The following is a 72,089-nucleotide window of genomic DNA, read 5'->3' as shown; positions in this document are numbered from 1 at the left end:
AATTCAGTTCCGCTGTCGAAATTTTGCGGATTGAAATATAAATGCTACTAAACCGTGAAGATGCGTTAAGATCGGTCGGATAAGCATCAGTTCACCTTTACAAATTTGTCGGTTTTTATTGAATTATTTTCATTTAGGGGGAACGGCGATATTTTTCAGTTTAGGGAAACAAGTCCTGAGCAGATGGTAGATCCTTTTGCTGTTTTTAGCTCATCACAGCACGAAGTGCTCAATGTGAGCTATTGGGACCGGTCATTGTCCGGCGTCCGTCGTCATCCGTCGTGCGTCGTCCGTCAACATTTGCCTTGTTGACACTCTAGAGGCCACATTTATGACCATATCTTCATGAAACTTGATCAGAATGTTTATCTTGATGATATTAGGCCAAATTCGAAACTGGGTTTTGTGGGGTCAAAAACTACGCCACTAGGCCAGATCAAAGGAAAATCTTGTTAACACTCTAGGGACCACATTTTAAGTTTTTGAAACTCTTGAGAATTGGTCAGAATGTTTGTCTTGATAACTTCTAGGTCAAGTTCGAATCTGGGTCATGTGGGGTGAAAAACTAGGTCACCCGGTCAAATCAGAGGAAAAGTTTGTTAACACTGTAGAGGCCACATTTATGACCCTATCTTCATGAAACTTGGTCAGAATGTTTATCTTGATGATCTTGAGGCTAAGTTTGAAACTGGGTCACTAGGCCAGATCAAAGGAAAATCTTGTGAACATTCTAGAGACCACATTTTAAGATTGAAACTCATGGGAATTGGTCAGAATCTTTGTCTTGATTACCTCTAGTTTAAGTTCGAATCTGGGTCACGTGGGGTAAAAAAACTAGATCACCCGGTCAAATCAAAGGAAAAGCTTGTTAACACTCTAGAGGCCACATTTATGACCCTATCTTCATGAAACTTGGGTAGAATGTTTATCTTTATGATTCCTAGGCCAAGTTTGAATCTGGGTTAGGTGGGTCAAAAACTAGGTCACTAGGCCAGATTAAAGGAAAATCTTATTAACACTCTAGAGACCACACTTTAAGTTTGAAACGCATGGGAATTGGTCAGAATGTTTGTCTTTATGACCTCTAGATGAAGTTCAGATCAAGTTTGAATCTGGGTTATGTGGGATCAAAAACTAGGTCACCTTATCAAATCAAAGGAAAAGATTTTTAAATCTCTAGAGGCCACATTTAGGACTCTATCTTCATGAAACTTTGTCAAAATGTTTATCTTGATGATCTTTAGGCCAAGTTCGAATATTGGTCATGTGGGATTAAAAACTAGGTCAGTAGGTTAGATCAAAGGAAAATCTTGGTAACACTCTAGAGACCATATTTTAAGTTTGAAACTCGTGGGAATTGGTTAGAATGTTTGTTTTGATAAAATCTAGTCAAGTTTGAATACGGGTTATTTTGGATAAAAAACTAGGTCACCTGATCAAATCAAATATAAACCTTGTGTATGCAATAGGGGCTGCATTTTTCATCTGATATGCATGAAACTTGGTCAGAATGTTTGTCTCTATGAAATCTTGGGAAAAAAAGGTTTATCTGGGTCACATGGGGTCAAAAACTAGGTCACCATGTTAAATCAAAGAAAAAGCTCGTTTACACTCTAGGGGCCACGGTCAGAATATTTGTCTCTATGAAATCTCGATGGGTTAAAAATTGGGTCCAGTTGGGTAAAAAACTAGGTCACTAGGCCAAATTGAAGAAAAATCTTGTTAACACTCTAGAGGCCACATTTTTGCTCCAATCTTCATGAAACTAAGTCAGAATGTTTATCTCCTTGAAAACTCGGATGAGTTTAGTTTGAAACTTGGTCATGTGGTGTCAAAACCTGGGTCACTAGGTCAAACATGTTTACACTGTTATTGTGTGTTACTCTGGTGAGCGACCTAGGGCCATCTTGGTGATCTTGTTCATTTTAAACACAGTTAAAAGGTATTTGTAAGTGTAAGACCAAACATAGGGTGTTGAAATTATCGCAACAAGCCCTTACCCATTTTTAGCCCACCATCATCAGATGGTGGGCTATTAAAATCACTCTGCGTCCGTGGTCCGTCCGTCCGTCATTCCATCCGTCCGTCCGTTAACAATTTCTCGTTATCGCATCTCCTCAGAAACTACTGGGGGGATTTTGACCAAACTTTGTCAAAATGATGTGTTGGTACCCTAGTTGTGTCCCCCTGAAAATCAGACTGGTTCAACAATTTATGAGTGAGTTATGGCCCTTTGTTTATTTCTATAATTTACATAGACTTATATAGGGAAAAACTTTGAAAATCTTCTTGTCCAAACCACAAAGCCTAGGGCTTTGATACTTGTAATGTAGCATCATCTAGTGGTTTTCTACCAAGTTTGTTCAAATTATCCCCCTAGGGTCAAATATGGCCCCGTCCCGGGGGTCACATGGTTCATATAGACTTATATAGGGAAAAGCTTTTAAAATCTTCTTGTCAATAACTACAACATTCAAATTTGGACCACATGTATATTTTTGAGTGGCAAGATGAACCTTGACATGAGTTGACCTTGATTTTGACCTAGTGACCTACTTTCACATTTCTGTAGCTACAGCCTTCAAATTTGGACCACATGCATAGTTTTGTGCACTTGAAAAAACTTTGACCTTGATTTTGACCTAGTGACCTACTTTCACATTTTTGAAGGTACAGGTATCAAATTTGGACCATATGCATAGTTCCGTGTTTCAAAATAAAATTTGACATTGATTTTGACCTAGTGACCTACTTTCACATTTTTGAAGGTACAGTCTTCAAATTTGGACCACATGCATAGTTTTGTGTTCCGAAATTAAATTTGACCTTGATTTTGACCCAGTGACCTGCTTTCTCATTTCTCAAGCTACAGCCTTCAAATTTGGACCACATGCATGGTTTTATGTACCGAAACAAACTTTGACCTTTACATTGACCTAGTGACCTACTTTCACATTTTTGAAGGTACAAGCTTCAAATTTGGACCACATGCATAGTTCTGTATTCTGAAATAAAATTTGACCTTGATTTTGACCTAGTGACCTACTTTCACATTTCTCAAGCTACAGCCTTCAGATTTGGACCACATGCATAGTTTTGTGTACCGAAATTAACTTTGACCTTAAGATTGACCTAATGACCTACTTTCACATTTCTGTAGCTACAGGCTTCAAATTTAGACCACATGCATAGGATTGTGTACCGAAACAAACTTCGACCTTGACATTGACCTAGTGACCTACTTTCACATTTTTGAAGGTACAGGCTTCAGATTTGGACCACATGCATAGATTTGTGTTCTGAAGTGAAATTTGACCCTTGATTTTGATCTAGTGACCTACTTACACATTTCTCAAGCTAAGCCTTCAAATTCGGACCACTTTCATAGTTTTGTGTACTGAATTAAACTTTGACCTTAAGATTGATCTAGTGACCTACTTTCACATTTCTCAAGCTACAGCTTTCGAGTTAGGACCACATGCACAGTGTTGTGTATGGAAATGAAATTTGACCTTGAGCTATTCAGTAAGTCTTGAAATTTGGAACACTCAAAAACGGCACATTGGTGGGTGCCAAGATCATTCTGTGATCTCTTGTTTCATAATTTTGGTCTTTCTGGTGTTCCACTAGGCTAAGACGCTCGTGCCGAGGAAAAACATATGTGATGGACAGTGATACTGGCAGCCTAGTGACAAATGTTTTTAAACAGGCGGGGGCGGTTACATTTAAGTTTACTAAATATGTAATTCTTGTAGCAAATGTGACATATACATTACCACACCAGTATTCTGTCATGTTCATGAAAATATTTAAAAGTATAAAATAAACATACGCAAGGACATACCCAAACAAAAGAAACTAGAAAACGCTCGAAAGAACTAAGCTCCGACATCACTGCTTACAACAGTTACTGGGCTTCTCGCCGGGTACTGTCCCTCTTGTATGCGCAAGCTCTTCTTGCATAATGTGCAGATACACTAGAAAGCCAGCTGGCCAGCAATATGCTATTTTGCCAATAAATTTTAAATAATTACTGAAAGAATATGTTTATGCCTTCCAAAATACTGGAACAGCCACTTTAAGTTGCCATTGTCCGTCCGTCCGTTCGAGTTTGTGTCGTGCATATCTCAAAAGTATTAGACCCAGAGTCATCAAATCTCACACGTGCACATGGTGTTTTGACTAGGATTTCACACAGCCAAACCAAAGTTATTGCCCTTTTCTTTTGTCAAATATATTTTCGTCATTTCGTCCGTTTTGTGTATCTCAAAAATATTTTTCCCAGAGTTATGAAATTTCACAGGATTGTCATTTAGCATGTGAAGTAGTGCACTTGGTGTTTTTATTTGGAATTCGCTTAGCCAGACCAGAGTTGTGGTCCTTTACTTGGTAAAAAATACGCATAAAAAGGGCCTAAAAGTTTGTGTCGCATGTATCTCAGAAAGTGTTTGCCCAAGGGTAATGAAACATAAAAGGAACATTATTTAGCGTGTTAAGTTTTAGACTCTACACCTAGGGGTTTGTTTTGGATTTCTGTCCGTCAGACCAGAGGTATGGCCCTTGATTAAGTCATAAATATGCATAAAGGACACACAAGTTTGTAACTCATGTATCTCAAAATGAGCCGTGCCATGGGAAAACCAACATAGTGGGTGTGCGACCAGCATGGATCCAGACCAGCCTGCGCATCCGCGCAGTCTGGTCAGGCTCCATGCTGTTCGCTTTTAAAGCCTATTGGAATTGGAGAAACTGTTAGCGAACAGCATGGATCCTGACCAGACTGCGCGGATGCGCAGGCTGGTCTGGATCCATGCTGGTCGCACACCCACTATGTTGGTTTTCCCATGGCACGGCTCAAATGTTTATCACTTACAGTCGTAAAACATTAGAGGATTGTTATATAGCATGCGAAGGTGTATTTAGGATTTCACTCAGCCAGACTACACAGTGAAAAATACACATGAAGTGCTTAAAAGTTTATGCATAAATCTTTATCATGAAACCATGTACAGTGAAAGGAAGTGGGGGCATCAGTGTCCTGTGAACAGGTAACTAGTTGAAATTAAGTATAGTGCAACCTCTGAAGAGCAACACCCTTTGGGAGATACAAATTTTGAATGCTATGTAGAGGTTGTTGTTCTGGAGAGGTAAATTTGATAGTATATTTCAGCTTAGGGAAATTTTGATGATGTTGTTATAGAGAATTCTTTGCTTAAGAGAGGGCCGCTCTGGAGAGGTTGTACTGTATACGGTTTATATCAACATCAAATAACTAATTAACTGCCACGTGTCATTTTTAAAACAAGTCACAAAAATACACACACAACTCAGAAAGTTTTGTTTCTGGAAAATGACTGAATACCATTTGTAAACATACATACGTGAAGATTGAGATCATTTTTAGAAAAAGTTAAATATCACTACAATGATGTTATATTTTGTTTCTGTCGTCCTTACGTTTCTCGCAAATTTCTAAATTCTAGACATTTTAGAGTATCTTTATGACCTAACAATTGTGCGATTTATATGATAGTATAGTTTGATTTTGTTGAAAGTGTAACATATTATCAACAATATATTGTTTTGACTGTAAGCTAAATTTCAATAGAGTACTTTTTGTATTTGCTAGAAAATTTACAAAAGAACACAAAACAAATGGCGAGTGAGACGTTTTGTTCAGTATACTTGTATATGCACGTCATTTGCATACAGCCGACAGACTGCACGCAAAAGAAAAATACACGACAACTGGGTGACATTTTATTATGCAAAAAATAAATATTTCGGCTTTGGGGCAAATAAAAAAGGTAAACTGAAACTAAACCGTTTTGTTGCCAAAATATATATTAAAAATTCCTATTAACCTTTAGCCTGCTGGCGGCAAGTGTTTCTGCCTTTGCGACCAGTGCAGACCAAGATCAGCCTGCACATCCGTCCGTGCAGGCTGATCATGGTCTGCACTGTTCGCTATTCAGTCAGTAAATTTTTAGTGAACACCCCTTTGAAGAATAAATAGTATTGTCCAAATTGATGGACCAGTCCATTTTACAAATTTAGCAGGCTAAGGGTTAATTTAACTATTTACTTTAAGGGAAATTCATTTTGCACAGGGAAGTAAATATATATATATTTATCTTTAATAGAAAGTGTACCTTATATACGTGCAAAAAAAAAAGTTCGTCGAGTGAGTAAATCCTTAGGAGAATAGCTTCTTCAAAATTATTTCATACAATTTACATGTTACGCTGCTACGGGAAAGTTATATTGTCGAGCACACCACTCGTGTTGCAGCTGCAAGCTATTGTGATGTTAATCACCGAATCATACAAACTGCAAGACATGTAGAAACGTTCCTGTTAATTAACTTGAAGAAGAAGGTTCTCCCTGAATTTGTCTATTAAATTAACATTTATCAACATTCCCAGACTTTCCTTTGTTGGGAGACCCTTGTTTAGGGGTAATCGAAAAATGAAAAAGAAAATAGGGAGTTGAAACGTTAAAACTATAATCTTAATCACCCCCTTCAATAGATCCAAGGTTTATCGTATTCGGCCCAGGCTCTAGACGGCTGTTCAACGATCTATTACCAGCTGTTGTGAAAACATGTAGCATTATCATAAAATGTATACCTCGTGCTCATGAGAAAAAAGTCAGAGCACCAAGGGGCACGACCAGGCAAGTTGCAAAACAACAACCATGGCACTGCCTCTGCCCGTTTTTGTAGGACCTATCAACAAGTTATCGCATCATCGTCAATAATAAGCGTAACGGCTTATTGTAGAGGGAGTCAACCTGTCGCGAAACAACGGAACTTCTACGCTTTTTTTTTTTATTCATCAAGTAAAAGGCTGAAACATTTGGACAAAATGATCGGTGTCTTTCTGTATGCGCTTAATAGATTCGGTGCTGCAACAAAAGATATAGCGACAGCGGAAATAATTCTGTATTAAGCTTGTTGAAGATTATATTGATATAAGTTGTTACTGGCAACAGCTCGGTCAACATCTGCTAGAACAGGAAACGACAGTGTTTCCACATGTTCCAAGCAGACGGAATTGTGTACTTTGGATGCAATGTATGTATTGATAACACAATTCAACGGCTAGTAGTACCATAAACAACAATATGTTTAACGTATTCAACTATGTACCGGTAGACAACTTAAGTGATTTTAAGAGACAAAATATGCAAAGATCAAACAAAAAAATCGCAGGGGAAATTGCGCCATTGTAGAAAAGTTTGTCAACAAACGTCGAAAGTCAACGTCCCTAGAATTTCATAATGTTAATAAAGTCATGGCACTATATCCTTTCCAGATTGTATGCATTTTACACCTCATTTTTAGATGACAAGTTTATCAATAAAGTTCATTATAACATCAAAGTATTTGTTCTGCTGAACAATGCGACGACGAATAGAAAAAGAAGTTTAAATCACGATGTCCTGATTTTCAAGTCCATAAGTGAATTGCTGCTGTTCACATTCCAAAGAATAGAATTAGTCCTTACCATAGAAGGGGTCAATATTTCAGTATTTAAGTAAAAAATAGTGTTTAAAACCCGTTTACTGAACATTTTGCTGCCATTCACTGGCCACCCAATGAAATCATGTTTTTAAGATTCTTTTTTCTGTATATGCGAGCGTGCGTGAAATCTTTGGTGAGGTCGTTCCGACGAACTGCTGATCAATTTCATGTATGCTTAAATATGAAAATTCCTTGAGTTATTGATACTGACCCTCACAGACTAGCATGCAACCCCTTTATGTCAGACACACAATAAATACTTGTCATAAAATATTTTCCATATATCAATGCATTACACATCAAAGGCGTAGCCAGGAGGGTGAAACGTATGCGAATGCATCCCCCCTTTTCGGCAAGGATTTTTACGGCTGGCTTCGCTCGCTAATCTGCATGTATTTGCTAAATGCGTTGTCACTACATGCTACGAAGTTCGAAGATTGGGTACATACGCCTGAATTATTTGATATATTGCCGTAGTATGGCGATGACACGCCGTCACCCGCTCTGATATGAAGGCATTGTGCCTGACAGAATCTATGCTAAAGAAGTACAAAAGGTTTATCTATCTCAATGTAAACATCTTGCTCAGAATACTATTAACAATGACTTCCATGAATCCCTCAACATGTAATGCAAAGTCCAAGTGCTACAAGACAAGCCTACTCAGTTTAAATACGGTATAATACAAAGATTACATATATGGACAAGTCATTACTCCTCAAGTATAAGGATTTTAAAGTGGTTGACAGACATAGCAGATTTGACATCATGAGTAGCATACCGCACAGTAAGCGTTTAGCAAGTTGTTTGGGGAGTTCTCCCACTTTGGTACAAATGAGCGGCTATCATCACTAGCCTTGATTCTTCTTCAAAATGACATACGGGATATGATTATTTTCAACCCTTCGTTATGAGAAAATTGATCTCAAAAACACTATGTTTAAAACATTGACATCTAAAGTGGTACATTGATAGCTACTCTTTCACTAGTAAGTGCAGATGGGATCCGGCACGAAGGTTATTGTTAAAACGCTAACGAGACTCTGTCAACTTACCGCACAGATCGTAACACTGGAGACGAATATTCCCATCTACACATACATTTACTTAGACGCCATAGTCAACAAATAAAATACAAATGGCTTTCTTATCGCACTTTTTTCTTACAGTTGTGTATCTAAGCAGTTACATGAGAGCCAATTATTGCCTTCTGCAGACAGCCACTGAAGGACTTACATATGTCAACTAAGAATAGGTAGAGCTGTTGGACTCACCCATGCGTCGGCGTCGGTTTCGGCGTCGGCGTCGGCGTCCTGATTTGGTAACGTTTTTGTTTGTAAGCCGATATTTCAGTAATCACTTGTGGTAATGGATGGAAACTTCACACACTTATTCATTCATTTGACAAAAGTGTGGAATAGTCGAGCGTTGCTGTCCTCAGACAGCTCTTGTTTTTGATACTAATCACATTTGAAAACTGTTGCACAGCGTGCCACATAGTTTTTGTTTGTTTCCTGATTCAATCTTTTTCATTGATCTCTGTGTCATGTTTTCCTTCTGTAGCTGTTTAGACAAAAAAAAAGAACAAAAAGTCTGATTCAAGACAAAGTCATAGCCTTTGTACTCTTTATTTTCCTTATGCACTATTCACCATGTACGCTGGTACAGCTGACTGAACATTTATACAGTTCAAGCTTTTCATTCCTCCCTTATTATCCTCAATCATCGTACATAAAATTCACTTAAATGGACTGAAAGCTTTTGCCTTCAATTTTAAAGAAAGTGAATAAAAAAATTAAAGCTACTCGCCCAGAGTTGGAGCGAAATTTTTCAACATGTTCATTTTCAACAAGTTTGGCATAGAATATGTATATCACACCGAAAAATGTAAAAGTGGGTGACAAAAAGTGTCAGATAATGGTGAACAAGCAAGAAGAATGTTTGTTTTTCTCCATTGTTTCAAAAGCATTAAAACATTTTACTCCATTCTGTGCAATATTTGGTAATTTGTTAGGATATCTTGCAAAATTCATATGCGAATACGTTTGTACATACAGTCACTTTCACAGCATCAACATTTTATCGAGTTTTGAGATAAAAAAATATGTTTCGCCATTTTAAAAAGTGTGAACGAGTCGCTTCAAGTATAAAACAAGAAGCTAATTTTTTATGGCTTCCTGGATTTTAATTTGCACAGCTAGTTAGATGAAGGTATAATTGAGCCGTGCCATGGGAAAACCAACATAGTGGCTTTGCGACCAGCATGGATCCAGACCAGCCTGCGCATCCGCGCAGTCTGGTCAGGATCCATGCTGTTCGCTAACGGTTTCTCTAATTACAATAGGCTTTGAAAGCGAACAGCATGGAGCCTGACCAGACTGCGCGGATGCGCAGGCTGGTCTGGATCCATGCTGGTCGCAAAGCCACTATGTTGGTTTTCCCATGGCACGGCTCAGTTACTATAAGAATCACAAAGTACTAGACTTCTAACTATGGAAAATAACCTAGATGAAGGTGACAAATACGGTCATATATGAATTAAAACGTATGGAGTGTGCTGCAGTCTATGTTCATAGAGAATTTATTGTATTTATATATACATTATTGTGTTACCATGGTTACCGTCTCATGCTAAATATGATAAGTTCACGCGGATTATACGCTAACGATCCGAGTTATATTAAGTGGTACTGAAAAATGTTGTGGACATAAATTTTTATGGAATTGTACTAATTCATTCATACCGAACATAGAAAATAACATGATTAAAGAGTTTAACCTAGTTTAATGAAAAGGAATCACACAACTTTGAAGGGAACCTAAGACACATGTACATTGTATATGAAACGATGAAACGGTTTCTTATGCATATTCAAGGATTAACTGTCATTTTTGTGCATTAAAACAACGGTATAAACCATATTGAAACTTCTTGCATATCCACGAGCCACGCTAGCGATTCTTAGATGCTTGCATATCCACGAGTCACGCTAGCGATTCTTAGATGCTTGCATATCCACGAGTCACGCTAGAGATTCTTAGATGCTTGCATATCCACGAGTCACGCTAGCGATTCTTAGATGCTTGCAAGAAGTCCCAATGTTGTTTATACCCGTCTAAACGCACAAAAAAATGGCACTCAGTCCTTATATTTACATTTTTATAGTAGCTTGCTACAAAAATATTTATTTTCTTTCCATGAGTATCAGGAAATCAAAATGTGGCAATCGATCTTTACAACATCTAGAACAGCATACGTTAAATTGTAATTCGTCTTGCAATGAATGCATTTGTATACATTGTATAAATTCATGATTTTGCTCTGAAATATCTTTTAATCCAACGATAAATTACATATATAGTGATGTAAACATTATATACAGGAGCGTCTGTCTCGATATGTTCTGAGCTAAATCCCAACTTACAAGTAGAAGGGCGTGTCAGTGATTTGAATAAGAAGTCCAGTAAATGTATTAACTGTTTTTGCAATTTTATAACACATGAAAACACCAAATGAAAAGTTCCGTTTTGAGGGGTTCTGATTCAAAGGTATTTTCTGTATTCTGTATGTGTTTGTTTACGCCCAGAACAATCTGTTGTTGACAATGCTTCTTAATTTTATCAAAATCAAACTATGGTATCATATGAATTCACTCATTTATGACTTCATCCCATGAATAAAAAGTTACAAAAATACAATAAAATGTTTCGAAATTACAAATAGCAGAACTTTTACGAGAGAAGAAAATGACAAAAAGTACTAAAGCGATTTAAGCTATTTTCAGATTTTCTAATGAACAGTATCATGACTTTGTTCCAATTACAACTCAAGAAACCGAGTGCAAATGTGGCTTTTTATCATTTTTTGGTTCGACCAGTTAAGACATTTTTTTTTTATCACAAATATTTCAAAATTTATATATAGCATGTTCTTATAGCGTGCCGCGGTATATCATAGGACAATAAAGTAAGCGTCTTTTGAACAAAACAGGCGAAGCTTAAAGATACCCAATGTCATTCGAGGCATGTCAGTGACATATGCTTATATGCGGACGAGTAAGATATATATATTTTAAACCAGTGTCCACTTTAAATGTATGTGTTTTTATCCAATGTACATATTTCATCATAGTCTTAAGGCAAAAATTAATAGAATAATTAAACTATAAAACCTATTTGATGTTGGTTTTATGTTCCACTTAATCCTTCTTCATTTAGAACTTTATCCGATATACATAAAATTTACATGATTTTTATTTTTCTGTTAGATGTCTCTCAAACGGTGTACAGAAATTTGCTGTAGAGCCAGTGTGAAAATTTAGGATGAATACAAATCGTGCAAACTCTGAATCAGGGAAGAATAATGTATTGCGCCAACATTGGGATAATGCCTTGTTTTCAACACTACTTGTATATTTCTATGTTGGGCCAGCACAGAGCCATAATGGATATATATTCGAATAGTTCTCTTAATTTGGCCAGCAATGGCCCAGTAACGGCATTTTACTTACACTATTTTATCATCAGTCCAAGAACCTTCCACTTTATGTCGAGAGTTGCAAATAGATGCAATAAAATTTTGCGTTTGAATGGCTTTCCCCATGATTCAGAAAACTTCCAGCTGAAACATAATTACATCTGTATACTTTCAGCTATAATATATCTCTTTTCATAGATTTGTGTATCTGCCAATATAACAGGACAGCATTCAGTTTTGTTATATGTCACATGCTCTAAATGTAACATGACTTTGAAATAAAATAGGATCTACACATTTCAGCTGCTTATAACTTTTTGAAAAAAAAACCAACTGTAATGTTCCTGTTCCAAGATCGTTTCTCTATTTTTTCTTACAACTGAAAACATGCAATTAAAAGAAGTGCATATATTTACATAATATCCCATAGTCGGCTAAATATAATTGTTTTATCTCTAAGAGTGCCCTCTTTTATAGAAGGCTGGTATGTCGTGCTAATTGCCAAATACTAAGTGACAAATATCCAATGCTAAATGCCAATTATTTTATGCTTAATGTCATAACAGCGCTAAAAGCTACATACCAAATACTATATATACCTAGGCCGGGGCGCCATGCTAATTACCACATGATAAATGCTTAATATTCAAGGATAACTGCCGCATATTTATGCAAAATAATTAGTGCAAAATGCCATTTGCCAAATGCTTGATGTCAAGTATAAAGAACTGTCAAGACGGTAATTGTCAAATGCTTTATATTGATAATTGCAAAATGCGAAATAATAAATGCCAAATGCTTATTAATAAGTGCTAGGTCAAATAAAGAGCTGGACATCTCAGTGGATGTATGTATCCTTTAAATAGTCATTGGCATTTATTACATGACTTAGTCTCTGTCGAATACACCTTTTCTGAACATTTAAGAAAAAAAAAAAAAGAGTTTTGGACAGTCCGGACCGTGTTCGCATGATTAGTGCAATGCAACATGTCATTGCTTCAAATCATGCTAATAGAACATATGGCAATGAGCCATAACTATAAGAATTTAACATTTTAAGTATATGGCATGTATGGAAGGCAGGTGCTCCATTCTAATTACCAAATGCTAAATGACAAATAGTTAATGAAAATGCTGTTTGCCAAATGCTGAATGTCAAATAATGACTTCAAACGGTAATTGTCAAACGGTAAATGCTAATTGTTAGTTGAGAATGCGAAACAATAATGTTAAATGCTAATTGCTAAGCGCTTAGTTTTATTTATGAAGTAATGATCTACATCTCGTAAACTGATGAATGAAACTTTTAATAATTTGAAAACAAATATAATGTCTTTCCATTCTGATTTGAAGCAATAGCATGTTCTACCGGCCAAAGTAACAGAGGACAGAAAATGTTCGCTCTAAAATGTTTAGAAAAAGTTTCAACAGAGACCAACTTATGTAACGAAGACCAGTGACTTTTTAAAGGAGGCATTCATCCACTGATGTAGTCAGCACTTCGCATTTATTGTTTCGCTTTTCGCAGTTAACAATTAGCATTTATCGTTTGACAATCTGGCTATCTCTGGATACTGCCAACCCCTCCCGCGAGTGTTATAGGCAGGAAATAAGGGCACGTCGGATTGTTAGTAAATAGGTGAAAGAGAGATAAAACCTGACAGTGAAAGCATGTCAGGAAAAGTGAGACTGGACAACTGTTCTAGTCATGATTAAAATGTTAATAGTGAGGAAAAAAAGTGAAGATAAAAAGTAAAAACACCGGGAGCCAGACTAATACTGCATCTTTACAACCGCCCGCTTGAACTGATCAAGGTCGGGCAGGGTGATGTGACTTGGGAGTTTGTTCCAAAGTACAATGCTGTGAGGAAAGAAGGAGTACTTGTGGTAATCAGAGGAAACCTGTATTTGTCGTAGAGATAGAGGGTGCATGTGTCTTGTTAACCTATGAGGGACTTGGATATATGGCGGGAGATTAACTGCAACTAGGTTATGGTATATTTTGTAAAACATGATGAGCCGGCAGACTAGTCTGCGATGTTCAAGGGAACGCCAGCCCAGGTCTTCCTGCATGGCTGTTACACTGGAGAGAGGGGAGTAGTCCCTCTTTACCCATCGTATTACGTCTCGGGGCCATTTCTACCTTGTGAATGTTGAATTTAGTGTAGGGACTCCAGATAGTCGACGCATATTCAACCTGTGGCCGGACCAGGGACTTGTATGCTAGTTCTCTGACTTTTTTCTTTTTCTTTGTTACATTCCTTTTAATGAAACCAAGAGATCTGTTTGCGTTGGAAGTTACTCTACATATGTGTGTGTTAAACTTAAGGTCAGCGGATAGATCTAGTCCGAGATATTTAGCATTAGATACTGATTCTAGAATTTGGCCATGGAGCAGATATTGGTGTTTAATCACAGTTTTGTTTTTGGTTATATGAATAACTTGGCACTTTGAATGATTGAACTCCATGTCACACTGCTTCTCCCAGAACACCATGTTGTTTAGATCATGTTGGAGGGTCTGAGGAGGAGTTGATGGTAAGGTACACAGCAGTGTCATCAGCAAATAATCTGACTTGATATTTAAACACAGAGGAAGGTAGCTTGTTGATGTAAAGAAGGAAACAAAGGGGGCCTAGGACTGACGCCTGGGGCACCACATGCACTTCGGAAGAACAGTCACCATCCACAACTACTGTCTGTCTACGGCCAATGAGAAAAGACCGAATTCAGTTTAGGATTTGAGGACAAATACCATGTTCTTGAAGAGTGTATAAGAGTTTGAGATGGTTTACTTTATCAAAAGCTTTAGGAAAATCAAGGAGTATAAGGTCTGTTTGTTTACCATGGCAGAGGAGAGGTTGTTCACAAGGTAATCAGTTAATTCAATGAGCTGGGTCTCGCGTGATCGTCTTTCTCTGAAGCCATGACGAAGATCATAGAGTATGTTGTAGGTGGTAAAGTGAAAAGACAGTTGAATGGCAACTATTTGTTCAATGGTTTTACAGAGAATGCATGTAAGGGAAATTTGGCGATAGTTTGCCGGATCACTGGTATCTCCTTTGTTGTAAACAGGGCAGACATTTGCACTGGTCCAGTCATAGGGAATATTGCCGGTGGTCAGGGACTTTTGAAAGAGAGCAGTGATGATGTCAGCAACCTCCTCTCTCAGCTCCTTCAGGACAATTGGTCTTATATTGTCAGGGCCGGCAGCTTTGTTGGCATTGAGGTTGGCAAGGAGCTTTAATACACCGACTTTACTGATGATGATGTCACTCATTTGGGGTATTTATGTAATTTCTGGGGTCCAGGAGCCTCAGTCTCAGCTTTTGTATGCTTGTCTGTTTAAGTGAGAGTGTTGAAGCTGGAGAAAAACTGACTGAAATTGTTTGTTAAGAATGTTTGCTTTTTCAATTTTGTTACTTTTTAAGAGAGCCTGAGTTTTTATCTTTTAGTGGGGATACCTTTTGTGAATCTTGTTTTGAGTTCTTTTATTAGGGTATAGAGCTTTTTGGTACAGACTTGACTTTGTGTGTCAGTTCCATCATCACCTGCAAGATACAGAATGTTTTCTAAATAAGAATCATATGATTGTTTAATTTTAGCTTTATATTTGAGATTTTAGTTTCTTGAATTTTACCCATTGTTCATGATCTGACTTGTCTACGGAGATACTCCCAAAAATCAATTTCTGATCATTACTGGGAGGTTTTTATTAGTGTTTGTTTTTTTTTTTTTTGTTTTTTTTTTTTTTTTTTGGTTACCATTTGACAGTCAAAATTTAACATTAAGCTTTTGACAAATAGCATTTTGCATTAACTGTAATATTGGCATTTAGCATTTGGCAATTAGCATGGCGCACCGGCCTTCCATACTCTTTCAGTCTTTCTTGTAGTTCTTAAAGATTGGGTTTATAAAAACATAACTGATACTGTTTTTCAATTGAAGAGCACATTGTTGATGATAACAACACTTCCTGTCGGTGCTTGCAATTATTTTTTATCTTTTATCGATTTTGCTAAAAGATATTAAAAAAACAATTATTCATTACTATGTGTAAGTATTGTAAGCTATTCCACAAGCAGGTTGAATAAATTCTGGCATGATCCAAATTATGTGTTTAGCCTAGTGTGATAATTATCGATACAATCATGTCTTCTTCTGTGGTTAAAAGATTTCAACATAAGAGATGTTAATATACAGTAACATTCTCTCTGAGGTAAAATACATCTATTGATTGCTAATAATATTCAAATACTCTGCAATTTTACAAACTTTTCCAGTTCTAGTAATGCAGCCCATAATTCGCATCAACAGCTTTTCGCTCCTCACTGACACGTATTCTGAGACTGATTGTAACCCTTCAATCAGACAGTCCATATGTAGAAACCCCAAAAATTGTATGTCCAATCTGAAAACCTTAACTGCCAGTCCATTGTCAACAAAAAATTAGAATTTCAGGCTCTTCTTCAGGAAGTGTCTAGGTGTATGGATCCGTACCTTTAGAATCTGATTCTACAGGTACGGATCCGTACCTCTAGACAAGCCTCTTAGGGGTTTTCTAGGGGTACGGACCTCTGTTTTTCTAGAGATTAAGGGTCATTTACATTTCAAATTTTGTTGAAAATGAAATGAAATAACAAATAACATTTCATCAGAATTCACCTTAAACTTGGATCTAAATGGTTTACAGATAACAACATTCATCCGGTTTGTTACATTTTCTTTCGGAACGTAAATAACCGAGGAACACCAAATAAATCACGAAATTTCGAACTGGCAGAAAAAAGATTAAACAAAATAATTTTAAGTATGTTGGGGAAAAACTATTTTTAATTGAAAATTAGCCCTTAGTGTATTTACGTTTTTCACACATTTGGTAGCCGTTACGAGATACATGGGACGTTTTCACAAACAGTTTCTTTTACTTAATGTCGCTTAATTGATTATTAAACAATCAGTTCCGTGCCGATTATCATTATACAACAATGTACATTGTTAAATAACAAAACAGATTGGTGCATATTATTATGCCTAATTTATTTATTTATTTGCTGAATTTCAAATAGAATTCATTTAAGGGATAGATTCATTCATTAATCTAGCTGTTATCAACAGTTTATTTGACAACAAACTAATTCCTATCGGCACAGAACAGTGTATTCATTTGGAGTTCCTCGGTTATTTAGGTTTTGAAAGAGAAGGTAAACAATCGGACGAACGCTGGTATCTGTAAACCAATTAGATCCAAGTTTTAAGCGAAGACTGGTTAAGACTTAGTTGTGATTTCATTTTCAACAAAATTTAAGATATAAATAACCATAAATCTCTAGAAAAAAGAGGTCCGTACCCCTAGAAAACCCCTAACAGGCTTGTCTAGAGGTACGGATCCGTACCCCTAGACACTTCCTACAGAGAATCCTGATACTGTTTTCAGAACAGAGTCTTAGTTAACGCCCAATTATAAAGACAGTGAAATATTTCCCCAAGCTTGCGAAATACCTTGGTTAAAATTAGAATTGTTTGCTTCCCAACCCGTCTACCTTGTGTCCTATTACAGGCCCCATGAACATGATGATGATAGCATAAATGAACTCCGTAGGTCACTCAAAATGGTAAGCAAACAAAAAGGTAAAATTTGGCTGACCGATGACTTTAATTTTCCTAAAATATCTTTGGACACCGAGGGCACTCCAAATCTAAAAGCAGGATGCTCACACCCCAAAATTTATGAAGAATTTATTTCCATAATTAATTAATGACTTTTCACTACAACAAATGGTAAGCTTACCAACTAGGTTAAATAACACCCTGGATTTATTCCTTACATCAAATCCCACATTGGTTACGAACATTAATACTATATCTGGCATCTCTGATCATGAAATCATACACCTGTCATTGGATGTGAAACCTAAGGTTAAACAAACAAAAACCCAGAATAGTCCCCTTATACCGTAAAGCAGATCGGCTCAAGTTTTAGCAATTTATTGAATCTAAAGCCCCATCCGTATTCACAGGTTACAACACAAAGTCAGTAGAGGACTTATGGTCAGAATTTAAGGAAGTCCTTCATGAAGGTATGAAACTATTCATCCCAACTAAAAGAATAGGTTCAAAGCCAACCCTTCCCTGGATTACCCAAGGTATAAAACGCCAAATAAGAAAAAGGAATAGGTTATATCAAAAGCTTAAAAAGAATACCAGTGAACAGGTCAAGAAACACTAACAACTTCAGAAATCAAGTCCGCAGAAACATCAATCAGGCATATAATGGTTACATTGAACATATCCTGAAATTTCAAACTGGTCATACAGATTTAGATAACCCCCTAACTGGTCAAAACTTTTCCCGTAAGAAATTATTCTCCCTTACAAAGAGTGCAAAACAGGACTCCCAGGGTATTTCTCCACTGTTAGAGAATGGCGAACTCTATACAGATAGTAAGGCCAAAGCAGATGCATTAAATCGCCAGTTTCAGTCAGTTTTTACACCAATGTCCCCTCTAAAACTAAGTCAACGTACAGTCCCTCCTTAGCAATGCCCTACCACAAAGCTTAAAGTGTAAATACCCATTAATGTCAAAAGTCACTGTTTATGTTAACAGCGTCCAAAAATTGTCAACACTAAAAACTGATAAAGCATGTGGTCCAGATGGTTTAAAACCAATTGTCCTTAAACATTTGAGTGTTCAAATTGCCCCACTAGTTACCAAGTTATTCCAAAAGTTCCTCGACACTGGTACCATCCCAGCTGACTGGTCTAAAGCAAACGTCACTCCTCTTTTTAAAAAGGGAGATAAAGGTAACCCAGCCAACTATCGGCCAATTTCTTTGACCTGTGTTCTCTGTAAACTGTTAGAACACATTGTTGCATCAAATATCACAAAGCACTTCCAGGTCAACAATATTCTCTATGTCCTACAGCACGGTTTTAGGGAAAAAAGGTCATGCGAAACTCAGCTATTAGAACTAGTGGAAGATCTGTCAAGAAACTTAATCCAAGGTTACCAAACAGACTTAGTACTGTTAGATTTCTCGAAAGCGTTCGATAAGGTCAGCCACCTGAAACTTCTCTTTAAACTTCACCAACATGGCGACCATGGCAACACTTTGCAATGGGTCAAATCTTTCCTAATAGGCCGGCGCCAGTCAGTCTTAGTTGATGGAAAGACTTCTGATGAAGTCCCAGTTACATCTGGAGTACCCCAAGGTTCTGTTTTAGGCCCTCTTCTCTTCTTACTCTATATAAATGACCTGCCCAAAAATCTAGTTTCACAGGTCTGGTTATTTGCTGACGACACTGCTGTTTACATCACCATCAAAAACTCTTCCCATGAAAGTATAATTCAAAAAGACCTTAACAGGTTACAGGTCTGGGAAAGCAAATGGGACATGGAGTTTAACCCATCAAAATACACAGTGATTAATATCACTTGGTCAAAAAACCCATTTAGGTCCAAATACTCACTCCATGGCCAAATCCTTGAAACAGTAAGTGATGCCAAATATCTTGGGAGTCACTATCTCCTCAGACCTTAACTGGAACAAACATGTTAACCAGGTCACCTCCAAATCAAGTCAAACCCTTAACTTCCTGAAAAGGAACATCCCCACTAATAACCCAAAAGTAAAAGAGTTTGCTTACAAAACTCTAGTCAGACCCCAGCTTGAATACTCCAGCTCTGTTTGGAGTACATATACCAGACAAAACATGCATAAAATTGAAATGGTTCAGCGCAGGGCCGCGCAATGGGCCATTGCTCCACATACAGCAGTGTCTCCCAAATGTAAATTAAACTGGGATGGCATTTGCTTGAACACAGAAGATCTGATGCCAGGTTATTAGTGTTCTACAAAATTGTAAATGGACTGGTTGCAGTGCCCATGCCTCCTTATGTTTTACCCCCTACCTGCTTCACAAGACATATGCACCCCTTGTCTTACAAGCAGATCATAACACTCTGTAATTACTACAAATTCTCCTTCTTTCTAGCTACTATAGTCCTATGGAACTCTCTTCTGGTCGAGGTTGTGCAGGTCCCTACCCTGGAACAGTTCAGACAGGGAGTGACCAAATGTTCTTACACTATATAAAGTGAAGAATGCTGTTTTTAGCCCACCATCATCAGATGGTGGGCTATTAAAATCACTCTGCGTCCGTGGTCCGTCCGTCCGTCCGTCAGTCCGTCCGTCCGTCCGTTAACAATTTCTCGTTATCGCATCTTCTCAGAAACTACTGGGGGAATTTTGACCAAACTTTGTCAGAATGATGTATTGGTACCCTAGTTGTGTCCCCCTGAAAATCAGACTGGTTCAACAATTTATGAGTGAGTTATGGCCCTTTGTTTATTTCTATAATTTACATAGATTTATATAGGGAAAAACTTTGAAAACCTTCTTGTCCAAAACCACAGAGCCTAGGGCTTTGATATTTGGTATGAAGCATTATCTAGTGGTCCTCTACCAAGATGATTCAAATTATTTCTCTGGGGTCAAATATGGCCCTGCCCTGGGGGTCACATGGTTTATATAGACATACAGGGAAAAAATTTGAAAAACCTCTTGTCCAAAACCACAGGGCCTAGGGCTTTGATATTTTGTATGTGACATCATCTAGTGGTCTTCAACTAAGATCGTTCAAATTATACCCCTAGGGTCAAATATGGCCCCACCCTGGGGGTCATATGGTTTACATAGACTTATATAGGGAAAAACTTTGAAAATCTTCTTGTCCAAACCACAAAGCCTAGGCTTTGATACTTGTAATGTAGCTCCATCTGGTGGTTCTCTACCAAGTTTGTTCAAATTATCCCCCTAGGGTCAAATATGGCCCCGCCCCGTGGGTCACATGGTTCATATAGACTTATATAGGGAAAAGCTTTTAAAATCTTCTTGTCAATAACTACAACATTCAAATTTGGACCACATGTATATTTTTGAGTGACAAGATGAACCTTGACATGAGTTGACCTTGATTTTGACCTAGTGACCTACTTTCACATTTCTGTAGCTACAGCCTTCAAATTTGGACCACATGCATAGTTTTGTGCACTTGAAAAAACTTTGACCTTGATTTTGACCTAGTGACCTACTTTCACATTTTTGAAGGTACAGGTATCAAATTTGGACCATATGCATAGTTCCGTGTTTCAAAATGAAATTTGACATTGATTTTGACCTAGTGACCTACTTTCACATTTTGAAGGTACAGTCTTCAAATTTGGACCACATGCATAGTTTTGTGTTCCGAAATTAAATTTGACCTTGATTTTGACCCAGTGACCTACTTTCTCATTTCTCAAGCTACAGCCTTCAAATTTGGACCACATGCATGGTTTTATGTACCGAAACAAACTTTGACCTTTACATTGACCTAGTGACCTACTTTCACATTTTTGAAGGTACAAGCTTTAAATTTGGACCACATGCATAGTTCTGTATTCTGAAATAAAACTTGACCTTGATTTTGACCTAGTGACCTACTTTCACATTTCTCAAGCTACAGCCTTCAAATTTGGACCACATGCATAGTTTTGTGTACCGAAATGAACTTTGACCTTAAGATTGACCTAGTGACCTACTTTCACATTTCTGTAGCTACAGGCCTCAAATTTAGACCACTTGCATAGGATAATTGTGTACCGAAACAAACTTTGACCTTGACATTGACTTAGTGACCTACTTTCACATTTTTGAAGGTACAGGCTTCAGATTTGGACCACATGCATAGATTTGTGTTCTGAAGTGAAATTTGACCCTTGATTTTGACCTAGTGACCTACTTGCACATTTCTCAAGCTAAGCCTTCAAATTCGGACCACTTGCATAGTTTTGTGTACCGAATTAAACTTTGACCTTAAGATTGATCTAGTGACCTACTTTCACATTTCTCGAGCTACAGCTTTCGAATTTGGACCACATGCACAGTGTTGTGTACGGAAATGAAATTTGACCTTGAGCTAGTCAGTAAGTCTTGAAATTTGGAACACTCAAAAATGGCCCTTGGTGGGCGCCAAGATCACTCTGTGATCTCTTGTTAATCTCTTTTGTTAGTTTTAACTGTTTATACTCTTCTTTTAATAACACTGTCGTCTTGATTTTTCAGTACTTCACAAATACATTGGTATTGCTTTTACCCTCCTGTACATTTCTTCTTCTACATTTCTCGCACAGACGCGCACCTGCACGTAATACTCGGAAAGAGGGCGTGGCAGTATGAATAGATAGATAGATAGGGAGTTAAGCAGTATACGAAGATAGATAGATAGAAATTGTGCCAGAGATCTATATATCTTTATATCTTATCGTCAGATGCTGTAGTCTTGGGGTTTGAATTTTAACTTACACGTGTGCAATATGCAAGTACATTTTTAAAAATGCATGTGACTTTTGGCATGAAATAGACGAAAAAAGAAATGACAGTATAGTTTTCATTTCTTCAACTGTCAGCTTTGATCTTCTATAAGTATGCATCAACTGATGTCGATTCTACATAAAATATATATCACCTAGAGTCCTTAAAATCACAGAGTACCTTGATCCGTGGCCATTTTTGTTTGCTTACTGGTCATGGCAGATTTGCATTCACGCACAGGAAATTACATCGGCATTTACTACAAATGTTACTAGACCGTGATGATCTTTCTAATGATAAAAAAATGCGTTTTAAAGCAGCATGCCTCCAGATCTTTCGACAACAAAAAATGATTTTTGTAAGATATCTTGAAATAAATGTTTTCTTTCTTAAGAAGGTTTTAAAACTTAATTACTGACAAACTTTATGTTACGGAAACACTTGAGAATTTGCTGTTTTTACTACTTTTTACGATGAAAATTGAAAAGCGTTTGTCACGCTTTTACTCCAGGTAAACTGTCTCGATTATAAATATCTATATTTTGGAGTCACTATTCACTATGTCAGCTATTGGTTACGATGACAGGAAAATGTCTTTATTGCCGCGGGGATCCGGGGTGCAATTCCCGGCGCGGTTATCTTTTTTTCTTGATTTGGAACTTTTAAAATATGTTAGAAACAAAAATTCACATTCTAATGTTCATAATATGATTAAACTTCAATTTGAAAGAAAGATTATTTTTTAGCCAAATCTGGAGGCATGCTGCTTTAGGAAGGAAAGTGCATTAAATATTAATCTGTCATGAAAATCTTACCTTTTACGCTATTCCCTAAATATAGCCACTAAAAAGACACAATTTTTATACCCTAAAATGGTTCTTTGAAGTCCAAATTTCCTTTGTCTGCTATGTTTATATTTTATCCATGGAGGTCACGTGGCACAAGTTGTGGCGAATAACGGCTACATAAAAAAAAGTGTTTTTCATGTACCTATAACCCTTAGCAATTTTTTCCCTGCTTTTTCAAACTTTCTGAATGATCCTCAGCCTATCAGAAGTGAATACAGGCTATTAGAGTCTCGATCACATTCCCAAAGTGGACTCAATGTAATGGGATGGTAAAAGAAAAACCCATGTAAACACTGGAATCGATCAGATTCGCTGCACTGACGTAAGAGTAACTAAAAGACGGGATTCCGAATCTTTCCTATGCCCTCACTGTGTAAGTCTGGAAGAGTAGAAACTATTTTGTTAGAGATTTGAAATGTTAATGTTTTAACTTTTTGTTACTGTAGTGAAACATTTTATGAGCAAAAACATTGAAAATCATGAAAACCACATTAATGATTATATTTGACCTTTAAGTCATGTGATTCAAGTGCCAGGATGCTGTGATGTTATATCCGCGAAATCAAGGTTTGCAGATGACTGACATAATTTATTTGATATGACTGTGGCAGTTTTTACATATAATTTTTCTTTTCATCTGATATCATGCAACACAATTTTAAGACAAAAGTTTATGTTAAATTTTCAAATGCATAGCAGCTGTCTGCAATATTTGCCTATCATTACAGTTGTAATGTAAGCAAAACTTGAAAAGTCCATATATTTTTCAGGCTTCACTTTCAAGCTTGCATGTAAACAAAGACAAGACAACTGTTTAGTCTTTGATTTGATTTATTTTTTATAATATATTTCATATAAAATTAATGGTATACGTATAGCATATGCAGAAGATAGAGCAAGCAGAAATACATCTATCAAAATTTATCCCAGGGTTACACATTAAGTGCCCTACCTTTTGGCAATAATAATTTGTACATGTAACAATAACAGTTATAATAATTAATATACATTGTATATATATATTTTCAGAATCCTGATTCATCACTGGGATTTCTTTAACAACTTATTGAGTGTTGATCAAGAATGAGATGCTACCTGTAATTGCTCTGATATGGCACAAGCCAGACTGAAAAGGAGAGACAAACAGTTAGTTTAGTTTTGCCTGGCTTTCACTTTATCATTCCATAACTTAGATCATAAATTTTTGATAATTTAAGGATACATTTTCAGATTTATCTGAAATATTTGAATAGAAGAAGTCAAGTAAGTCAAAGGTCAGGATCACAGGGGCCAATATTTCAATAATATGAGAATCACTGGAGTTGCTTGACTTCTTAAATGCTTAAATGCAAAATGTCAGTTGTGCATAAAAATGAAATTTATAGATTTATATTTGTTATTTCAAAATTTATACTTGTTGTTTCAAAATGAAAATAATTTTGTTGCATTCACAGGTATGATCAACTTGTACAGGGAACCAGTAAACTGCACAGGGATATCGAGAACCTTGAGTCCGCTTACCTCTTACATCGACAGATTGTAGATGAAGATGAGAACAATGTCAGGGGGATGATAAGGTATGAATGGAACAATGTCAGGGGGGTGATAAGGTATGATTAAAACAATGTATGGGAGATAATAAGGTGTGATTAGAACAATGTCGGAGGATTATAAGATATGATTTTATTGGGTTTGACGTAGCACCAACACAGCTGTAGGTCATATGGCATCTCCAGCTTTGATAGTGGAGGAAGACCCCCAAGGTGCCCCTCTGTGCATTATTTCATCACGAGCAGGCACCTGGGTAGAACAACTGACCTTCCGTAAGCCAGCTGGATGGCTTCCTTACATGAAGAATTCAACGCTTCGAGTGAGGCTCGAACCCACATCGATGAGGGGCAAATGATTTGATGTCAGCAACCTTAACCACTTGGCTGCATATGCCCCAGATATGATTAGAATGTCATGGTATATTAAATTTGATTTGAACAAAGTCAGGTGGATGATAAGATGATTAGAACAGTGTCATGGATATGATATGATTAGAACAGTGTCATAGGAATGATAAGATATGATTAGAACAGTGTCATGGGAATGATAAGATATGATTAGAACAGTGTCATGGGAATGATAAGATATGATCAGAACAAAATCAGGTGGTTGACAATGTTTACTTGGAAGTTAGAACAATGTCTTGGGGATGATATATATATATACTAGTAGATCAAATGTGCTATTCTTTTGCAGAGCCTGTATGGTGCCAAATAAAAATGTGAAGTGATAGCAATATTGCCATATTTTAATGAAAGTAAATATGAGTTTTATGATTTTATGTTATACATTTTCAGGAAGGAGGTTGGAGGCTCTAGATGGGCACATGGTGGTGCTGGCAAACTCACAACTTATAAATCAAGCAAAGACCTGGTGGACCAGGAGAACAATGTTCCACAAAATGACACCAGAGCTCTTCAGTCTGAAAGGTTAAAACAAAATTCATCAAAAGACAACCTTAGGACAAAAGTCTTAGATAGAAATGACCAAACCTTGAACATGGATTTGTCACCAGAGAGGGCAGATAAAATTTTAGATTTAAAGACAAAGGTATTGAAAAAAGCTAGCTCCCATGTTATAAGAAGAGAAACATGGTCAGCACCATCAGATACTAAGTCAGTTAAACCGAACAAAAATCTTTCTAAAGCTCACCAGAATAAACCTGATAGCAAAAACAGCCATATAAAAACTAACGCTTCCTCAACAAAACCACATAAGCCTGTAAGAAGAAGTAATTCTTTAAAACGTGAACCCAGTGAATCATCTAGATCCCCTACTGCTGTTGTTGAAAAATCAAAAGAAAATAAACAAAAGAAAATCCAAGTACACAGTTCTAGAAGAGAGCCCAATAAATCAGTAGCTGAGCAGAATGGTGTTCATTCACAAAGAAGGTCTAGAATTGATACATGTATGTTTAAAGATAATGAAATGAAAGAAGAGGTTTTAGAACATGTGAATGGTTTGATGTTGACTGAAAATGGTGTTGACAATAACCAGAATAATGGAAATGAATCCAGTAGGTCGGTAGGGAGAACATACACACCCAGGAAATTCCAGTCCCATTCAAATGCTGGAGAGTATGGTATGCCTCAAGGAATTTTCCAGACACAACCCCCAGAACCTCCAGAAATCTACATTGATCCTAGAAAAGGACAGGTTCGTATTTTGGCTGGGAAAGATGAAAGCTTTAATGATGTTTCTAGTCTAGAGGGAACCAAAGTTCTCATACAACCTGGTTCTGTTCATAATAGTGTTGATGGGAACAAACTTGCATGCTCAGTGGTTGATAATGTTTTCAGTTCTAGTCCGCAGCAAGAGATCAGGGATATATTTGGTCTTGAAGACTTTAACACAAGGTCTAATAGACCATCATCTGGAAGACAGGATATAACCTCAACTAGTCCATTTGCAACAAGCAGGCAGTGTAATTCAGAAGTTGAATTCTGGTTGCGAGGTTTGGGGATTCCAGATGTTGAAAAATATGTGAGAATATTTGCTGACAATGAAATTGATTTAACAGACCTTGAGTTCATGTCAGCTTCCCAGCTACATGACATGGGAGTTACAGCGTTTGGAGCTTTAGATAAAATTCTTAAAGGTATAAGGGACCTTAAAAACCTGCCTGTTACGCAAATGGGAAGAAGTGGAGATATTAAGTTACAGTCATCTTCCATTGCCTGGGAAGAAGTTAACAATACACAGAATAAGAAAGCTTCTAAAAAATCAAAATTTAAGGCCAGTAATAAAATATTAAAAGATAATTCTTGCCATTCTGAAACATTTGTAAAACAATCCGGTGCATATGATGTGTTAGGTGGAACAGAGACAAGCAGAATCAGATGTAGTAGTGCCATGTCGAATGTTTCAGAAAGTGCTGAATCTGTGAAAAATTCTGCTAGAGGAGAAAATCCTTCTTTTGCAGCCAGTACAAAATCCAGTAGTGCTAAATGTACAGAGAAGAGACCTCCTAGTGCTAGAAATACTGCAAGTGCAAAATCTAAATCTGACACAAAACTCAAGAGAAGTAACTCTTCAGCTTCTGAGAAACCAGTATCAAAGTTAACTAACCTTGAAACTAAACCAGCAAAAGGTGTACTCCTGAGACCAAGAAGCTCATCATTAACAAGAGAGTCTGCTAAAAGTGGCAGAGAGATTCAAATGAAGAAGATAGAAGAAAAAAAAGAACCAAGACAGTTGAGATCTAGAAGCCGATCTGCAGATGTTGTAAAAAGGAAAGCATTGGAAGGTAGGTCTGAAGGATTATCAAATTCCACTGATTGTATAAAATTAAGTTATATTTTCCAAGACTACAATTATTGTCAGAAGTAAAATATTACCAATTTTGGGCTCTGCAGCAAGTTTTTTTTATATATAAACGACCTTATGAAAACTGTTTGCTTTTTTATTTTTTACCTGTATTTGTTTTTTTTTTCAACATTACATCAGTATTCATATACTGTCAGTATGCCCTAGTGGCTTAACTTTTTGCTTTACCTTGATCTTTTGTCAGAAAAATTGAAAGTCTGAAGTTTTCCTGACATGCATGGACAACTGAGGATGCCTTCTGTGTTCATGTAGATATATATGTAGGAGTTCTGTTATATCACTGAATATTTGAAGTTTTTCACATAAATATAAACAGTGTTGCTGTTCAAAGATGAACTTATTTCTGACTAATGATGCTGAGGTATTTCTTGTACTCAGATACTTGTTCATCTATGATAAATTTTATATGAAAGATATTTCTAATGGGTTTAATGTAATGTAACTGGGGTGCTTTGAAAATGATCAAATGAAAACAATTCAAACTAAAACGAGCAAGCATAATGTTTTGATAGGTGTACATGCTGCAGCTAAAAAGTTTGAGGAAAGAAAACAGAAGACAAAGGACAGTGAGAAGAGTTTTCCACCATATGACGAGAGGCAGAAGTTGCGGAGAGATGAGATGGCTGCCAGGCATCTGGAAAGGGAGAAATACAAGGAGGTATGATAGTGTGACCCATTAAATTTGTAAGCGTAAAATGTCATTTGGACAAAAATAATCACTTTGTGGGAAAATTTTTATGGAGATTTCAGATTTCTGAAAGACATAGTCTGGTTTCATTTTCATTGGGACTTGATTTTAGAGTTGATATCAAACACAGAATTGACAAAATTAGATGTCGATGAAAATGATGATTTCATTGTAAACAACTTACAAATATGCCACAGCCTAGGACTTGTTCAGCCACACTTCGAGAACTTATGTTAGCAACTGGGCTGAACAGAGCTGCGAGTTTGGTATGTTGTATGAACAGGTCTGCAAGGCTCTAGGTTTGATACCTGGTCCAAACAGAGGTCAGAGGCTTCAGGTTTGATACTGATCTGAACAATGCTGTAAAGCACCAGGTTTGACATGTGGCCTTAACAGTGTTGTGAGATTTAAGGTCTGTAAATGACCTGAATAGTTCTGTGACACTCCAGGTGTGATGTATCGTTTGTTGGCATATTTACAACAACCTGTGACTTACATTTAAGTCAGTCCTGTCTTAGCAACTGACAAATAGTTAGACAATACTTTAATATGATTATAATTATCTGTGTAGGTTAAAAAAATGCTACATTGTTAAAATGATCTAAATCTTTAGAAAATATTTTGACTAATCTCTGTGAATCAAGATATTTCTGTTTGAATGAATTATTCCCCAGTTATTTGTCTATATATGGATGAGATACTTGCATTTCCTAATATAAGCCTGAAGAAAATAATTGTAGACTGTAGAAAAATAAGGTGAAGATAATGGAGATTTCTCTAACTCAATATACAGTGAAACACCGCTCGCTCGAGGTCGCAAGGGGATGAGCAAAATGCTCGAGTTATCCATGGTTTCGAGCGACCCAAACATTGACCAACATACGAAGAAAATTGAAGTTTGTTTTACCAACTGTCATCGAGACCATTTGCAGAGGAAACGGTGATGCGTTATAATAACACACTCGTGACATTTAAAAAAAACAAACGTATTACAAACGTTATTTATGAGAGATCGTAAATGGCACATGTGAAGAAACATCTAAGACATTTTTTTATTTGAAATACTGTAATCGAATTCGCAATTTTCTTTTCCAAAATAAGATCTCCTAATTATCGTCTCAATTTTATGAAAATGCTATCTTATTTCCTTTATTTGCATGCAAACAACTGCTGATTAAAATATTAAGATCTCACAATTATCTCCTCGATCCCGCAGAAAACAAAGTAATAATTAATAACAATTTCGATCAATAAAATTTTTCTTCCACCTTTCATCAATAATTAATCTCATTATCAGATCAAATATACCGACAAACAAACATTTAAGATAGTCGTGGAATAGACCATGCAATTTTCACGACGTGAGAAAATTTTTAATTAACCGATACATTCTGACCGCCGATGGTGTGAAAAATTTTGACACCTCTGCTCGAGTTATCCATAAGCAACAAAGAGTAAGTTAATACACAGGGACCAGGTGTCATGCTCGAGCGATCGAGTTATCGATGCTCGACCCAGCCATGGTAATTTCACATAGAAAATAGAAGGAAATCGGCCGGGACCACATGAATTGCTCGAGCGAGCCCGGGTGCTCGAGTCATCGATGCTCGAGCGAGCGGTGTTTCACTGTACATTTTTACGTACGTTTTAATGTGCAGATAACAGCAGATGGCAACACTACTGACAGTGATGATGATGATGAGCAAAAGCAAGCATCTGGTGGTCATGATCACAGTCAGGGTCTAGAGAATCTTGTTACAGTGAATATACTGTCTCCTCCTGGAAAATCAGGTAAAATGTTAATACATGGGTAATCTATGAACTTCGATAATGTCTGCACTGTTGCGTACACTTGCAGATACTTATATTAAACATAATAACTGAACAAATAGAATAAAAACACAGCATTTCTAAATTCCACAGAGCATTCTGGATAATTATGTTTTTAGTGTTATAGTTTAATTTCATTAATTGTATTAGTAGATGGGTGTACAGTTGTCAGTTTGCCATGGTTACTATGATAGTTGCTATGATACATGCACATGCTTATGAATAATGCATGCTCTTTCTGCCGTTTACAAAATTATTATTCAGTGTTTACTTAAATAACAGTTCCCATTTGTACAGCACAAATTTATACCATATAGCATGTGATTTAGACAATTACTTTCATATAAAGTGTAAACACAGTCAATCTGAATAATCTGCTGTGAAATTGCTGCAGTCCTTCTATTAATCATGACTCATCATTAGATGTAACAACTGACTAAATATGGTTCTTTATTATATACCTATATAAATTCTGTTAACAATACGGCTTGTACTTCACAAGTAAATAAGATCAGGCAGGAAAAAATCTGTATTTTACCTTTTGTATTGTATGCCGGCAGACTACTTTCATTTAATATGTATGACCTGACACCATTCTATACATAGTGCACACAAAAACTTAAGTCAGTTCTATTTTAACATCGATAAACATCGAAGATTTCATTTGACAACGAAACAACTAACAAAAAGTGGTAATTATAACAGTAGCTAGGTCTGGTACTCGTGGATTTTGCCAGGTCAGATCACATCGGGGCTTGTGCATCTCATGTGATCTGATCTGGCAAAATACACTCAAGCTGAATACAGTATCCCAGATTAAGCTACTATTATTATAACCCTATTTTATTTTATTTAACAATAGTAGTGGGTTAGCATTTCATTGCAACTTTTGATATATTTATTTTTACATTTAGAAAGTTTGTTTTATTTCACCTCTGCTATTACAAAATCAGGCTTTTGGTAAATGTTATGTGCGTGACATATTTCAGAAGGTTAGACTGTGTATATTTTGTTGAGTTTTTTGATGTTATATTTTTAGCACAAAGTGGCAGCAAAACATCACCTACAGTTATATATGTTCTTCCTCCAATAAGTATGATGTAGAAAGTTGAAATCTTGCAGTATATGTATAGCTAGAACAGCTTGTGAGATGTGTTAGAAAATCATCGAGGCACTTTTTACATGACAGTATCATTTCTGATAACACTTTAACATTGTTTGATTTCTTTTCTTGGAAGATCTGTACTGCTCTTGATATATGAGAAGTAGGTCGTGATTTCAGCTGTGTACTCGGGGCTGGGTGGTCATCAGTGAATAAATAGCTTGAACTGGATTTGCACATATTGTCGGGGCTTCCATGGCCATTCATTTTTGGAGCTGCGCCATGAGAAAACCAACATAGTGGCCACTGGTCAGTCTGGTCAGGATCCATGCTGTTCGCTTTCAAAGCCTATTGGAATTAGAGAAACTGTTAGCGAACAGCATGGATCCTGACCAGACTGCACGGATGCGCAGGCTGGTCTTGATCCATGCTGGTCACAAAGCCACTATGTGGGTTTTCTCATGGCGCGGCTCATTTATAGAGTTATTTCAATTAAACAGTATTGTATAAACATCTGTACCTTTTGTACTCGACTCGCACAGTTTTCATCCACTTCAAATGAAACTTAGTATACATCATTAAAATGAAGTGGACATCTGCATATCATTGGGCTTTTTTTTAGTGCAGTATTTTTAGCTCACCTGAGCACAAAGTGCTGAAGATAAGCTATTGTGAGCACCCTGTTGTCTGTCGTTGTCTGTCATTGTGTGTTGTATATCATCAACAGTTCAACTGTTAACACTCTAAAGTCCAAGATTTTGGCCCAATCTTAATGAAACTTGGTCGTATGGGGTCAAAAACCAGGTCACTAGGTAAGTTAATAAAAGAAAGTTTGTTAACGCTCTAGGGACCACAATTTCTACCATATCTTCATAAAATGTTGTCAGAAATATTGTCTTCATTAAATCTAGGTCAGAATTGGAACTAGATTACCTGAGGACTTGAACAAGGTCACAATGTCAAATCATAGAAAAACCTTGATAGTTTTCAACTGTCTGTTCGTTCGTTTATTAGTCACTACGTTAACTACGTCATAGAAAAAACACATTCTACAGGCCACATTTTTATGCCCCGAAGGGAGGCTTATTAGTTTTCAACTGTCTGTTCGTTCGTTTATTAGTCACTACGTTAACTTTTTGCATGAAGGCACTTTACTCGCGAACCACTGCACCCAGGACCTTCAATCTTCACTTGCTGATAGTACTCATTGAGTACACGACCCCTACTGACTTTGGGGTCACCAGGTCAAAGGTCAAGGTCACAAGGGCCAACGTTAACTTTTTGCATGAAGGCACTTTACTCGCGAACCACTGCACCCAGGACCTTCAGAATTCACATGCTGATAGTACTTATTGAGTACACGGCCTCTACTGACTGGGGTCAAAGGTCAAGGTCACAGGGGCCAACGTTAATTTTTTGCATGAAGGCACTTTACTCGCGAACCACTGCTCCCAGGACCTTCAAACTTCACATGCTGATAGTACTTATTGAGTACACGGTCCCTACTGACTTTGGGGTCACCAGGTCAATGGTCAAGGTCACAGGGACCAATGTTAACTTTCTGCATGAAGGCACTTTACTTGCGAACCACTGCACCCAGGACCTTCAAACTTCACATGCTAATAGTTCTTATTGAGTACACGACCCCTATTGACTTTTGGGTCACCAGGTCAAAGGTCAAGGTCACCAGGTCAAAGGTCAAGGTGCTGCGGGGGCATTTGTCACCATAAGTGACAGCTCTTGTTTCTTCTAGTTAACACTCTAGAGGCCCCATTTATTACCATATCTCTATGAAACTTGGTCAGAATGTTAATCTTGATGATCTTTATAAGTCAAGATAAAATCTGGCACAAGTGGGTTCAAAAACTAGGTCACCAGGTAAAAAAAATCAAGGGAAAAGCTTGTTAACACTCTAGAGGCCATTTATGACTGTATCTTCATGAAACTTGGACAGAATGTTAACCTTGATGATCTTTAGGTTAAGTTCGAATCTAGGTCATGTGGGATCAAAAACTAGGTCACCAGGTCAAATCAGAGGAAAAGCTAGTTAACACTCCCTCCATCACCATCCACGTATCAGATTTCTTACTTGATTGTGCTGTCTTAAGGACTTCTGTTCTTTTAAGTTCAAATGTAATGAAATTATTTGCTTCTTAGTACTTACATCCTTAATTTTTTGCTGGATATATTCCTTTATCATTCCTCAAAACAAACCCATTCAGCGGGGGATACCAATTTATCGAATTTGCTTGTTTTTTAAGGCTTTAATAAAGAAATTTGTTCAAGCAAGCAACTAAACTCAGGTGAGCGATATAGGGCCATCATGGCCCTCTTGTCCATAAGGTGTAGTTAATTTTGAAATCTTGCTTATCTGAGGTCTTCAACCAGGTCACAAAGTCAAATTACAGAAAAACGTTTATATTCTGAAGGTCCCGTTTTCTACTTGATTGTCATCAGTTAAAAGTCTTTGTCAGAATGTTTATTTTTATGAAATTTAGATCAAGTTGAAATCTAGTGTGTCTGAGGTCAAAAACTTTGTCTCTAGGTAATCATAAAAAGCCTTGTTAAGGGTGCAGAGGCCATCATTTGTTCCTAATCTTCATAAAACTTTGTCAGAGTGCTTGCCTTTATGAAATCTAGGTCAACTGTGAAACTAGGTTATCTAGGTCAAAAACTTGGTCACTAGGTCATATCATAGAAAGACCTAGTTAACACTAAAAAGGCACATTTTCAACCTGATCTTCTTGATACCTAGTCAGAATGTTTGTCTGTTTTATAGGCTCTATGATAAATTTGTAATTTGGTAACTTGGATAAAAAAACCAGTTCACTAGGTCAAATCATTGGAAAAACTTGATTGATGGCCTGCCTGATTTAAATAAAACATGGTTAAAATGTTTGTTACTATGGACTCTGCTTTAAATGATATCACAGAATGTTCCTTTCATGACCCTATACCAAGTTTGTTCAAATTATTTCAGATTGTCAAAAACATGGCTACCAGAGTGGCCACCACAACTTCTTTTCATGTAGCGCTTGACGGATCTTCATCAGACCTGGTCTATATCATTCTTGTAAAGCAGTCTGTTAAATTTGTTCAAATGTGGGCACTTGGTGCCTTTAAGGGGATACCAGAGCTAAAAATAAAAACGTTTTTAAATTACATTTCCCCTTAAACATCCATGACATACTGTTTGTCTCAAATTTGATCAAATGGTGGTACTTGACCTGTCAAAAGTTTTTTATACTAAACACAGAAGTTACCAGTCATGCTTCAGTGTGTTATGTGTATATTCAAGGTCAAATAGTCATGGTCAGGTGAGGGACTTGGTGCCAATATGGCCCTCTTGTTTGGTTTAACCATGTTACAGCTACTTATTACATATTACAGTATTTTGTATTCTCTGCAGCTTCCGTCTGATTCAAATGAAACTTGGTATACATCATCAACATAAAGTACACATTGACATATTCTTGGGACTTTCTAACTTGACAGATTACATTTTTATAAAGCCCTCTTTCTTTGATTCTGTCAAGAATTTTCAGGGGGCATATGTCAATGTTGACATCATTCTTTTTATTTCTTGAAAAAGCTTTTGCTTTAAGAATATGAACAAGTGCCATTTAAAAGAAAATCAGATTAGAAATAAAAGACTCTGTTTTTGAAATTTAGAAATAGTAAGTAGGTAGGCAACAGTGGTAATTTTTTATTCAATTTGTTTGGCATATAGTGATAGCATTTTAGATTTTATTTGCAAATATAATAGTCTTAAATGAATGTCTGTCTTTACTATAAGATAAAACTTTGTAACCTTCACTTACAAGGGGTTTAAAAAAGTGACTGCTTTTGTAGTCTTTGTGGTCTATGAAATCACAGTATTTCAGAAACGTTCTGAATGAGTGTAACACAAATGCATGCGTAAATTTAAGTGTGCATTATGTATTTGTTATTTTTAAGAGTGGACATTGCTAGAATGCATGTAGTGATTGTGAATTTGCTTTTGAAAATGTCTTATTTCTATTATTCTTAACTTTTTGCAATAAAATTTGATTTTTAGCTTGACTATACAAAGAATAAATAGAGCTATTGGACACCCCTGTGCGTCAGCATCTGCGTCCCAATTTGACTAAGTTTTTGTATGTAAGCTGGTATCTCAGTAACTTCTTGTTGAAATGGATTGAAACTTCACACACTTATTTGCTGTGATAAACTAACTTATATTACACAGATTCCATAAATCTGTGTTGCTTTCTAACAAAATTATGCCCCTTTTTCGACTTAGCAATTTTTGGTTAAGTTTTTGTTTGTAAGCTGGTATCTCAGTATTAACAAATGGGAATGGATTGAAACTTCACAGACTTGTTTCATTGTGATGATCTAACATGCAGTGCACAGGTTTCATAACTCTACTTGGCATTTTTAGCAAAACTATGTCCCTTTTTCAGCTAAGCAATTTTTGGTTGAGTTTTTGTATATAAGCTAATAGCTCAGTACCCACTAATGGGAAGGGATTGAAACTTCTCACACTTGTCCACTGTGATGAGCTGACTTGCAATGTACAGGTTCGTTAACTCTGTTTTGAATTTTTACAAAATTATGCCTCTTTTTCTGCCTTTTATATTCATTCAATTGACAAGGCTGTTGAATAGTTGAGCATTACTTTCCTCAGACAGCTCTTGTTTAATTTTAAAATTTGTGGGAAAGAGTGGTTTGAGAGAAAGACGGTGTTTGCATTGACAGGCATCATATCTGCACTAGTTATATTCTTACCATATTATTTGCTACTTAATGAAAATACATTTGCAACCTATGTAAATGTTTATGTTTGATTCTGAAGTGTCTTCTCTTCAAATGACATAACATCTGATCATGCAGAACAGGCATAAAAATCATTCTACAATATAAATTAAACAAATATGTTGTACAGTTTAAATGCTTTAAACTACATGTATCTGAAAAGTTGTTTTTTATAGGTTATAGCCTTATTTTTTCTGTTGGTTTTGATATTCAGCATGAATTGTTGTAAAATTTCAGATCCTCGCATGTCGCCTTCCCTGCATGAAGACAAAAGTAAGACACATGTTATAAAACCAGACATGCGGAAATCCCTCAGGAGGCTGGAACGGTCTAGAAAACAAACAGTTAGTGCTGTCAAACCTTCAGAACACCAGATGGAATCTGATATAGGTAGATTTTTTTATCCATATCTCTATAATTATTCACAAATATGGCAAGTTTGAATATATTGATGCCCCAAACTACTGTATGTTTGTGGTTGAAATTGAAAACAGGTATTTGTGGTTATGTAGTAATTGTCAGATTAGACATGAAGATGATTTAGCATTTTATAATTAACTTTGCTTTGTATTTCTGGTGTCAGGGGCATAGTACAATTACATGCAACATGATTATATGTAATATAGACAGAAGATTATTTAATCTGAAAGAAAACTGAAGTATTATCCTCAGTTTGTAGAGCAGAGCCAAATTTCTGTAGATCCTACCAGTATTCTCTGTGTTCTATGTATATGCTGTACCCAGAATGTTTTAATTTGTTTAGAACCTCCTCTGCTGTCAACATACAAGATTAACAACAAAGATCGAGATAAGAGTCAGTCAGAACCTGAAAGTGGCTACAGGACAGATGGGAGCACAACATATTCTCAGATTGAAGACAGAGTCTCTGATATACAAAGAAAGGTTAGTGTATCATATTGTCAAACTGAGGACAGAACTTCTTGTATACAAGGAAAATGTGAATGTAACATATAGTCATACAGAGGACAGGGTATTAAATTATTTTGATATACAGAGAAAAGTGAATGTAAAGTATGTATTATCAAACTCAGGACTATTTGATATACAAGGGTGTGAGGTGGTGTGAGTGTTACATAGTATCAAACAGTTGACAGTGTCTTTAATATACAGAGAACATTGAGGGTAACATGTTGTCAGCTGAGGACAAAGACTTTGATATACAATGAAGGATGAGTGTATCATATTGCCAAACTGAGGACAGAATCTTTGAAATACAGAAAAAATAAGAACGACATTCCTCAGGTAGAGTATAGGCTTGCTGATTTGCAGGGGAAAAAAAAGTACAGCCTGCTCTCATATTGCAAACAGAATCTCTGATATACAGTTATAAGTACAACACATTCTGTTATTGAAAACACAATCTGCTGTATAGAGGTGAGTACAACACATCCTTAGATCGAAGACACGTGGTGTACCCAGGGATCATCCTACAAGGCGATTTGAGCGATATCGTCGCTTTGAAGTCAGCCACTTCGCCTAATTATCGCCTCCGGGCGAAATCCGAAATCACCGAGTTCTTTAGAGTGTTGTAATCTGTTTGTAAAACTTGATGCATATTCTAGATTAAATTACCGATAAATCCATAGTCAACCCCGCCTACTCGCCTGTCAAACTTCAGCCAATCGTAGCGTTAATATCCCACTGTGTTAATCAATAATATTGTAAGCCGCCGCCATTTTGAAAATTTTCAATCGGCATGTAAAAAGCGGATAAACTTAACGAGTTCATTATCTTATGCATCAATTGTATGTTATTTCTTGATTTTATTAAAAATTACTTCAAAAATTATTTCAGATACGGCCAGTTTCTGTTAATGAATTGCCTGGGTGCTGTGGATAGAAAAAAAACAATTCCGCGGAAGTCTGAACTGCCGTATAAAATATTGTAAAAAGATCGCCAATATTAACGAGTTTGGTATTATTTTCGAAAAGATTAATAAATGAATCAACTAAATGTATAAATCTGAACAAGTTGATGCAAGAATTGGGCATTATTAATGCACGAGAATTGAATCATGAATGAAAATTTTCATGGCGTTTCGATCGTGTACCTGATAAATTAACGAGTTTCGGACGTGTAAATTTCGGATAAAAATTTAAAGGCAACTTTTTCATAGCTAAGTTTATACTTTATTTATAATTTCATGATAATAATAATGCAATTATCAATTTTCTTAAATAATTACCCTTTATTAGTTATAGAAAGACCCATAGAAAGTGGATATATATAGGCAGGAAACTGAATACTATGCTGGATATCTTCTCCGTAAATTCCTCAATTTCTCCCTAAATTCTGTGGAGGGAGAAGTCACTTCTCCCTAAATTTTTGACCTAGGATGATCCCTGGGTGTACCACCCTTCATCCTTGGAATAGTTATACCACTTTCAGATTGAGGACGATGTGTCTGATCTGCACTGGATGATAAGTGTAAATTATTTAAGATTTAAGGAAGGGTGTGATATAAACAGGATGAAGATAAAAATGTTAAAATGTCTTAATGAGATGAACGTAGATTTGATGCTAATTCAAATTTCCAATTTAATTAGTGATAGAACTGATTTTGTTGCAACCCTAATCCTTATCTTTGTTTTATTTGTAGATTAAAAGATTGAAATCTCGTGCCAGCAGTGGAGATGAAATGACCTTGACCCTAGTACATGACCTGCAGGAACAGCTGTTACACTTTGAGAGACAGTTGAAAGACAAGGAGAGAGAACTGAGGAATCAGCATAGTGATCCAGAGTCAAACCGGGGTAATGTATTTAATTACGAACTCATCTGATAAGATACAAATGTATACATAAACCTGAAAAGTATTGATATAGTATCTGAATGGCAGTAGCAACTTGCTCTCAATTGGTGTTTGATAGGCTGCGTGAACATTGTAATACATTATTGAAATCCAGATAATTATGTACTTGGACATCGTGTTGTTATATTTTCTGGTCCTTTGGGATCATGGAGAACATTCAGTTTTACTTTGATAGAATTCTGTTTAAGCGAGTGCTAGAGTTTGTGAGAGGGTGTTGCACTAATCATTACCTCTTGCGAACAAGATCAAACCAAGTTTGCTATTCATTTTGCTTGGTTGCCTTCTATGCTTCCAAAGAATCTTCTCACAGTTTTCATTTAAGTTGAACTGGAACATACATGAAGAAATGGTAATTAGTAATATATAATGTAATAGCCCTAGAAGTATTTTTTTGCCTACAAGGTGGACTCTCACTGCTAGGCAGAATAAGCTCTTTATCTGATGTTCTGTTCTCGTTCTTTGTTTTATACCTTTAATAACATGATAACTTGGCAGGTAATTTATAGCAAGATAAGTGACCGAGCCTTGGCTGATACTCTTTGTGCCCCACTTAGTGGCACTTAGATTTATCCTTGTCTGTACATCTATCAGTCTGTCCTTCCTTCTGGATTTGTTTTGTGCATATCTCAAAAAGAATTTGATATAGAGTCATGATGCATTTTGTTGTTCATCTTGTGAAGTTGTGCACCAGTGAAACTATACAGTGAACAGTATGATATACCTACCTTTTTATACTTTATCAGAATCTAACAAACCAAGCACACCAAAGCTATCAGCAAGAAAACTATTAGCTGATGGGAATAGGTCATTTAACTCCAGTCCTATTTTTGGACTGTTAGATGACAGCAGGGGAAAGATGGAGGATGGAAGTTACGGAAACGCAAGGGAGGGAGTCAGGGGAAGGATGGAGGATGGAAGTTATGGAAACACAGAGGAGGGAGTCAGGATGAGTAAGAAAGAACTTCTTGATGAAATGAAGAAAGAGAAACAACAACACCACAAACAAATCAGGTATAAAATCATATAATTGGTAAGATGAAGCCTTATTTTTTAATTATACACCCAGATACAAAGTATATGGGAGCAATGTTGGGGTCATGCCGCTCTGTCTAGAGGCATATCTGAAACAAGCAGAACCCAGGTAACTTTGTCCAAGGTGAAAGGATACACTTTCAGGTGAAATGTCAAATAGCTTTATTTTGTGACCTGAAGGTCCTTGTAGAGCTATTGTTAAACCCATTTGTCTGTTGTTGTCCGTCTTCAACAGTTTTACAGTTAACACTGTAGAGGTCACAAATCTGAACCAGTATTTATGAACCTTGGTCAGAAGTTTTGCCTTAATATAGTCTCAGATGAATTTCATACTGGTTTAATATCTTGGGTCAAAAACTAGATCACTAGGTCAAATAATAGAAAAACCTTGTAAACACTTGAGAGGCCACATTATTTACATGATCTTAATGAAACTTTGTCAGAAAATTTGTCTTAATAAAATCTAGGTAAATTCAAAACTAGGTAATATGAATCAAAAACTGTCCCAAGGTCAGATCCTAGAAAAACTTTGTTACTCTCGAGAAGTCACATTTTATACCAGATTGTTGTGAAATATGGTCATGATGTTAACCGTAATAAAATCTAGGTCAAGTTCAGTACTGGGTCAACTGACATCAAAGAGGTAGGTCACTAGGTCAGATCATAGAAATACTTAATGAAATCTAGGTTATGGTTAGAACTGGGTTATCTGAGATTTAAAATTAAGTCACTAGGTCAAATCATAGAAGAACTTTATAAACACTTTTGAGGCCACATTTTCTACCTGATCTCCATGAATCCAAATCTGAATGTTTGTTAAAATAAAATTTAGGTCAAATTGGAAACTTTGTCATCTACAGTAAAAAGTAGGTCAGTTAGTATGATTGTTAGGTAAAAGAAAAGGTCTTTGGAAAATAGAATATTTTATTTTTATACTCATTAACCAGTCAAAGACTTACCGTATAGCGGGTTAATTCTGCTGTTTTGTCCTAAAATGGGCCTAGTTTATTTCTGCGGTTTTTATTTCTGCGACCTTCAAGAAAAGCAGGAATTAATTGTTGCGGTTTGCATAATCTGGAAGTAAACTCTGTGCATGGGAAATAGCTATCGCATTTACTACGTCATAATCAACCATTAAAATGCATATCGTTCTCGTTAGTTTTGTCTTGGCGGTATCATCTAGGTTGGAATCTAAGACAGTGAAGTTGGCGCAGCTGATTTATGTTTAAATCTGATTTCTCTTTTCATTACCGTGCATGATCAAAAATCAGAGTTAAAAATAAAAGGTCCAGTACCAGTAATTCATTTTGAAGGACATTTTCATAAAATGTATCACATTCTTCTTCTTCTTCTTATCGTTCGCGACTGCTGGTAGAAAACTACGATTTATTTACAAATATTAACAAATGCAAAATCTTGTACATAGTCCGTTCGGTGACCATTTATTCGTGGACAATAGATTAATATAAAAGCAATCAACCACAATCGATACAGTGTGAATAACTTGATAGCAGATGAAAAACTCGTGAGATAAAGATAACTGGTCATTATATTAAGCAAAATATCAAAAATAATTTCTGCATCAAAAAAAAACCTGCTGATAGTTAAAATGTGCGGAATTTATTTCTGCATGACAGCCTTGACCCACAAATTTAGCAGAAATAAAAACCCGCAGACTTAACCCGCTATACGGTAAACAGTAAAAAGTCATCAGGAAACCTTGCTGCTAAAAATAGTTTGAATAACTATGCAGGAAATAAAACATTTGACCGTAGCATTTCTATTGATATGTGTATAATTTCAGACAGCTACAGTCAGAACTACAGAAGTTTAGACACTCAGATCCAGTGACAAGTCTGGAGCTGGATCAGAGAGATATCAGTTATAAACAGGAAGGTATGTAGCATTTTTTAGCTTTTTAGCTCACAAGCTGAGCACAACTTCACCATTTTTTCATGGTTGTTCATTGGGTGGTCCTCTGCCATGGCTTTTCAAATCTTTCTGCTTGGTTGTACAAGATCTGCACCTAAGTCAATGCTCTTGAAGTGAAGTGTTTTTTGAGTGACCCTCTTCCAAGATAGTTTAAATTATTATGATTTATCAAAAAACATGGCCACCAGGAAACTTTAAAAATCTTTTTGTCAGAATTGCAGGCTTGAGTTTAAGATAATTTCATGTTGATCTTAAGGTGACCTTCTATCAAATTATTCACTTTAAACTCTTCTGGTCAGAAACAGTATCAAACTTTGAATGTATATACCAAGAAGCAAATAAGACTTCCATTATCTTATCTGTAGTTTGAAATTGACAATTCTAATGACCATGAAGAAATGGTATTGGCCAAAACTTCAAAATTGAATGTCAACAGAATTAACTGATTTCACAGTAAGAGAGTGTTTTAAAATGAAACGATATGGGGCATGTCTTGTTGATATACGAAAGCATTGAATCTCCTTTTACAAAATATGACAATGGAACATAATCATAAATGAAACCTATATTACAACTTAGGGTAGAATTTGAACAGTTTATATATACCGCAAGTGTATTTTTGTCTAATAATTATCTATGTTAGAAGCGTACAAAAAGTAGTTCAGTAAAATTAATGCAATTATTTCTATTCAGATCTTGTAGGTGAGGGGACATTTTCTCGTGTGTACAAGGGTGAATTCCAAGGGTCAGAGGTTGCTGTAAAACAGCTGAAGATGTCTTTACAACAGCAAGATAAAAACTACTTTGCTGCTGAGGTATGCACTACTTTTCCTTCTTTCTTTTAAATCTTTTCTGAAAAACAAATTACACAACGCTTTTATCTTTAAAAGTAAAAATGATGTATCAGATAGAACTAAATAGGAACATTCATATTGAAAATTAATTGGAAAAATTTTACAGTTTTGTCTTATATTTTAAGAACAGTATCCCCTCTATCAGCATTTATCATATTTGAATGATATTTTCTTAGTTTGATTGCTGTTTCCAGTAAAAATGAAGAATTGGGTAAAAACTCAAAAACTTGGGTAAAACTTTTGTTAAATTATGCCTCTTTTGCATGTAGCGTCTTTTTCAACAAATTTTCAACAAAATTCCGTTTTCAGTTATCCGCAAGAAATCTTGATAACTACACATCACAACAGAATGAAAGTTTACACTGTCCACCATGATAATACCAAAAAATGACATAGGTTCCATAACTCTTGCTATTATTTTGACGAAGTCATGTTCTTTTTGTACTTTGCAAATTTTTAAAACAAAATTTTGTTTGCAATTGCATTGAAGTAATATCTCTGTAACTACTTGTTGCAGCAATAAATGTAAGAAAGTAAACACACTGTTTGCTATGATAATATCAAGTATAGGACATAGGTTCCAAAACTTTTGCTGTCATTTTGATGAAATAATGCTCCTTTTTAGCTTGAAGAATAGTCTAGCTATTCTACTCACCCTGGCGTCGGCATTGGTGTCACACCTTGGTTAAGTTTTTGCATGCAAGTACATACAGCTATCATTTAAAGGCATATAGCTTTGAAACTTATTTTTTCTTTTTCTAGGTCAATTACCAATCTCGCTGGGTCAAGTTCCATAACTCTGACATGTATTTTGAGCAAATTATGCCCCCTTTTGGACTTAGAAAATTCTGGTTAAAGTTTTACATGCAAGTTCCTATCTCCAAAACTAATGCAGATATTGAATTGAAACTTCACATGTGTCTTCGGGGTTGTAAAACTAGTTGATAGCACCAGGTACCATAACTCTGACCTTCATTTTGGCCAAATTATGCCCCCTTTTGGACTTAGAAAATTCTGGTTAAAGTTTTGCGTGCAAGTACATACAGCTATTACTAAAAGGCATATAGATTTGAAACTTATTTTTTTTTTCAAAATCAATTACCAACCTCACTGGGTCAAGTCCCACAACTCTGACATGTATTTTGGGCAAATTATGCCCCCTTTTGGACTTAGAAAATCCTGGTAAAAGTTTTACATGCAGTTACTATCTCCAAAACTAATGCAGATATTGAATTGAAACTTAAACTGTGTATTCAGGGTTCTAAAACTAGTTGATAGCATCAAGTCCCATAACTCTGACCTGCATTTTAGCCAAATTATGCCCCCTTTGGACTTAGAAAATCCTGGTTAAAGTTTTGCTTGCAAGTACTTACAGCTATTAATACTTAAAGGCATATAGATTTGAAACTTATTTTTTCATTTTCTAGATCAATTAACAACCTCACTGGGTCAAGTCCCATAACTCTGACATGTATTTTGGGCAAATTATGCCCCCTTTTGGACTTAGAAAATTCTGGTAAAAGTTTACATGCAAGTTACTATCTCCAAAACTAATGCAGATATTGAATTGAAACTTCACATGTGCCTTCAGGGTTATAAAACTAGTTGATAGCAGCAAGTCCCATAACTCTGATATGCATTTGGTCATATTATGTCCCCTTTTGAAGTTAATACTCTTTTGATATTTAACATTTTGGGTAATATCTTCCTGCTTCTGGGACAATATTTCGAATAGTCAAGTTTGGCTGTCTTATGGACAGCTCTTGTTTAACCTATTTTTTATCAACAAATTTTCAACAAAATTCTGTTTGGCATTATCAGCAGATTAGTTGCTGCACGAAACTTCACACTCTTCTTTGCCTCGCCACACCCCCACCCGCCTGAAAGCAAATTTTTATTTTTTACTGTTAGTTTTTTGTGTTACTTGATATTGTCTTGTCTCTTAGTGCTCCGGCATCCCTTGGCCCACATTGCTCTTCCCTCATTACCCCACATTCTCTTCTCCATATAATTTTTTTTTTGCTTTTAATTTCTTGATAGTGTCTCTTACAGACCTGGGGTCAATTACTTTAAAATGTAATTAATTAAATAACAATTACATTGAGAAATGTCCAATTAAATTGCAATTATCATTACATGAAATTTAGCAATGTAATTAATTAAATTACAATTACATTGGAAATTGTAATTAATTACATTCAATTACAATACCAAATGTGGTGCGTCTTACACTTTGTACTACACAAACGTGATAATCCACATGTAAACTGATTTCAGTTATTTCAAAATTGAATTTAAGCTCAAAGTAAAATCTGTGTTTGCGGGAGAACATTACTCTGTCTTTAATATTATTGCAAAAGGAGCTACAAGTCAGCCCTAATTAATAGTTAATACATTGTCTAGCAGAATTCGGTTAGAGAAGATGCATGTAAAGTCAGGTATTTCTCTGAGGTCTGAATTTCTCTGAAGTTTATAGGATCATGGTTCTGAAATATGTTTCAAATTTAACTAGTCTAGTTCAGTATTTAATCATTTACATTTTAAACATATATTTTAAGTTTTTATCCTTGACACTACAAGTTCTCCAAAGGACCACATTGAAAATAAGTTGTAAAACATTCATGAGTCATCCTAGAATAACTATGTCACTAAAACTGTAGAATACTCATAATGTCTACAATAATAATTAAATTTTTTATCTTGTTAGAACTGTGAAATGCTATGTTGTTTATATCATTTAATACAACAAATTTTATCACAGATAAAAAATGACTAAACTAAATGCTAAGCATTTCAATTTTTGCTCCAATAAAAATCTAAATAATAATTATGCAAATAACAATTTTAAATCCTAATTTGATCATTTTCTCCAAAAACATAATGACAAACATCATCAAAGATTACCAGCTGGTTCTAATGAAACAAATATCAGAACAAAGGAGCTATGTCCAAGGGGTTAACACCTACCATAATATTCTATTGTTATTTTTCACAGCTATGAAATGCATATTAGCAGGTTAAAGTGAAGTGTCACTGGTAATAAACACAAAATAATAATCCAGTTTGTTGAACAAATTATATATACTATTTGTTCAACAAACTGGCTTAGCATGTGCCATGTAATTGGAAAGTAATTGAAATGTAATTGTCAGTTACACCCTAGAACTGTTCTGTAATTAATTAAATTACAATTACATGTAATTGATAAATGACACAATTACAAATTACATTCAATTACTTGGGAAATGTAATTTAATTGCAATTAATTACAATTACATTTTTAATTACCCAAGGTCTGGTCTCTTATAATCCCATTCACCCAGCCCGATCATCCCCTCACCCTGCCCTGAAAAGAAGTAAATGTTTTACTTTTAGTTTAGTATTCTGTCACCCCTCTGCCCACTTTACTCCCACCCCATTTCCCCACCCCACCCCACTACTCCCTAGTATATTTCAAATCCTGTTTTTGCTTGTAGTTCCTTGATATTGTCTCTTAGTATTGCAGCCGTCCCCCACCCACCAAAAAAAAAAAAAAGATTGAAAAAAGAAAAAAAGTTGTTTTACTTTCTTGTGACTCTTGTATCCTGTTATCAGTACATCATTATCCCCTTCCCCAAAAAAGGATGTGTAATTTGTGTTATTTTTGTTTCTTCACAACAGGTGAGCCTTCTGAAGGAGTTACGCCATCCTCGTGTGGTGTTGCTGATTGGTGTATGTACGTCCAGCAAGCTTCCAGTGATGGTGCTGGAGTATATGTCACAGGGAAGCTTGTTCAGCTACCTACATAACCCAGAATGGTATACATTTAATTTCTAGACTTCATATTGTTTCCTAAAAACAAACTAAAGGAGCATAAAAGAGCTTATGCTACCAAATTTGGGAAGTTATTTTTGATCAGGCAGTTTATCATTCTGTGATGATTTTTTCGTAAGCATTCTAAATATAGTTTTATGTCCCCTGCATTGGTTTTATTTTCAACAATCTCTCAGCTCTGGTTTCTTATTGGGAAATTTGATGTTGTTTTCGAAGACAGGAAAATACATGATCGGAACACGAGAATGGTTGTGTTGTTAAATTTCGTTTGTTGAAATTAGAATGAAATGGATTTTGACTAGTTTTGATTTTGAATAACTCAATATTCAAATCTCCAGAGAGATAGAATTTTTTAAGAGATTATGGGAACAGTAAAGGATTTCGAATAAACAACTCAAAGCCTGAAAGCATATCACACACTTGATAATAGACTGGATGAAACCTTGTATGTTGATTTTGCCCCAACTGCAGTTAAATTATTTATGATAAAGCTGTCTAAATATATGGTGTGAAAAGTATTTCAAGGAAACGTAATGTTGTGTTTTTGTTACAGTGAGTCCCTGGATCACGCCCTGTACTATCAAGTGTCCAGAGATATAGCCCTTGGGATGAACTACTTACACAGTCACAAACCTCAGGTCTTACATCTAGATCTCAAATCAGTGAATGTTCTACTGTGCCAGAGTCTTCGTGCAAAAATTGCTGACTTCGGATTTTCAAAGTTGAGGTACTGATTTTGATGTTTCATGGTGAATTTCTTTACGTTTTATTATACAAAATACTGTAAAATTCTTAATATATGTAGTGGACTTTTTGTATATTTTGCATTCGTCGATCAACAAATTGAGTTGCAACAAAGGAATAAATTCCATTCAATGACATATTATCTTCCAATTTTGAGATCCACATACATTTTATTCATAAACCTACAAAAAAAATTTTGTCAAAAAGCACCAAATTTAATGCCCATAAAATTAAAATGATTCAACATTATAAGTGAAAGGAAACTTCAGGTCAATATTCCAAGTGTACTGATGGGAGAAATTTGTGGAATAATATTTTTTATGTTCTATGTGTGTTAGAACATTTTTCATCAAAAACAGTTTCATTTGTACAAAAACTGGAGAGCACATTATACATTAGAATTCCTTTGTGGAAAGAAATATACAGTAGTTTACATAAATAATTTGCTAATCTTTGAATTTTGATTATGAATTTGTTATATTAGACTAGGATTAATTGCTTTGATTATTTATTTACCGGGGTATTGAATTTTATGAATCATTTATTTGAATGCATTTTTCAGACTAGATGCTGGGTTGAAATCGGGTAGGAAGAAAGCCAAATCAAAGTCTGGTGGAGGTGCTGCCCCCTTGTGGATGTCACCTGAGCTTCTAGATAAAGGGGAGATAACTGGAAAATCCGATGTCTACAGCTTTGGTATTATACTGTGGGAAATGTTGACTAGATGTTCACCTTACAAAGATTGCAGTGTTTTCCAGGTAAAGTCTGTTTTCTCTGATGAATTAGAATTAAGTAGTACATTTTATCTTTTGCATATATTCTAGCATAAAACTGCTGTTCTTGTCATTCTTTGGGGGTGTTTTAACAGGAGTAAAAAAACATGTGTTAACAGAGAGATTCTCATGCTCACATGCTGTTAAAACACCTTTTTGTATATGCACAGTCCATGGCAAAGCGTAAATGTATATCAGCCCCAAAACAGATTATTCAAATGGAAATGACGTCAGCGTGAAAAAGCAATGCAGACATTCCTGCGCATTTTATGGAAACCTAATGACGTTTAGGGACAACATATTCATTTATTAGCTTTTTACCTGTTTTATGCTAGAATAGAGTTAGCGCATGTTCTTGTAATGATATTGTAGGGATAACGCATGTTTTTTCATGCTATGATATCTTCAGAATTGCTCGGGGATACATTGGTACTTTCGCCCTACCGGGCTCGGGCACCAAACAATCCCTCGGGATTCTGCAGATGTTATAGCACGAAATAACATGCGTTATCCCTACATTGTCGATATAATAATTAATTAATTTCAGACTTATCAGTAATGTTTAAAAACAGTTTCGAAGAGAAAATTTAGTTTCATCTCTTAGATTTCACATGTACATTAAAATTGAAAAATGTTTTAAAGATTGTTTTCACTATGTCAACAGTTTATATGTTGTTCATAAGTAAAATCGTAAAGGACATGATTGGCTAGTCGAACTAATCAGACACATACAGTTTGTTTTGCGGTGGCTGCAAATGTCAGAAATTAAAAAGCAGCCACTCAGCGACAGTAAGCTTGTCTAATGATTGGCATAAAAGTCATGTTTATTCATTCCACCTGAAACATGTATGTATTCATATTGTTACAGATTCTGGAAATGGTAAGAAAGAACAAAAGACCAGGAATTCCAGACGGCACTCCAGAGGGGCTCAATCATCTGATCAAACTGTGCTGGGATCATAATCCTGCAAAAAGACCTCAATTTAAGGTACATAGTGGTAAAGTTTTATCCCCTGATTTAGGTGTAGGATGTGCAAGCATGAATTTATCACTCCATGTGGATGTGTTTTTTTTGGTCATAATAAGCACATTACATTGTCCATGCAATATGGTATAAAATTGAAACTTTTATTTAAGAGCAGTATCAATATGTTTTCGTACTTGATATGATATTATCTGTTATTATTGCCAAATTTTCAATCAGTGGTAAATGGCTTTGAGATGCTTAAACAAAATGTTCACCCTGTTACACTTCCTTGACCATTAACATATCTGAATGATTTTAGCTGGACTACTGTAAACCTAGAAACGTTCGCAAACACTATATTTCGCGTTTTTATGACAACAGACGATTTAGCGGCTACAAAGATTCGCGGAATACGCTGGTCGTGAAATACGCTAAAATTAATAGCTTAACTCCCTGAGGCCGATATCGTAACATACCTGCTGCGGCGAGGTAAGAATTACCACCTGACATCAAGGAAGATTATCTGATCTTATCATAATCACACTCGCATACAGTCAATTGAAATCATGCAGGGAAACATTAATAACTTGGGAATAAATTAAAATAAACTTACAAAACCTTTGAATTTTGAAAAAAAAAAAGATTATTCAATTTTGTCCGTAACTTATATCCAGATAGATTGATATTTTCACTTCGAAATATTCACAGTTTTAACACACCTAATACGTTTAATAAATATTTGAACTTTTTTGATTTTCTTATCTTTTTCAAATTTAAACACATTCAGTTCCAATAAATATAAATACATTATTAACACAGAACATTTACATCAGCATTACTTGAAATTTATGTCTGTTTCTGTATGAATATAGACGGTTTATTTTTAGGTATAATTTATTTATAAACATGTACACGAATGTTGTGTGATACGCGCTGAGAGCTTGTGTAAAGTACAGGGAAGTTGTGATATTTAATCAATTTTTGAAGAATTATTAAATTTACAAACGTGGCATTTGTGTATATTAACACACATTTTTTGGTATTTTATGAAACATATTTTGTTGTGTTAATTTTATCCATTTGTATAGTTTGCGATGTACATGTACAAATATTTCAATCTTTTAAGACTTAACATTTCCACGGGACTGATATGTCAGAATTAGAATGGTAATGATTATTTTCTTCATTTTCAAAAATATCACTTGCAGATGACATTATTGTACTCTTCAAAAGTCAAATACAATATGAATGAAACAGAGCGCAGTTCGTCTTTTCTATTTCCTTTACATGACTGCGTAATTACAAACATTTATTTGAACAAGGGAACTAATTATTAATTTAATTTATAATTAGAACATCTAAGAAATAAGAGCCGGTATGCAAATTAATTTTGTTTTTGTAATTATCATAAAAAATTAACAAGTACATGAAGCAATCAGCATGATCTCGGTTCTGCGACTATACTTGTCAATCGCCGTCCTGGAGAGTCCTGATAATGCGCATATAATGCGTCAGATATCGACGCTAAAGGGGTAAAAGATATAACGCCTTTAGTCGCATTTCGGCCCCAAGGAGTTAAGCACATAACAAATGGTTGCGGTAATTGGTTATTTATCCTTAACACATTTTCAATCTACCCTTCTTTGTGATCGTGAGTGAAATTTACGTTCCACAATATACCGTTTGTAATCACAAATCACTGTATAGTAGTACAAGAAAGCAGACCAGTATGTCTATATGGAATTTTTTGTGATGAAATTTGTTTAGGTAACAGTGTTTTAACAATAACATTTATTTCTCATACAGTAACATAGCCAAGCTCAAACAAATATTTTACTATTGTCAGTGTTTATCATAATTATCTATTTCCGCTAAAATAAAATGTTTGCATATTGTCCCATAGACGATGTATTTGTTTGTATCACATGCTTGCTTGAATTACTTTATCTGTGATATAAGTGTATAATATAAATATAATATAATATTTAATTTCTACATTATTAGATTTTAAACATCTCAATTAATAAAAAAGATCATGTCAGACTTTTCCAAGCAAATTTTTATTACCAGCTTAGAAAATAAATGGCAAATCACAGCATTGTTGTCATTTACAATGAAAACTACAAACTTTCGCAAACTTTCACGTTTTCATGGTAGCAGGCTGGTTCGCGGCTACAAAACTTTGCGGACACACATCAACCGCAAAAGTCGCTAACTTAAATAGCGCGAAACCATTTTTAGGTTTACAGTATATGTAACATGAGGATAGATTTATTGTTTGTTTGACTCTTGCATCAATATCTTATTATGTTTTGCTTTGTTTTCAATTTCTTGCAAGTTTTCTTACACTTCACTGGCCTCCAGATTTGGCTAAAAATAATCTTTCTTTCAAATGGAAGTTTGGTCATATTATGAAAATTAGAATATGAGTTTTTGTTTCTAAAATATTTTAAAAATTCCAAATCAAGAAAAAAAGATGACTGTGTCGGGAATCAAACCCTGGACCGCCGCGGCAATAAAGACATTTTCCAGTCGCTGTAACCAATAGCGCTATAGCAGAAAAAGTGAATTATGACTTCAAAATATAGATATTTATAATCGAGGCAGTTTACCTGGAGTAAAGCGTTACAAACGCTTCTTGATTTTCATCGTAAAAAGTACAAAAGACAGCAAATTCTCATGTGTTTCCGTAACATATACTTTGTCAGTAATTAAAGGTCCATTACTAAGGGAAAGTGAGTTGGCAATTTTTTTCATAGCCAGTGCATAGACTTCTGCAAGACACTAAATAATGAAGATTGGCAGGTCAAAATTTACAGAAGGTCTTTGGAACTCAAAGAAATGTATGTGTATTTTGTTGAAATTTCAATGAATCGATAGAATGACCCCCCAGGTCTTTTTAACTTTCTTCATACTTCATAGAAAAATAATTGTACATATACTGCGATATATTTTCCAATAAAATGAAATAGTTTCTGTGCTTTTTAAAAGAAATTAAAATGTTCACTTTCCTTAGTACTGGACCTTTAAGTTTTAAAGCCTTCTTAAGAAATATAGCATTTATTTCCAGATATCAAAAAACATTTTTTTTTGTTGTTGTCGAACAATCTGGAGGCCAGTCCTTTTAAAATACAGCTGTTTCTCATCATCACCCTTATCATATATGACAAGGTCCATAAGTCTGGCACAAAAGATCTCTTGCCATTATGGTATCATAATAGACATTGTATAGGCTGTAACTTTTTAGCTCGACTATTCATAGAATAGTAGAGCTATTGGACTCGCCCATGCGTCGGCGTCCGCATCTGCGTCGGCGTCCGCATCGGCGTCCGCGTCCGCGTCCCGATTTGGTTAAGTTTTTGTATGTAAGCTGGTATCTCAGCAACCACTTGTGGGAATGGATTGAAACTTCACACACTTATTCACTGTGATAAACTGACTTACATTGCACAGGTTCCATAACTCTGTTTTGCTTTTTTACAAAATTATGCCCCTTTTTTGACTTAGAAATTTTTGGTTAGGGTTTTGTATGTAAGCTGGTATCTCAGTAACCACTTGTGGGAATGAATTGAAACTTCACACCTTATTTACTGTGATAAACTGACTTACATTGCACAGGTTCCATAACTCTATTTTGCTTTTTTACAAAATTATGCCCCTTTTTCGACTTAGAATTTTTTGGTTAAGGTTTTGTATGTAAGCTGGTATCTCAGTACTCACTAATGGGAATGGATTGAAACTTCACACACTTGTTCACTGTCATGATCTGACATGCACAAAGCAGGTCCCATAACATTATTTTGCTTTTTTACAAAATTATGCCCCTTTTTCAACATAGAAATTTTTGGTTAAGTTTTTGTATGTAAGCTGGTATCTCAGTATCCACTAATGGGAAAGGATTGAAACTTCACACACTAGTTCACTGTCATGATATGATATGCAGTGTAAAGGATCAATAACTCAACTTTGCATTTTACAAAATTATGCCCCTTTTTCAACTTAGGAGTTTTTGGGTTAAATTCTTATATGTAAGCTGGTATCTCAGTACCCACTAATGGGAATGGATTGAAACTTCATACACTTGTCCACTGTCATGAGCTGATAAGCACTTTGCAGGTTCCATAACCCTATTTTACTTTTTTACTAAATTATGCCCCTTTTTCGACTTTCTTATTCATTCAAGCGACAAGGCTGTTAAATAGTCGAGCGTTGCTGTCCTCCGACAGCTCTTGTTCTTCATTTTCCTGATTTTTGTCTATTTTATTGATAAATATATACATTTACTGTATGAATCAAGAAATGTTTCAAACATTTTTATGAGTTTTCCTGTACTATATCACTTCTGACAAACATCGAAATAGTTGCGTCTGATCTCTCCTGGGAAAGGTCTAATCCTCTGGCTCATTCTGGTAATGGCCAGGACCAGGAAACAGCCATCCATCTACTTGTTTGAAGTAGGAGCTTATAAGGACATCAGTCTAATACATTTTCATATATTTCCAGGATATTCTACAGATACTTGAAAACCTTGCATTCCCACCTGCTTGGAGAGAACTGTTCCAGAAAGCAGGTGTACCTGAATCTGCTCTTCAAGATGTCCAGTCTACACGTACCATCATCAGCTTGGTTACCGGCACACTCGATTCTGGGAAATCTGGGATACTTCATAGCTTTCTGGTTTCCCACAGTGAAAAAGGAAACCAGTCTTACAGGAAGGACAATGTTGAAACCAAATCAAACTTTAAAAGTGAAAGAGTTTCTACTAAGAAGAAAAATAATACTAAGCCAGCCTCAAGAAATATGGGCGAAAACTCATCTAGAAGTTCTGGAATTTCCTCTAGAGTTTCAAGCCATTTAGGGGAATGGGATAGTGATACTGTGACCAGTCTGACTGAAAAAGTATCCTCAGATGAATCAGAATTTACTTTGAAGAATCTAAGAGACAGTTCTAGTGAGGATAATGATACGAGTTCAGACAGTGATGAAAGCTCAGTACTGACTTCAGATGAAGATAATATTTATTCTAAATCTGTAAGCAAACAGACTGTGCCAAAGACAGAAATAAATGTCATGATACCAAACCTTGAGCTTTCCTTGCAGTCCGCAAGAGATGAATTTAGAGCCGAAAGGGAGAGAATTAGTAGAGATACTTCAGGTTGGGTTTCTGTTAGTCTAGATGATCATACTGACCAAAGCGAACATCGAAGGAGTCTTGGAAGAGGCACTGACCGAGACAATGGAGACATGAGATTAAGGTTGTCATCAAGCTTGAGCAATAGAAGTCCAACACCACCAAGTCCTACCAAAGTGGACATGTCTGCTCTGAATGAATCTGCTAGAAGGAGACGTAGAAACAAAGCCAAGGATTTGAATAACTACAGTGAAGAGTTCTTGATGAGAGAATCATTTGATAACAGGAGACCTCCTTCACCAAAGAAAAAGAAATCACTGACAAAGAAAATCATAGAGAATCCAGGAAGACTGTCTGAAAGTAGAAGCTCCAAAATTGCTAGCAGTGAGGATCTTACTGAAAGGAATATACAAAACCAGAAAATGTCCAGTGCTAAAACAGAAACATACGCAGAAAAATCATATGACAGTTTCTTTGATTTGTCAGTAAAGAGACCTGTTACAAATGGGGCTAATTTAAGACAGATAGATGATGTGGATTATGAAAGCAAAATTGAAAATCTGAAAAGGAATGAAACTGTTAGAGTAAGTGAGAATATAGAACCAACAGGCAGAAAAAGTGTTTCTAAAGAAAATGAGATTTGTGTTGAGGATATGGAATATGAAGTAATGAGTGAAAGATTTAGTGACAGGAACCAATTTAAAAGACAGAATTTAGACTCTGATGTTATGGAAATTACCAGTAAGTATTCCAATGATTCTGAACTAAATGATGGTGTGAATGAAACACAGATGTCTGTCGTAGACGAGCTTAAACTAAGGAATAATCCACAAATGCAAGAGACTGTGCAAATGAAAAACTACAGTAGGTCCAAAAAGTTTGATTCTAAAAAGCGAAATATTTCTCAAGAAAAGTTTCCTAACGGAGAAAAATCACAGCGATCTGAGAATGAAGAGACGAATACAGGTAATGAATCTCAAAGGTCTGGATTTGAACAGGTAAATGTGGAAAGCAAAGCAAGTAGTGTCAAATCTGAAATATTAATAGATGGAAACCACTCTGCAAAACCTGAGATCAAACATATAAGCAGAGAGAACAAACTACAAAATATTGAGACTGATGTAGCAAATAAAAGTAATAGATCTCAAATGTTAGAGGTTACAGAGAGCAATAAAGGAACTAGGTCTTTATTGTCAGAAAGTGATGGAATGTCTAATTGGAACACTGCAGACAGATTGGAGACTGGAAAGAAAAATATTGGTAACAAGTCATTAATATCTGGACTTGAGGACAACAATATATCTGAAAAGGGTAATAATGAAGAGGTTCACCAAGGTAACATTACGCAAACTGACAAACTGAAGTCTGTTGGAAGCAAGAAAACTGAGAAAGAACTTCAAGATTCTCATTTTGATAAAAATGATCAAGTAGGCAAGACCAGTAAGTCTGTTGAATTGTTTGGTGAAAAAGAAGCTATGTCTTCAAAACAAACTAAAAATGATGGTATAAGGGTAGTGCTCAACACAATGTTGGCATCTAGGGAAAAATCACTAACTGAATCTTTATATGCTGATAATATGAAGTCTTTGGACCCAGCTATTGCTTTGAAAAATAATATGCAGATACAGAATAAGTCCACAAAGGCCGATGATGCCAGTCAAAGAAATACAGACAAACCAGAACAGATAAGAGTTAAGTTAGATTTAAGTGAAGTTGTTGAAAAGAAGAAAAAGCCGGTCGTAACTCCTAGAAGGAGTTTGATGTTGAGTAATAGGTCTAAAAAATTGAATGAAGACACATTGGAACAGCATAAGAGTACACAAGAATGGAATAAAAGTGAAGTTGAACCTGAAACAGATAAATCTATCCACAAAACTAGTAGGGAATATAACACAATGCTGTTACCTGAAACTGAACAAAGTAATAGAAAATCTCAGTCACTAGATGGCATTTTGGACAGAGAAAAGGGCCATGATAGCGGGTCAACACCTAAAAGGAGATCACTATCTAATCATAGTGGTGGTACTAACTCTGAAGTGCCAGCTAATGTAGTCAAACAATCTAAAAAAGCAGAACATGGCAATGCTGAAAATATACCAAGTCCAAAGAAAAATACAATTAGAGTTACGCTCAGAAAAGATCCTCTTGCACCCAAGATGGGTGCGGACACCACAACAGGAAAAAAGGATGCCCCATTACTGATTAGGGAGCCTTCATCCCCCATACCCCCACCCCCACCACCTCCACCCCCACAAATTACCAGGTCTGTCTCATTAGTCAGTAAAAGTGTACAAAATAATGCACCACGAGGCAGTATGGCTGATGAACTGAAGTCTAGACTGAACAAAAGGCAAAGTATTTCTGAGGGAATGCTTTGTGGAAACAGAGTATCTGGAAATAATGTTTTTGCAAAGCAATCACCAGGGCCAGCAGGGAGGAATATGCAGGTTCCAGGACAGAATGATGGTGCGCCTAGACTGGTTAAGATTTCTGAGATAGATGAGAGACTGGCTCCCCAACAGTCAGAAGGTTTACCATCATTTGTACTTCAGTCTATGGAGTTACAAGATCAGAAGGACCATTTGAAGTCTATATCCAAACGACATCCTCACCAACTGGATGATCTAAGCAATGCCAGCCAAGAACAACTTACGTCCATTGCAGATATACTGAAAAAGGTATTACAGTCATGTTCTTAAACTAATATGTAAGTAATAATGCACCTCTGAAAATAGTTCATCACTAAAATGTTTCATTGTATAATTTACTGTTTGTGTAAATACTGCATAAGTGGTTAATTTTGTGATGTGGCTATATTTGCGACTATTGCCAATGGGAATTATTAGCAGAATTTGGAGCATGTGAAAGTAAACACCATTTTTACCTCTAAAATCATTGTTGGTCGGCTGTTGTTGTTGATAACCATGACACTGGTATAGAAAGGATGACAGACCGTTTGGAAATGCTCTTAGCCATATTTATATTTTATGATAAAATCTGTGAAAAGATCCTTTGGAAGCACAGAACGCAACCAAGCAACATAATAGCAGACTCTGTTTGATCAAGTCTGTTCATGCAGCAACCTTCATGCCCACTAGCACCAGCTTAAACGGAATTCTATTGCAGTAAAAATGATGTACTGCATGATCCCAAAGTACCAGGAAATGTAACAACACTGAGTCCAAGTACAGGGAGACTTTTTACAGCTACCAAAATGTCAGTATTTGCCATAAGAAATAAATATGTAGATGCACATAGGCAAAATCTATCTTTGCAGCTATCGGGAACTGATTGGGATGTGTGTCCTTCAGAAATATATATAATAATGTTAAAAGCAGCGATATTTGTACATATCTTTTACAACCATCTTCTATGTTAAAGTTACTGTTACAGGTGGTAAATGACAGGCAGTTATAGTGTTTGTACTAAATAAATTTTTCTCTGTTTTAGGCTGTAATGGGACGTCGCCTGGCCATGGGTGAAGACGGGGACAGTGTCTCACAGAGTATGGAATCTGCTGCGACAGGATGGTCTGTAGATCTGTAAAAACATAATGAGATACCAGTGACCACAGGATGGCAAAATAGTTTGATAGTCAAGGAACAACTGCACCAGCTTATCACTTGTCCTAAAACTTTGTTTTGAACTTTTTAAGGTTGTATGTGGCTCACTAATTAAGTGTGACTTTAGTGATGGCTTACAAGTAGTGATGAGTTTGGCCAATGAGCCATGACTTGTATTGCAGTTTGCTGTTCAGAATGGGACTTACTTGTTACTGATTTTCACAAGTCACAAATATATTAGATAGCCAAATATTATTGTTTTTACACATATTTTTTCAAATAAGAAGGATATGTTATCTTGTAGTGATAATAATCATTCCAAAGATATGAAAACTTACTGCAGCTTGAATTGTAAGGTTAAACTATTTGTAATGGGTTTGCTAGTGCTAAATGACCAAAGATTGATAGATTACTTGTAATTCATTTTTAGCACGACTATTCGAAGAATAGGGGAGCTATCCTACTCGCCCCGGCGTTAGCATGAGCGTCACACAAATGTTAAAGTTTGCATACCACCCCAAATATTTTCAAAGTCCATTGAGATATTGCTTTCATATTTTGCATACTTGTTTACCATCATGACCCCAGTCTGTAAACAAGAGCAGACAAATCTATCAAGCATTTTGACTGAATTATGGCTCCTTTTCGACTTAGAATATGCTTATTATAATGTTAAAGTTTGCGTACCACCCCAAATATTTTCAAAGTCCATTAAGATATTGCTTTCATATTTTGCATAATTGTTTACCATCATGACCCCAGTCTGTAAACAGGAGCAGAAAACTCTATCAAGCATTTTGACTGAATTATGGCCCCTTTTCGACTTATATATTTAAGAATATGCTTATTGTAATGTTAAAGTTTTACTCATAGCTTATATTATACTATCAAGCACTGAGAATAGTCGAGTGTGCTGTCAACTGACAGCTCTTGTTTCTTTCACTTTTGTCTTGTTGTTTGTGCACCATATGTGTCAGTCATTCAGAGATTATCTATTATTATTACTTTTATAGTTTATTGCACTTGTTAGAAATAATGTAGCACAAATGAATGTAATGTTTATTTATTTTTTGCCATTTTTGTCTACAGATTGAATGTTTATAAATATATTGCAAAAGTGTTTGTTATTAGTGTTTGTTAAAAAATGTGTTTTTAAGTTGGCATGCAATTAGTTGGCAAAGGTTGAATTTGATTACTTGACTCAAAGTTTTATCTGTGACACTTGCAAGAAAGGACTCTTTGACACATGTATAAATAGGTTCTTGGTCGTATACAAAACTTCTTTTTGGATAAAAATTGAGTATTAAAGGACTGAATGCCAATGATAACACCTGGGAAATAAAAGGAAAGGTTTGATATGTATGTAGTATTTTACATATGTAACATCTCAAGCAGGAACACATGTTGTTATTTGTATCACTTGTATTCTATTTTTGTTTTGTCTTGGAAGAATTCTTGCCATTCTTTCAGACACTGACATATTGTCCACCAGGCACAAGCATTCAAATGTTGTTTAAAGCAGGAAGAAGATTAAGCCTTATTTGTGTAGCATATCTTTCTAATTACTCACCGACTGGTTAAAAGTCAGTTCTTGGGACTATGTCTAAGGTTTCACTATCAGATACACTAATTGAATTGGATTGTGGGCTGATAATTTTGACTATTGACCAGCAAGTCACTTAATAAGTGTTTCATTACACAACATAATAAATAAATTTTCACATATTTTTACTGTTACTTAGTAAATACATTAATATGGATTGGTCATATATTGTTAGCTCATCTGATTTTTTGAAAAAAAATGATGAGTTATTGTCATCTCTTGATCGGCGTCGATGTCGGCGTTGCCTGATTAAGTTTTATGTTTAGGTCAGCTTTTCTCCTAAACTATCAAAGCTGTTGTTTTATAACTTGCAACACTTGTTCACCATCATTAACTGATTCTGTACAGCAAGAAACATAACTCCATCCAGCTTTTTGCAAGAATTGTGGCCCTTTTTGGACTTATAGAAAATATCGGATTTCTTGGTTAAGTTTTATGTTTAGGTCAACTTTTCTCCTAAACTATTAAAGCTATTGCTTTGAAACTTGCAACACTTGTTCACCATCTAAAGCTGACTCTGTACAACAAGAAACATAACTCCATCTTGCTTTTTGCAAGAATTATGGCCCCTTTTGGACTTAGAAAATCAGATTTCTTGGTTAAGTTTTGTGTTTAGGTCAGCTTTTCTCCTAAACTATCAAAGCTATTGCTTTAAAACTTGCAACACTTGTTCACCATCAAAAGCTGACTCTGTACAGCAAGAAACATAACTCCATCCTGCTTTTTGAAAGAATTATGGCCCCTTTTGGACTTAGAAAGTATCAGATTTCTTGGTTAAGTTTTGCGTTTAGGTCAACTTTTCTCCTTTACCAACAAAGCTATTGCTTTAAAACTTGGAGCAGTTATGGGCCATTAAAAGCTGACACTGCACAGCAAGTACCGTAACTCTGCATTGCTTTTTGCAAGAATTAATGCCCCTTTTGGACTTAAAAATTCATGGGTAGGTCAATATTTCTATTATACAGAGACAAACAAATCATATGAGATCTGTCATATATATGAGGAGTCGTGTAATAATGTGTACTATAAATATTCTGTAACTTCATTGCACATTCCAGTAATGTTATTTACATTTGTAGAACAGCTGACTTTTTTTTCAGCATCATGCCACATTCCATTATTTACATATATGTTTTAAATAATTTTTTTATATACAACATACCTCAAAGAAAAAAAAAATGTTTTCAAATTTATATGTTGTTGTTATACATCACATTTGGCTAGAATAAAGACGCATTATTTAATCATTACACATCAAAACTCCTACCTATATTTTATTCACTGATAAGATTTAGATGTATATTTATTATTTCTGAAGTAAAAAATGACATGTGTCATATGACTGATGCTGTAATAACAAGACAATAGTTTGCATACTGTCTCTGGTGTGAATATGTAATTTCTGACACTGTTTATGAAATTATTTAATGGTTAGTCTTACATTTTGAGAAAAAAACTCAGACAACATCAAATCAAAGAAAGAAAGGGTTTTTTTTCACATCAAAATTGAACAGCATATAAAAACATGCATATTACTTTACAAAACAATTGTCAGATTACTGATATACCGGTGTACATTGAATTTCAGGAAAGGACTGCTCAAAGAGGCCACACTTACGGACAGTAAGCTCATGATTTTCAAAGAACTGTTACATATCTTCATTTTGATATATTTACAATAATGTCCCAGTGCTGAAATTTCACATAACTAGGTGGAACATAGTTCTCAGCAGTTGTTTATTTTATTATCTTTACAAGTGGCATTCATTTTTAAAGGGGGACAACATTTTGAGAATATTTTAAGTATCCATCTTACGGGGTAGTACGGTAGTGAATGATAAGACTAATGGATAGGTAGATTGTTAGTAATGATGTTGTTTGTTAATCAAATATTTCTGTGTTTTGATGATATACTTCTAAACCTAATGGGTTTAGATACATATCATGTTAAGTCTGTTATCAGTCAAATTGTGACAACATTTGTCAGCCATTTTTTAGCTCGACTATTCGAAGAATAAGTAGAGCTATCCTACTCACCACGGCGTCTGTGTCAGCGTCGGCGTCGGCGTCACACCTTGGGTTAAGTTTTTCGTACCAGTCCACATTTTGACAAAGTCTTTTGAGATAAAGCTTTGAAACTTTCAACACTTGTTTACCATCATCATGGCCAGTTATAGGCAAGAGCACATAACTCAGTCAAGGATTTTGGCTGAATTATGGCCCCTTTTGACTTAGAAATCATGGTTAAGTTTTTCGTACCAGTTCATATTATTATTATTATTATACCAGATTTATATAGCGCCCTTTTCATGATAAACACGTTCAAAGGCGCTTTACAGCAACTGCAGCCACACAGGGCGCGAAATCATCCTCTACTAGTACAGACACAGAGCGATCTGACCAGATGGACAGAGTGAGACAAAGCCCCCACAGGGAGATCAGAAATTTTGACAAAGTCTTTTGAGATAAAGCTTTGAAACTTTCAATATTTGTTTACCATCACCATTTCCAGTTATAGGTAAGAGCACATAACTCCATCAAGGACTTTGGCTGAATTATGGCCCTTTTTGACTTAGAAATCTGTGTTAATATTTCGTACCAGTTCATATTTTGACAGTCTTTTGAGATAAAGCTTTGAAACTTTCAACACCTGTTTACCATCACCATGTCCAGTTATAGGCAAGAGTACATAACTCCATCAAGGATTTTGGCTGAATTATGGCCCCTTTTGTCTTAGAAATCATGGTTAAGTTTTTCGTACCAGTTCATATTTTGACAAAGTCTTTTGAGATAAAGCTTTGAAACTTTCAATACTTGTTTACCATCACCATGTCCAGTTATAGGCAGGAGTACATAACTCCATCAAGGATTTTGGCTGAATTATGGCCCTTTTTGACTTAGAAATCTGGGTTAATATTTCGTACCAATTCATATTTTGACAAAGTCTTTTGAGATAAAGCTTTGAAACTTTCAACACCTGTTTACCATCACCATGTCCAGTTATAGGCAAGAGTACATAACTCCATCAAGGATTTTGGCTGAATTATGGCCCATTTTGACTTAGAAATCTTTGTTAAGTTTTTCGTACCAGTTCATATTTTTAGCTCACCTGAGCAATGCTCAGGTGAGTTTTTCTGATCGCTCGATGTCCGGCGTCCGTCGTCCGTCGTCTGTCGTCTGTCGTCCGTCGTCTGTCGTCTGTCAACATTTAGCTTGTGTATGCGATAGAGGCTGTATTTTTCAATTAATCTTCATGAATATTGGTCAGAATGTTAACCTTGATGAAATCTAGGCCGAGTTCGAAAATGGGTCATCTCGGGTCAAAAACTAGGTCACTAGGTCAAATCAAAGAAAAACCTTGTGTATGCGATAGAGGCTGTATTTTTCATTTAATCTTTATGAATATTGGTCAGAATGATAACTTTGATGAAATCTAGGCCGAGTTCGAAAATGGGTCATCTCGGGTCAAAAACTAGGTCACTAGGTCAAATCAAAGAAAAACCTTGTGTATGCGATAGAGGCGGTATTTTTCAATTAATCTTCATGAATATTGGTCAGAATGATAATCTTGATGAAATCTAAGCCGAGTTCGAAAGTGGGTCATCTGGGGTCAAAAACTAGGTCATAGGTCAAATCAAAGAAAAACCTTGTGTATGCGATAGAGGCTGTATTTTTCAATTCTTCTTCATGAATATTGGTCAGAATGATAACCTTGATGAAATCTAGGCGGAGTTCGAAAATGGGTCATCTTGGGTCAAAAACTAGGTCACTAGGTCAAATCAAAGAAAAACCTTGTGTATGCGATAGAGGCTGTATTTTTCAATTGATCTTCATGAATTTTGGTCAGAATGATTGCCTTGATGAAATCTAGGCCGAGTTCGAAAATGGGTCATCTCGGGTCAAAAACTAGGTCACTAGTTCAAATCAAAGAAAAACCTTGTGTATGCGATAAAGGCGGTATTTTTCAATTGATCTTCATGAATTTTGGTCAGAATGATTACCTTGATGAAATCTAGGCCGAGTTCGAAAATGGGTCATCTTGGATCAAAAACTAGTCACTAGGTCATATCACGTAAAAACCTTGTGTATGCGATAGAGGCTGTATTTTTCAATTGATCTTCATGAATTTTGGTCAGAATGATTACCTTGATGAAATTTAGACCAAGTTCGAAAATGGGTCATCTTGGGTCAAAAACTAGGTCACTAGGTCAAATCAAAGAAAAACCTTGTGTATGCAATAGAGGCGGTATTTTTCAACTGATCTTCATGAAATTTAGCCAGAATGATTACCTTGATAAAATCTAGGCCGAGTTCGAAAGTGGGTCATCTGGGGTCAAAAACTAGGTCACTAGGTCAAATCAAAGAAAAACATTGTGTATGCAATAGAGGATGTATTTTTCAATTGATCTTCATGAAATTTGGTCAGAGTGATTGCCTTGATGAAATCTAGGTCGATTTTGAATATGGGTTATCTGAGGTCAAAAACTAGGTCACTAGTTCAAATTAAAGAAAAATCTTGTGTATGCGATAGAGACTGTTTTTTTCAATTGATTTTTATGAAATTTGGTCAGGTTGATTGCCTTAATGAAATCTAGGTCGAATTTGAATATGGGTCATCTGAGGTCAAAAACTAGGTCACTTGGTCAAATCAAAGAAAAAACTTCTGTATGTGATAGAGGCTGTATTTTTCAGTTGATCTTCATGAATTTTGGTCAGAATGATTGCCTTGATAAAATCTAGGTCGAGTTTGAACATGGGTCATCTAGGGTCAAAAACTAGGTCATATCTAAGAAAATGCTTGTTTTATCGCAAGAGACCAATTTTTTGGTCCAATCTTAATGAAAATTGGTCAGAATATTTGTTTCCATGAAATCACTAGGTCAAACATGTTTTAAACTGTTATGGAGTGTTTCTTAGGTGAGCGACCTAGGGCCATCTTGGCCCTCTTGTTTGTAAAGTGTTTGACATATGGCTTTGAAACTTTTATCACTTGTTTAGTATAATAGTCTCTATCTGTAGGAAAGAGAACATAACTCTGTCATCTATTTTGGCTGAATTATAGTCCTTTTTGGATTTTGAAATTGGTTCTGTTTTCATACAAGTCCATGTTTTGTCAAAACTATTTGACATATGGCCTTTAAACTTTGAACACTTGTTTATCATTATGATTTCCATCTGTAGGCAAGAGTACATAACTATTTTGACTGAATTATGGCCCTTTTTGGACTTTGAAATTGGCTTATATATTGCCATTTAGTGCAAGACTTATCGAAATCAAAGTAATACAGGAACATTGTTTGTCTAATCTATTTATTCCTTTTGTCTGAATAAACGTGGAAATATTTTGACCCCATTCTTCAATCAATTCTTCGAATAGTCGAGCGCGCTGTCATCAGACAGCTCTTGTTTATCATCTTGTGTTGGTCATCTCAGTATAGTAAAGTTCTCAGTTACTGTTGTAGTTGTGTAGTTGCAATGCATTCTATTCAAAATGATAGGTTTTTTAGTAACGATAGTTTTTTAGTTGTTTTTAAGGATATTTAGTTAGCCTAAGATTAAGCTAAGCCTAAGATCAGATTAAACATTGTCTTAAATTTTGACTTTTTGACTTTTGTTAAGTATAGCCCCATGTAGTTCTGGGACGATCTGTGTATGAAAAGAATTGGAACCACTGCCTTACCCTTGCCTTGCATGATAGTAAGAGGCAATTAATAGGGTCTTAACACTTGGATTTGATGTAACTCTGTGATTCCAGCAGGTATGCAGATTTTGATTCCATACCTCATGTTTTTATTTCGATGTAAATGAGATGTGGAACCAAAATTTGTAGTCCAGTTTGGCGCCATATAACCTATACTGTGTTGGTGCACCGTAAAACCCAAATAAATAAATAAATAAATTTGTTAATTATAACAAAATCTGAAAACATCCTTTGAAAAACTTCAGACTTTATGATCAATTTCATCACTGCTACAACCGAAGTGAATGATCTTTTTAGATTTGGAGATTAACTTTCCCAGGTCATTTGCAATGAAAATACTAGGTAAATCATTTTTTCTGTTTAAAAATTCTTCGAAATTATTTCAAGCATTTTGAATCTTAACCTGTATCTTCATGAGCACATCTAAGTATTTGCCAGGATTAAAATGTTTGCAATTAAACTTAAACAAACTTTGCTTTCAACGTCTTAAAGACATTGCTTTATTGACGTTTCAGTCACAAATTCCTAACAGTTTACATGCAGATGACCTGTTATCAGGACCATAATATAAATTTTATATTTATCAAGATGTAGTTGCACAAAGATTGTTTTCCTTTACATTTTGTTTTTCTGAACACTGATCTTTCTCCGTCCTGTAGTATACAGCATTATATGTATTTCTTTGAGGGTTTATATATGTTTAGAATCTGTATGCTAGAAGCATTTGTGATAAGTTATTTTATTTATTTTCCTGTTTGATTCTTATTTTGTCGAAAGATGGCTAGAATAAACATATGTAATAAATGATGCTTATTGTTTTGTTTGCACCTTCTGTACATATATTCTACATATTTATTACTAACATGAATTATGTGTTCCATGCACCCAGTGATGGGATGCAGAAAATAGGAAAATGATGGATGCATATATGTCTAAATATTTATGTTATTGGTATTATGGAGGATAACTCATAATCAACTTGAAAGCAACATGGAATTATAACTGTACATCGATTTTGTCCTGTCAGTCTGTCTGTCTATTATGAACTTTTCTTGACTATTACTATAGCTTGATGGATTTCAACCAAACAATTTGCAAGAAGGTTCAATATCATGGCTACTTTTGTATATTATTGGCGTTTTCAGGTTGAATTTGTTTCCTGAGTTATGGCCCCTTAAAGGTTAATTTTTAAATTAAGGTATTAGATCACTAATTGTAATGTTTACAATATGGCCTTTGCTTGGTATATTCTGAAAGGTAACCGTGTTTCACACTATTTTGCAATTTTTAAACAATTTTTACCGTGCCGTTTTTTTTTATATATTTTGTATAACTTATGGTATCTCCTCAAGCTCAAGTAGAGACAAATTTCAAAGTGATGACCACTATCCAAAACATTTGCAGAGAACTCATTTTACCATTAACTTTGATAAAAGAAACATCAAACTATTGGTAAACAATTATAAAACACAAAATAAAAATGTCAGTATCATTTTTTCTATGGTGCCTCAAATAAACGATTTAATGAGAAAGAATTCATACTTCAACATTGAAAAAATAAGGTTGAATCCTGTGTTTCTGTTTTGAGGTTTGCTTACTTCTTTTAAAAATAACCTTAGCGCAGACGTAAAACCTACCTAAATTTCTTCCATAATATATAATCTAAGAGTGAAAGCAAAATAGGGAACCTTCACCGCATGTAACTCAATATTTTTAAAGATGTGTAACTCCACCCCTTCTGTTTAAGTAGTAAATTCACTTTTAACACCAAGAAATCGCTTATCAAATTCATCTTTTTCCATTTTTAGCTCGACTATTCGAAGAATAAGTAGAGCTATCCTACTCACCACGGCGTCTGCGTCGGTGTCGGCGTCGGCGTCACACCTTGGGTTAAGTTTTTCGTACCAATCCACATTTTGACAAAGTCTTTTGAGATAAAGCTTTGAAACTTTCAACACTTGTTTACCATCATCATGGCCAGTTATAGGCAAGAGCACATAACTCCATCAAGGATTTTGGCTGAATTATGGCCCCTTTTGACTTAGAAATCATGGTTAAGTTTTTCGTACCAGTTCATATTTTGACAAAGTCTTTTGAGATAAAGCTTTGAAACTTTCAACACTTGTTTACCATCACCATGTCCAGTTATAGGCAAGAGCACATAACTCCATCAAGGAGTTTGGCTGAATTATGGCCCTTTTTGACTTAGAAATCTGGGTTAATATTTCGTACCAGTCCACATCTTGACAAAGTCTTTTGAGATAAAGCTTTGAAACTTTCAACACTTGTTTACCATCACCATGTCCAGTTATAGGCAAGAGCACATAACTCATCAAGGATTTTGACTGAATTATGGCCCCTTTTGACTTAGAAATCATGGTTAAGTTTTTCATACCAGTTCATATTTTGACAAAGTCTTTTGAGATAAAGCTTTGAAACTTTCAACACTTGGTTACCATCACCATGTCCAGTTATAGGCAAGAGTACATAACTCCATCAAGGATTTTGGCTGAATTATGGCCCTTTTTGACTTAGAAATCTGGGTTAATATTTCGTACCAGTTCATATTTTGACAAAGTCTTTTGAGATAAAGCTTTGAAACTTTCAACATCTGTTTACCATCACCATGTCCAGTTATAGGCAAGAGTACATAACTCCATCAAGGATTTTGGCTGAATTATGGCCCTTTTAGACTGAGAAATCTTGGTTAAGTTTTTCGTACCAGTTCATATTTTTTGTAAAGTGTTTGACATATGGCTTTGAAACTTTTATCACTTGTTTAGTATAATAGTCTCTATCTGTAGGAAAGAGAACATAACTCTGTCATCTGTTTTGGCTGAATTATGGCCCATTTTGGACTTTGAAATTGGTTCTGTTTCCATACAAGTCCATGTTTTGTCAAAACTATTTGACATATGGCTTTTAAACTTTGAACACTTGTTTATAATTATGATTTCCATCTGTAGGCAAGAGTACATAACTATTTTGACTGAATTATGGCCCTTTTTGGACTTTGAAATTGGCTCATATATTGCCATTTAGTGCAAGACTTATCGAAATCAAAGTAATACAGGAACATTGTTTGTCTAATCTATTTATTTCTTTTGTCTGAATATCCGTGGAAATATTTTGACACCATTCTTCAATCAATTCTTCGAATAGTCGAGCGCGCTGTCATCAGACAACTCTTGTTGTACAAGAAATCAGTAACATGTCTTGAAAGAAGTAAAAACTTACTAGAAAAAAGGAAAATAAGGGGAAAAAAATTTGGTCCCAGTAGGGCTTGAACCTACGCCCCCCTAAGAATTGCAGTAAAAGTAGGTTTATGGTAGGAATTGAATACTCTTCAAAAAGGAGGTTCTCTATTAGTGATCTAATACCTTAAAGTTACAGGAAATAGAATACCTTGTAAATAGTTATATAGGTCTTTGCATTCAAAACTGAGTGTATAAACCATGTCTTAAGTACTTTTTTCATTGTTGAAAGTACTTTAAAACTACTAGTTTGATTTAAATCAAACTTTTGCATTTTGATGAAACATTTTGATTGAGCTATGACCAATTAGAGGTCATTTTTTAAATAAAGTTTCTTGGAGCTAAATACTTTATATTGATAGCATTTGTGTCTTTTCTCTCAAAACTACTGGTTGGATTTTCTTGCAGTTTAGTTTTAGTTTGTTTGATTTGGGTTTAACGCCGTCTTTCAACAGTATTTCAGTCATGTAACGGCGGGCAGTTAACCTAACCAGTGTTCCTGGATTCTGTACCAGTACAAACCTGTTCTCCGCAAGTAACTGCCAACTTCCCCACATGAATCAGAGGTGGAGGACTAATGATATCAGACACAATGTCCTTTATCAAATAGTCACGGAGAACATACGCCCCGCCCGAGGATCGAACTCGCGACCCCGAGATCCGTAGACCAACGTTCTTACCTATTGAGCTAAGTGGGCGGGCTCGTTTAGTTTTAGTGAAATAATGATGCCACTAAAGGTCACCGAATGAAAATTGTCTGGTACCCTGCCCTTGACTGATTGTATGGTTTGAAACTATAGGAATGATCAGTATAATCCATGAAGTGTGTTTTTGGCTGAATTAATACCTTTTATATTTGCTAGGTAACAAACCTGAATTGTCCAGACTATTCCTATAAAAGTACTGATTGGAATTCAGATGTAACTTTATAGTAACGTTTAGAACCAAAGTAAGTTTTGTATGCCTGTTTTTTTTTTTAAAAAAAAAAACAACCTTTTATTATTTGATTGTGCCTGTCCCTCATATTTCGCGTCTGGAGCTGAACTGGATTATCATTCAAGGCATTTACTTTAAACATGGCATATAGGTAGGTGGCAATGACCCATTGTGCAGAGGGCATGCCATTGTCAGTAAGTCACAGGTCAAAGCCACAAAGAATTCAAAGGTCAAATTTGACCCTGCTATTTTGTGTCCAGAGCATGACATAGAAACTATCCAAGGTATTGAGTTTAAACTTGGCACATAGGTTATTGGCAATGATATGATGTGAGGAGCTATGAATCAGGTCAGAAGGTTACAGGTCAAGGTCATAAATGGAGCTCAAATGTTAAAGTCCTGGATATTATGTGTCTGGAGCATAACTTAAGAACCATTGAAGGTATTTACTTCAGTCTTGGCATATAGGTAGGTGACAAGAGACTGTGCATAGTGCATTAACCACATAGTCAAAGGTTAAGGTCACAGCAAGGTCAAATATGTGGGTCATATTTGTGTCAAGAGCATAACTTATTAACCATTCAAGGTATTGACTCCAAACTTGGAATATAGGTAGCTGGGGATGAGACAGTATGCAGAGCACATGAATTTGATTGGTAGATCAAAGATCAAAGCCACTAATGGAGTTCAAATCTGATAAATGTTTTCTTTAATATTTGTGGAAGGTTTGAATATTGCTGAATATTCTAGAATGTTTTATTGATTCTGTTGCTTTTTATTACCTCCATTTATGGCTCTAACTTTAACAGTTCATGTGTAATATTAAAAGTAGTGCTTTTCTAACCATGTAATTAGGCATAAAATATATTTGGAAATCTGTTCTTTATGTGACAAGGTTTTTGAATAATTGAGCATTGCTGTCCTCTAACAGCACTTGTTGATAAAGCTTGTCCAAACTGCTCATCTACTATTGGTGGAATGTGAAGGAATGAGTTGTACCAAGGCTTCACTAAGTAGGCATGTTATTGGTGTTACATTTGAACGAAATTGGCAGAGTTAAATCTTGTTAGGACTGATTAGCTAAAACTATTTAACAGATTTCCAACAAAACTAATTAAGGGTTCAGTCTCAAGCTTTGTTTTGCATATTATCAACATATTGCAGTTCAAATAATCTTACCCAGACTGATCCTTGCAATCTGGGGAGTTTAGTTTAAACATTTATAGTCTCATTCAATATTTACAAGAATATGTAACAATTATACAGACACAAATAAATAAACACATGGGTCGGACCATAAGTTCTTTCAACATCAGATGACATTCCTCCCCAACAGATATAGTACGAAACAAATTAGCGGGAAAAAAGCTTTTGTAAATATGAAATATGATACGAAAGAGAGAGAGAGAGAGAGAGAGAGAGAGGGAGGGAGAGAGAGAGAGAGGGAGGAGGTCAAAGGTCAACACGGATTTTTTCCTGTCCTGTCAATAACTCTGTCATCCATCAAGGGATTACAATATTACCTTGCATAAATGTTCCCCATGATGAGATGACTTGTCATTCGCAACACCCAGAACCCTAGTTTAAAGGCCAAGGTCACACTTGGAGATCAAAGGTCAAAAGGAATTTTTTCTTGTCCTGTCTATAGCTTTGTCATGCAAAACAGGATTTTAATATCACTTGACACAAATATTCCCCTGGATGAGACTATGTGTCATGCGCATAACCCGGGCCCTTAGCTGAAAGGTCAAGGTCACACTTGGAAGTCAAAGGCCAAAGGGCTTTTTCCTGTCCAGTCTGTAACTAAACAATCCTTGAAGGGGTTTTAATATTACTTGGCACAAATGTTCAGACAGAGTCTCATGCGCAAGAACCAAGTCCCTAGGTCTAAGGTCAAGGTCAAACTTAGAGGCCAAAGATCATATACAAGAATGACTTTGTCCGGAGCATTTCTTTTTCATGTGTGGAAGGATTTTGATGTAATTTAACACGAATGTTCACCACCATGAGAGGGATTGTCTTGCCAAGAACCAGGTCCCTAGGTCTAAGATCAAGGACACACTTAGAGGTCAATGGTCAAATTCAAGAATGACTTTATCCCGAGCATTCTTCTTCATGCATGAAGGGATTTTAATGTAACTTGGGTCAAGCGTTCACCACCGTGAGCCACCCTTGTTTTTTTAAATTACTTCCCTTTATTTTTTACTATAAATAGCTTATATTGCAACTTTTTTATTACTGGCTCTAGGGGAAAATCGAGACCACTTTTCTGTGGTACAACATGCATGTTACATCCAACTTTTAGGTGTATTTTGACTTATTTCTACCTGGGATATTTTTAGGATATATTTCAGTGCATTTTTCATTTATAAAACATGCAGAACCTAACTTTTATGATTTCACAATCAGTTGTTTTGTCGCGTTTAAGGGCCCCAGTACAGGCTGGTTTGATCACATAATGATTAAAAAAAATCGGCAAGAAACGAGCCCGTTTTGATATTTATGCACATGACCATTTTATACCTTCAATAACTTCAACAATTTGAAATTTAGGTCGCTGAAACGCACAACCGAGTGTGAAGTAGACATTGAACCGAGTTCAAAATAACATACTACGGAAACACAATTATCTGATGTAAATGAACGTGCTATAATTTTAGGAAATATCCACCATTTTGCAAGTTTGTAACCATTTCGTTCGCTCGAAGTAAGTGTGCAACCACTTCACGTCCTGTCCCTTAACGTTACTGTCCAGTCGCTGATCCTTTAGCTCCTGTGTTACTGATCAGGTCGGTCATTAATCGTCTTATATAAGTCTTCCAAGAAATTTAATTCATCATTTGTAGCACAAACATGTTAAAGAAATGTTATAGTGATATGGCATTGCAAGGGACAGGACTTGAAGCGGTTACTTCTAGCGAAATGATTACAAAATTGCGGATATTTGCTAAAA

General features: G+C 35.7%; 1 protein-coding gene across 1 annotated transcript; it reads left to right on the top strand.

Annotated features, from left to right (window-relative positions):
- The first annotated feature begins 24,278 nt into the window (after positions 1 to 24,278).
- Positions 24,279 to 66,364, top strand: LOC123558283 (uncharacterized). The gene is made up of 17 exons (XM_053543110.1): positions 24,279 to 24,352; positions 24,661 to 24,783; positions 25,555 to 27,503; positions 28,096 to 28,241; positions 29,930 to 30,062; positions 36,238 to 36,390; positions 36,764 to 36,903; positions 38,621 to 38,774; positions 39,577 to 39,844; positions 41,670 to 41,761; positions 42,491 to 42,612; positions 46,312 to 46,448; positions 47,018 to 47,191; positions 47,771 to 47,966; positions 48,850 to 48,969; positions 53,452 to 56,757; positions 57,530 to 66,364. Exons 1-17 carry the CDS (start codon positions 24,318 to 24,320, stop codon positions 57,623 to 57,625), a joined length of 7,344 nt encoding a protein of 2,447 aa, XP_053399085.1. The 5' UTR covers positions 24,279 to 24,317; the 3' UTR covers positions 57,626 to 66,364.
- The last annotated feature ends 5,725 nt before the right edge of the window (positions 66,365 to 72,089 follow it).

The sequence above is a fragment of the Mercenaria mercenaria genome, chromosome 5 (assembly GCF_021730395.1).
Source record: "Mercenaria mercenaria strain notata chromosome 5, MADL_Memer_1, whole genome shotgun sequence".
Lineage (NCBI taxonomy): Eukaryota > Metazoa > Mollusca > Bivalvia > Venerida > Veneridae > Mercenaria > Mercenaria mercenaria.
The sequence above is the reverse complement of the archived record's forward strand: the minus strand, read 5'-3'. Positions and strand labels throughout refer to the sequence as shown.

Excerpts from the sequence above, each read along its gene's own strand:
- LOC123558283 (XM_053543110.1), top strand. The coding sequence starts at position 24,318 with ATGGCACAAGCCAGACTGAAAAGGAGAGACAAACA. Across the intron at positions 27,504-28,095 it reads AAAAAGGAAAGCATTGGAAG|GTGTACATGCTGCAGCTAAA; the intron begins GTAGGTCTGAAG and ends ATGTTTTGATAG. Across the intron at positions 47,967-48,849 it reads AAGATTGCAGTGTTTTCCAG|ATTCTGGAAATGGTAAGAAA; the intron begins GTAAAGTCTGTT and ends ATATTGTTACAG.